The sequence below is a fragment of the Lepisma saccharinum genome, chromosome 25 (genome assembly GCF_977018435.1).
Source record: "Lepisma saccharinum chromosome 25, izLepSacc3.1, whole genome shotgun sequence".
Lineage (NCBI taxonomy): Eukaryota > Metazoa > Arthropoda > Insecta > Zygentoma > Lepismatidae > Lepisma > Lepisma saccharinum.
The window spans coordinates 46008799-46063683 of record NC_139253.1 but is presented as its reverse complement, the minus strand read 5'-3'; the positions used below and the strand labels follow the sequence as shown (position 1 = coordinate 46063683).

The window sequence follows — 54885 nt, the reverse complement described above, 5'->3', positions numbered from 1 at the left end:
GCTTTAGACCTGAGCATGATTTGTGATTCAGGTTGCAAGAACCTCAGTAACCTAAATTTGACGTTTTTGGACGTTTTTGGCTGGTATTATTATTTTTTTTAAAAAAAAAAAAGGAACATCGTTACATACCAGCGCGCTACGACGTCAGAGGCCGCGAGTTCGAATCCAAGCCTGGACATGGATGTTCTTTGTGAGTTTCCCTTCATCTATTTCATCATACCATCACTCATCCTCATCGGCGCGATAGCCAAAAAGTATCAGAAAAGCGACGATAAATAACAACGTAACTAAAATGCTCTGCGCTCCCCCGCAACGTTTAGTTGTACGCCCTACTCATTTAATAAAAGAGCTTTCCTTTCTAAAATATTCATTCACGCCTACATTTATATTATTTACATATAATTTGAATCAATGTAAAAACTGGTACGAAAATTAAGACACCTGATAAACTGTAAAGTATTATATACAGTAAAACCTCGTTAATCCGGACTAATGGGGGGATAAGTTGACCGGTTTAACGAAAGTCCGGATTAACTGAAATAACCTAAAAGAACAGTAGAAAGTGCATTAAAACTCCGTTCATAGCAACAAGACACGTTTATTATGGTGTATGTAAAGGACATAGGCCAAAATACACTATAGAGTACAGTACAAAGTCTGCGGGAAACAGAATTTCATCAGTGGTTGACTCCCTTTTCTTTGGGAAGTTCTCTTGTTGACTTCTAGCCACATTTAAAACCTTGCATTCTGCTTTATTCTTTTTTCTTTGCCTTTTGCCTGTCCGGATTAAGCGAAGTCCGGATTAACGATGTTTTACTGTATTATAATTATATATGAGAATATGTCGAATGCTTCACCTTGCCAATGATCCAAGACTTTTTGACTTCTAATCAAGGGGTGGAGACACATTGTTGTTCGGTTCCCACTTAAGCTCTAGTCCCAAATAGCCTATCTCTGCATAAAGTGAACTTAAACTTCAATTTTGAACATTGTTTGAACAACTTGATGACTTTTCCAGGCACAATATGTCATACATGGATTCAAGTGAATTCTGCACATTTCGTGTTCTTATAAATAAAGGAACATTAGATGCCTGAAAAATGTTATAAATATAGCACATGTCACTCCTATAATTCCTTGACAGGCAACTGCGAATCTTGGATACTTTCGTCTCTTAATATTTAATAAAATTGACAGTTACTGCATAGTTCATATATATTTACCTACGGTTTTACTTCCAATATAACATTCAAAAGAGAAAGGGAGATATTAGAAACGTTGCTGAGGTATACCCCTTATATTTTTTTTCAATTAAAAAAGTATATAGTCTTAAGTCTCTTACTAATGAAAAAGCAACTGCATTTCTTTGATTTTTTAACTTAAACTTTTCTAATCGTTAATTTCCCCTTTACATCATGCATCATTAAAGTGTTGTTTATGTCACTGCTGAATGGTAAAATAATTCTCTGTGCGTTACGCTGTCTCATGATTAAGGTACATTGGTAAGTGGAATAAAGGGTGTTCAAGAAGGGCTGAGCTTTAAAACACAATCCCCGCAGTTGAAGGGGCATAATAACAAAATATGTTTGGTTGAAAATGTATTTTAATGCCGAAAGTAAAAATTTTTAACTTATCAATATTTCTGCGCCCCCCCTCCCTGCCCGCGCACCGCGGGGGTTGCGGGTTTTTTATTTACGCCACTGCAAATCAGATATACACGTAAAGAATCCATGCTTTTAGCCCAATTCTTGCATTTATAATCTGTATTTCGATAGATAAATCGCGACTATGAAGAGTACTAAAACAGATGAAGGGAAACCACAATAAAACACCTCCATGACTTTCCCAGTGTTCAAACCTAGACCCCCTTGTTTCGTAGCTTGCTGTGCTAATCATTTCATCGCGGTTGCTGACATGCATCATTTTGCTTGAGTATATCAGTATGTACCAGTGGAAAGAAAGTTTTGTACAAAAAACTACTGTTGTACGAGTAAACAAATCCTGTTCATTATGCCTAGTTGTGTTTGCTGAGTCATCCACTTGGGTTCTGCAATTAGTGGAATCTGTGTTCTTCGCACACCACGCTGTTTTCCGAGAGACAATATATGAATTCGTTCTTCTTGGAATTGCAGCCAAGAAACTTCTTGCATTGAAATGGGGCCAGATAGTGTTCATCATTTGATGAATCGCCCAGCTAAAACAACTCGTGAGAGCAAGCCCTCTCAATTTCCCCAATTTCGAAGGACTTTTTGTTCGTCCGATTTCAAACAAGAGAGCTGACTCTTTCCTAAAGTCCCCTTCTATTAAAGCTGGTTTCTCCCTGCGAGAAATGTGATCTAGGTGAAGGAATTGCAAAAAGGCATTTCGTGCAAATATTTGGCACAAGAAACACTTGATAGCTCACGTTAATTGATAGGCAAAATCACACACTAAGTTCAAATTGATATGGAACTGTGCAATGAGTTCGAAATTATAACTTGTGCAGCTGCTTTGCTTTACAGAAAAATATAATTTTCCCCCTACCTCTCCGAGCAATATTTGCCAAGAGTGAAGCATGAGATATAAACTAATGAATCCTTCCCCTAGGCTAATAGAGAAGTTTCATCAAAAATGAATCATGAAATGAATCCACTCACACTAAATTGAACTACGTTAATTCCCTAACATGTTTTTCATTCCCTACATTTTTCTACCCTGGGCATTTGCTTTTTACCTGTGATTCCCAGAATTTTGCTGGCGTGCAAAAAAAAAATAGAGCGCAATATTCTTCTGCATAACAGATTCAGTTGTAATTATTTTATTTGCTAGTTTTCATTATCGCGGAGGATGTAAGTTCACAAATGTTCTCCTTCATGCTTGCCTACAATTATTTATGTTTATTAGTATATTTCTAGATAGACATTCAAGCACACTTGTGGGATGATGTTTGAAACATGGGTTTTATTGTGGTTGTTTTTTGGTCTACATCTTAAACTCATCTTAATAGTTGAAAATAACCTATAGAGGTATAAACTGACATGAAAAATAACAAAAAAATACTTGAAAATGAAATAATTAGTAAAAATTTCTAACTTATGAGAATAACTTTATTAATGACTTGAATTTAAAATGTCATGCATTTAGAAATTATCTACTTACTGTGAGAGCAACTGTGAATTAAAATATGATATGTGTAATTATAATTAAAGACAGCAATTATTAACACAACTGTGCAAACATGCGATGTATGTTTTACACATCTATTCAAAGGTATGGCAACGTAAAAAAATATAGACATATATTTTTCCCGACATCATTTTATTATATGATATCATTTAATTCTATGGTATTGAAAATTTAACAAGGTTTAAATTACAGTGTATTTTTAAAATACTAGAAAATTATGTTTCTGTTTTCTGCCACTTTTGGCTATACGCCAAGATGAAGATGAGTGAGGAAATGATTAAATTGCTGAAGGGACACTCGCGATGATCTCTCAGGCCGGGATTCGAACCCGGGAACCCTGGCGACGTAGCGCGCGGTGCTAACCACTCCGCCACAGAGGTTGGCTGTTGGTTAATGCAAGCAAAATAGAAGAATGCAAAGGAGCTGACAGATTCGAGTGTTTTTTGTCCTCTACCTCTCACAGGGTATTCTCCTGAATCACAACACCAATTCTCAAGAAAAATGGAGGGGGAGGGAGGGGCTCTCGCTTTTGGCTAGGACAAATCAAGAACAGCTGAGACACGCAAGAAAACTTGCTACATGATATTGATTGGCTCGCTCCTACACGGTGTTCCCGGCGCTTCTCTTGTTGCTCGGTGAATGCGAAAACTGTTCTTGCATGGCCGCCAAGTTCAATGCGATTTTTATCCAGTCACCCTTATCCAACGTTGCCACTAAATATCTTCATCTTGCAAACCTAACTTGCGGAAATGATACCAGTATGTTTGACAATCAAAGATTACAATTTATTTATCTAAACAAGAATTATATTCTTCAATAAGCACATAATATTTATTTATGTGTATGTATGTTTTACGTATATTTTTCACTCTTCTTACAGTATTTCGTGTGTTTTTCCTTTTCTTTTATATATATATATTCGTTTTTATATATTTCGCAAGCAATTAGCTACTGTAATCAATTTGTAAAATATGTAGTAGAGATGATTAAGTGGAAGAAAAGGCTCGTGCCCTAACTTCGCCATCCAAAATAATAAACAAATAATTACGACAAACAGCCATCGTGCCAGTAAACAACTCAATTTAATTTTGCTTCGAAATTTCAACCTTACAACATACATAGTGCATACAAACGTCTATCGTAATATATTAATAAGTACTAAACGAACTAAAGCGGCCCTGGAGCCCACCCAGCGTCGAATGACATGGGTACCTGGGGGAGACCCTTGGGGGTAAAGGCGGTCAGCGGCGTGATGCTGATCACATCACCCCCACTCACGACCGGATCAAGAAAGTGTGGGCGTTACCCCCACACCCCCTATACGCCTTCTAGGCGTGGTGCTAAGCACAAGGGAGCACTTTACCTTTTTTTTTACTAAACAAATTCACTAAATAAGCGGCTTGGGAGTAGAACTTGAGAATCTACACTCCGTTCAAAATTGAATTAACATTGAATTCAGTTGCTGCACAGTCTAAAGTTGCTGTACGATTGTGAATGCAGTTCCGTTAGTAGGCGCTGATAACCAGAATCACGGGAATATCTGGGTAATCCATACGCCACAATGCAATGCACGAACTTTCACTTGAGTTTTTCTCGGATTCAACTTGTGCAGGTTATCAAGTTTAACTCCCGAGCCGCTCAATTGATCCGGGTGAAAATTCCGGGACCGAATACAAATACTTGAATGGTAAAAAAAAAATTGTTTCCGCCCGGGATCGAACCGGGAACCTTGCGCGTGTGAGGCGCACGTGACAACCACTACACTACGGAAACAGTTAACATTAAAGACTCGCTTGTTCAACTATTCCGTGATTTACAGTAATTTTCTTTAGAGGGCTCACGCAGAGATTTGGCAAAACACAAGGTGGATACACACAGGTTGGTTTATTCTTTACTGTAGTGTTTGTGTGTTTGGCAACGCCGGCGGGGAGGTTAGAGGGTGAACGTCTCCCTGCGGCATCCCCAACAAACAAGTAAAAATAGATAAATAAATGCTCTTTTAATCCTAATATTCAGTTCTGCATGGTATTTGAATCTCCTTTTCCGCTTGATTGTATTGGAGCAATCAATGGTGTTCGGTAACTTTGTTCTATTGCAACCTACATCACTTTTATAGGGCTATGTCTTAAAATACATTACGTACAACAAGTGAAACTAGAAAATATAAGATTGCAATTAAGTACTGTACATTCATACTTGCTGAAGTAAATATGTTGCAGGGAAATATGTTGACAGTCCCTGTACAATCGCAAGCAAAGGTTCCTGGTATATAACAGCAGAAAGTTGATTTTCCCCATCTGTTGTGTGTTGATCTTATCAAGCAGGCAAGCTTAACAGTTTTAACAAATATTCTGACGTTTACCAAATCTCAATAATAGTTTCATTTTGACACAGAACATTTTTTCACTTTCAATGCACAGCAATTAATTAATCACAAATGTCAACATCCACAAGTTTGAAAGTGTGTTTTACAAATTCGCCTTAATCTTCTGTCCCTATTAGGTACAGATCGAAACAAGACGGTGAAGTTATTGGCATCTGCAATTGCCCATGATTGCCTCTTTTCACCATGTACCTAGCTGGTGCCCTAAACAGAGAATGTTTCTGGAACAAATAGAAGAGAAGCAGAGGGACAAAAAAGGTACTGCACCCTACACATTTCTTCTTTTTTTGCCATCAATAGCAAGAGGAGGCCACTGTTTTAAATGATTGATAACTTTAATTTTTACTTGTGATTGTTAAGCTAGTGTAGGAGATTTCATTCACGTTAAATCTGCACACAATAATACTAATCACCTTTCACAGAATTCTCATCGTGCAGTTATGCACTACCTGTTGCTAAAAGACTTGTGTCGAAGGATGCTCTTGAGGACATGTTGAACATACAAACGTTTGAACTTCTATAATACGTCACAAAAAACTGGTCCACTGAGTTACTGAATGTCTTGAAGATGACTCCGTTGAGGTGCCTCCACAAAGGAGACCATTGATAGTTTCTTCTCATATATTCATGATGCATTAACGGTTATATTAATGAAATGTTACGTAGTAATCAGGAAATTTCGTATATCCCAATAATGTGTCCCTGTATTTAGCTACCAGGAGGAACAAATGGACTCCACGAACTAAAAATCATGAGAAGTATTCTCTCTCTCTCTCTCTCTCTCTCTCTCTCTCTCTCTCTCTCTCTCTCTCTCTCTCTCTCTCTCTTTCCTTCTTTCATTCTTTCTTCTTTTCTTTACCTTTTTCCTTCCCTCCCTCTTTCCTTTCTCCATTCATCTTTCTTCCCTTCTATGTTGCTTTCCTACTTTCATTCTTTCTTTCCTACTTTCTTTCTTTCTTTTGTTCTTTCTTTCCTTCTTTCTTTCTTTATTCCTTCTTTCTTTCTTTCTTCTTTCTTTCTTTTGTTCCTTTTTCTTTCCTTCTTTATTCTTATTTTCTTTCTCTCATTCCTTCTTTCTAGCTCTTTCTTTCCTTGTCTCACAATTTCCTTCCTTCTTTCTTGTGTTCTTTCTTCTTTATTTTGTTCATTCTTTCTCTCCTTCTTTCGTTCCTTCTCTCTTTCTTCGTTTCCTTCCTTCTATCATTCTTTCTTTAATCTTTCTTAGTTTCCATCTATCTCTTTCTTCCCATATTTCCTTCTTTCTTTTTATTTCCATCTTTCTTTTTGTTTCCTTCTTTCCATCCTTCCTTTGTTCTTTGTATCTTTCCTTTTTCTTTCCTTCTTTCTTTCTTTCTTTCTTTCTTTAATCTCTCTTTTTTCCTTCTTTACTTCTTTCCTTCTTTCTTTCATTCCTTCCTTCTTTTTCTCTTTCCCCCTTTCTTTCCTTGCCCTCTTTCTTTTTTCTTCCTTCCTGCTTCTTTCTTTCTTTCATTCCTTCTTTCCTACTTTATTTCCTTTCCTCTTTCTTCTCTTCTCTCCTATATTTCCTTATTCTTTTCTTCTTATCTTCTTTCATTCTTTATTTCCTTCTTTCTTTCTTTCATTATTTCTCTCTTTCGTTCTTTCTTTCTTCCTCCTTCCTTCTTTTTCTTTCTTTCTTTCTCTCTTTCCTACTTTTTGCTTCATACTTTCTTTCTTTCCTACTTTCTTTCTTTTCTTGTTTCATTCTTTCTTTCTTACTTTCCTTCTTTCTTCTTTCCCTCCTTCTTTCTTTCATTCTTTCTTCTTTCCTTCTTTTCTACTTTCTTTCTTTCTTCTTTCTTCTTTTGTTCCTTCCTTTTTCCTTCTTTCTTTCTCTCATTGTCGCGATTAACTCAAGATGTAGAAAAGTGCTTTAAAATAACCAAGATAAGACTCCACAAGAACAAGACTGCAACCAGGTTGGATTGCTAAGCACAATTGTTGACTTATCTCCCACCCACCTACTGGATATTACTTCTGTGCTATCTCAATCCCGGCGTTCCCCAAATGATCGGTGTCCGGCTCTACCATTTCTGCTTTCACTGCAGAAAACCTTCACACTTCTTCATGCCATGAAAATTCCAAAATATTTTGATCCAGGAACTCAATGCTTCCAGCTACATCGTTCCTACATATGTGTTGTCAATCTTTCACTCCATCTTAATGCTCCTTCTGTGAAACAAGAAATTCTATTTTTAGATCTCGAGCTTTACAATGTGGAGTATATTATCTTTATCAATTGCCATCATCGTGACTATTTTACAGAACACTGACGTCACGCAAAATGTCTTGGTAAGTAGATCCAGAAACGTGAAACAATTGAAAGCCGTTTATTTTTAACATTCTGTTGGAATTTCAGTGTCGTGAACTGCACTAGAGAGATTAAAGAAAGGAAGCTGTAGCTACTGCAGATGTCCAAGTCTCTTAGTTCGTTCATTGATGTCATTAAACTGGTGACTGTTTCGTTCAGAGTTCGTTGACTTACATCTAACTTATATCAGAAACGGGGGAACGAACTTTTTCCCGTTCCCAATGCCCCAATTTCCCGCTGGTTGTGATTCGCTACTCAGCACTGATCAATTTCCGTTACGGGTGAAGTAAACGAACCCTTTACACGGAGGTCAATGTACTGTCAAGAGTCGGTAGGGTGTAAACGAAATGGCGGCATGAAACCTGGAACAAAGCTAAACATTTAAGAAACTAAGCAAGGAAATCAGGCTTAGGTAAAGACCCTTGGGACAGAATTCACTTGGGGTCCTTGCATATAATTTTTCCAAGATTCCGTGATACGTTCTTTGCCAAGTGTTCCCGCAACTTCACTTCAACTGTTGGCAAAGGCTCTTGTGCGTGAGGAAGTCATGATCACGAGCGTTGGATCGAAGCCGTACTAGGCACAATTTCTCGTGCTGACGGCGGAGTACTCTTTCGTGCACTGCATGGAAACGAAATGGTCACATCAACATTCAGAATATATACAAGAAACCGCTATACATGCAAATGCACGCAAACCTGTATTTCAGTACAAACGTCCAAATTGATATTATCAAACAATATGCCGTTACTGGGAATAACATGTAAGTGCTTTAGAAATGCCATATCGTTCTTGATATTACCAATCATTGTAATTGCAGATAGACCATCAAGTGTCGAGTAATTCCAGCAGTCGTTTTTGACACCGTAGGTAAGAGTGGGTTGTCTGTAATGATGGACGAAAGATCCAGCTGTGACAAGCTAATGAACTCGGTCTTCATCTTTTGCTTGAATTTGTAATTCGTAATTCTGATAATATTCTGGGAGATCCTTTGGAATTCTTTATCGGAAACATTATCATGAACAAATAATGTCCAAAAGCTACTTCCAGAAAGTATACTCGTCATTCCTCATACTGTGTTAGGCATAGAAAATCGCATACATTTGATGAAGTAAAAAAGTAAAGTGCTCCCCTGTGGTTTGCACCATTCCATGAAGGCATATAGGGGGTGTGGAGTTAGGGCCCCACATTTTCCTGATCACAGCCGAAGGTGGGGGTGATGTGATCAGCACCACTCCCCTGGCTGCCTTTACCACCCAGAGTTTCCAGGTACCTACTTTGTACGACTCTGGGTGGGCCGGGGATCGAACCCAGGTCTCTCGCATGGTAGTCAGACTGAACCAGGCTATGGAAACGAAGACATTTGAGGAAGATTGTTTACAACTTGAATAAGAAGAATAAAAACGAAAGTTATAATCGCCAAATATTCTTGAGTTAATAATAGTTCTGTCTTGAAATAGTTCGATTCTGTTTACACTTATCTCACGTACAGTTAACACTCACGTATGCTTCACAGCTTGCAGTAACAACTTATCTATCTTGAATTAACATTGCACATTTCAAGCAAAATATTCATGTTTAATCGTCTAAGAGAACTAACTCCCAATAAAAAACAATGGGAAAACTCGCGGAAAGACCCCGCATACTGTCAGGGTCATGCGCTTTTGCCCTGGTACCTACAAACTTTAAATCAGGACGTATGTTTATCGAATAATGGTTCCCCCATTTTTGTTGCCTTCTATTGTTCCATTTTGGGCTATACATTTGCTATTAGCATACCTTTCCTCTTCCGGTTTCCAGGACAGGGAAGGATTACAGTTTATTCGTAAATCTTCTAACATCTTTATTAGAGCTGAGCCCATACCACCATTGCCGATACCGATACCGATACCATGACCGATACCCACCGATAACGATGCCGATACTTGCATAATTCCAGTACAAAATAACAAAGGCTAGTTATCGAGTCATACTAACTCGTCACATCACTAGGCACGCATTTAGAAATATATAATTTGAGGAGCCAGTCCGAGACAAGTGTCTCAGAAATATATTAATAAAATTGTATCTATTTAATACGTTAATATAATTATTTGTAATAATTTAGAAAATTAATTCATTAGTATTTAATTTTTCTGATGCGTATGGAGTATTGTTGTATGTAACCACAGACTAAGAAACTAAGGAAAAAACAATGTTAATACTACTTTGTTCTTTCTATCTTGACTAAAAAATATTGTTATTACATAAATAGTAAAAGGACGCTACAAAATCAGAGATAAAACAGCAAATATTCATCTTCTAGCTTACGTGTAGTTAAGACCGCTAAAATTTGTGTGAAAACAACAGTCATGGCAAGGAAATTAATGTCAAAGAAGTAAAAAATTGAATATTTATTGAATAACAAAAAGAATGATTTGATGAAAAGCAAATTTGCTGATAAATATTTTATGTACATTATTGTAAGTTTTATACATAAATCTTTAGAGGGGCCTCTCCGATGGTGTCGCCGTCGCCTTGTAATCAATATATCGCGGGTCCGATACTCAGTGGAGGCACTTTTGTTTTGTTAACGGTCTTTTGCCAAATTTTAAAAAATCTGAAAATTGCAAATTGTGTTTAAAACATTGTCTGAACCATACTAAAATTCCATCACGATCAGACGACCCGTTTTTTATTTATAGAATTTCAAAATCGTTTGCAAAACCCGAAAAAGCAGCACTTTTTGTGTTCTCACGACGATAAAAATAGAAGGTATTCTAAAAAAAATAGTTAGCTTAGATTAACGTAGAATTGAATACGCTAAGTTTTGATGTAACACGTATTTTCTTAGGTCTACTGGTTAATTTTTAATTGGAGTTCAAACTCGAGTATTCATAATTTTTAATCCTATAGTAGTCACAAGAAATTACAGCCTACGGTCCACAAGAGATTAATGTAGCCCACTCACAAAAGTATCAACTTACACGATACGTACACATAAAAAAAACTGTTTACGAAGCAAAATCCTCAACACGAAATTCAACACAACCGTTTCTTCTCCTTCTTCTATTACCACTCCAATTTTTTGCAAGGTCCTATTTGAAATACAGGTCCTTCTGTATTACAGAGAAAAATATCTTTAAGTGCAGAAAGTTATGCACTATACCGAGCATTACAATATGGCATTCACAATGAGTACAATAAAATCCTTTTCGTGGCACTCGTTTTAAGTAAAAATTCAATATGCTGACAAAGGCGGAAATTTATTTTATTTTAAAACATAAACTAAACGTTGCGTTTGAACCTTCTAGCAAGGTTTTCTTCAGACTCTGTACCAAATACAAATGAAATAAGGCTAAACAGATAGGAAGGGAGAAGAGAGTACTAGTGAGAAAATGGAAGGAGGCCAAGGAAATAGAGAAGAAAGGTAAAGAAGACACAATGAACTGGAATGGGGGACTGAAGATAAACAAAGAATGGAAGAAGGTGTTAGAAAGAGTGGAAAGGATAAGAGCGAAGGAGGACAAAAGAAGGAAGAGGAATGAAAAAATAAAGGAAAAGGAAAGAGAGCGTGAGATAAGTAGTCCAACCCCCAACCACGGTCCAGATGAAAGGAAATGTTTATATAAATCGCCTGTCAGGTGAAACAACGGTTGTGTCCTAATTGCGAACAATGCCTAAATCGACACATAAAAGTGATAAATAATTTCATGTCCTAATTGCGAACACATGAAACTGAAAAACCTGTTTTCGAAACCAGATAAGGCAGTGACGCTGAGAGACAGCTGGTTTGCCTAACAGCAATAGCCAACCTGATTAACTTACCATGGTCTTCTGCTTTGTAAATCCCTCCAAGGTCTGACTTTTATTTGTGTGTAATTGGCTCGAAAACCCCTTAGTGCCTTACGTGATGTGGAACTTCTTTAACAGGAAGCACCGGAAAAATAATGTAGTGGAGAGATTGAACCGCAAAATCTACAATGAGCTAGCTAGTCCACATCCAAGAATGAAAGACCTTATAAAGCTTAAGGACTGAGGCAGAAAAGCCTAATGGCATGATTCTTAGGATGTAAATGAGCTGGAAGATGTAAAACGGAAGATAGAAATGTGTTTTATTTTTTGGTGAGGAGCACTAACAAGTATAAGGAGATTGGTGGTATTCCGAAATTTTTAAGAACGGTGTCAAATGTTTTGAAATTTGAATTTGAAATTTAGATAAAGTTAATAATATTATTATTAAATGTCGCAGCTCTTTTCAGGTAAGAAGTGTGCAGGGTCGTATAACAAATAGGCTACACTATTATTATTAAATTATATATACTTTGGCGACGACTTTCACCATGTGAGTTTTCTATGATCAAACTAAACACTGACTAGTCTCAAGTCTGGAACTGAGTCCGTTCAAGAAATTTGTTAAATAGACTCGGGAAGTGTGAGAGAAAGTTGTTGGTCCCAAGGCAGAAAAATGTGTTCGCAATTAGGACACAGTCCTTCGAGGATATACCTGTTCAGGCAACAAGTATTCGCAATTAGGACTGTTCGCAACTAGGACTGTTCGCAATTAGAACGACACCGAAACAACAGTTGACAGGAGAAGGCCACCTGCTGGAACATCTGGGAAGGAATGTTCCACATAAACATCTTTCTAATAATCTTGTGTCTGGAGGAGAGTGGGAGATGGTGGGTTGCCACCGGCCCTATATATACATACATACATACATACATATATATATATATATATATATATATATATATATATATATATATATATATATATATATATATATATATATACATACGTATATATTCCCTGTTTTGTGTCTTATTTCATTTGTATTTGGTACAGAGTCTGAAGAAGACCTTGCCAGAAGGTTGAAACGTAACGTTTAGTTTAGTTTATGTTCTAAAATAAAATAAAAATATGCCTTGGTCAGCATATTGCGTTTTTGGTTATCATGGAAACAAGGCTTAATGGTGTTATCGTTTTAAGTGTATTACAGGCACTAACTAATCATATCCACAGTTACGTCAGCAGTCTATGTTTAATATGCTCATAATCCAACAGGTATAAATTGCATGTAAAAGAAATATTGAAGTTCAATTCAGTTAACACGGAGAACAAACGTGTGGGCATATATGCCAAGCTCGCTCAGAAAATAGAATCAGTAACAATGACAAGGCTTCCATGCACACTACTATTCCCTCGCGTAAAAACAAAAATGCTACTTCAGTGATGTCAACAGCATACGGAACAGGTGAACAGGGTGAACATATATATGTCTAGCAGAACACACAAGGGTCAGAAACATGGTAGGCCTACTTTTATTATAATTATCTACGAGCTGTCTTACTTATTATTTTACATCTACGCACTGGTCATGTTTTCTCACAAATGCGCATTTAGCTCGACAACATTTCACCACAAAAGAAGCATACGTGTTGAGAAGAACATCAAGATTCAAATCATCGATTCCTCCAATGCCTTGAACATGCCACTCGACATGCCAGACGACTGTATGCATTGGTTCACGTCGTCATAACATTCCAATTTCCATTTCCCTTTCATCTGGTCACTTCGTGGATTTGCTAGACAATGTAATATAGTAGATTCCCTTGTTCAAAATGCAACATGCTAATGAAAATCAGCACTTAACAAATTAATCTAATTATTTTGGCTTGAGGAAGATACAGGACTCCAATAGATCCATTGGTGGTCACAACTATGTTAGTTAAATAGTTATATCTGATTTCATATTTTATGATCCAACTAATACTCTTTAAGAACATTTAATTTCAAGTGTACATGTTAATTAATACATAAGTTAAAAAAAATAGGAAGATGTTTGTGGGGTGTTCGGGAAAAAGCACATAAGTCACAAACTGCAATAATTTGTTGCTTTCATTTAACTCTCACTGAATAAATTAAAAATAACATTGCAAGTATAATTTTTTGTTGGGCATGAGTAATGGCTCTAACCAGTGATCATCCAACATGTCTGTAACGTTTGTTATTAAAACAATAAACATAAATGGCTTCTCTGCTCCAAAAATTTCTTTTGTTGGCTTGCTTCTTCCCGAACAGCATAGATTCACGAGTAAATATGTTGAAATCGGGGTATCGAAGCCTGCGCCAGATGACAATAATGACTTATGGTAAGTAAACACAAGTAATGATCAATATTGACACCATGGTATTTGTGACCAAAATGGACTACTGTTTCACCGACAGGGCAAGAAAACAGAAAGTAAAAAAAAAGGTAAACGTACCCCTGTGCGTGAGCAGACATGCTATGAAGGCATATGGTGTGATGTGAGGTATAGAGCTCCACTTATTCTTGATGTCGGCCATAGTTGGGATGATGTGATCAGCATCAAACCCGGCTGCCTTCCCCCCCCCCCAGGTACCCATTTATGAGGCTGGGTGGGCGTCAGAGCCGCGCAGAAACAGGGAAATGACTGTATAAGTTCCTGGTCCAGATCACCTGCCCAGGCGATTCGAACCCGGGTCTTCCGCATGGTACGCAGATGCTCCACCAACTTTTTTTTTTTCAAAAGAAGTACCCCGAAACGGTAGTTCTTTTCAATTTGTCTCAATTTTCACATGTACCAATTTTCTCTATTTTGTCTGTATTTTGATAGGGACAAACACAAACATCCATGTTCGAACCCGGAACCCCTTTGCATTGTAGCGCACTGTGCTAACCACTCCGCCACTGAGGTCTACACCAACCGCGGCTCTTTTTTCTTAAGAAGAAATAAGATATGTTTGTCTTAAAACAAAATATTTCCTGTTTTCTTCTCTTCGAGAGGACACACACCTCGTTCAGCTTTGCACAGATGCATACTCGGAAGTTATCTCACCCCAGTTGTAGCAGTGCAGTGCAGTCCAGTATTTTCCATTTTCCATGCATGGTCATGCGCCGTGAGTTACAGCGTGTTGCATTACGTTTTATACCGCGTACTTAACACCACACAAATCTTGCAAATGAGTACACAGCGGACGACGTACGATCCACGATATCGTGTCACCAGCCAGCACCGCGGGTGGGAAATTGTTCTGCGTATCCATTAATGTGATTGCTCGAATTCTGGAATATCGCTATTCTCGTTCTGCGGGTCATAATTGCGGTGTTTTGCATCATGCACGCACCTGCATGCATATACAAGTAGTTTGTTACGGTTGATGCATGAGAAATCGAAACTCACGAGCATCAGCCTTTTTTATTTATTTATTTATTTATTTATTTATTTATTTACTGAGGAAGTAATGGATGATATAAGGCGGGCTGTGGTCAACACGCTGTATTTCTGGAAAAACGATCTCGTATGGATGTGTTGACTGCTGAGGTAGCAGCGGTACTGTGGTACTCTGAAGGAGAGAGTGAGCTAAGCAGGAGGCTTCGTCGGTCGCGTTCATGCACTGGGAAACTGCCGGGTTCAAATATCTTGTCCTAAATGTGACATATTTTCATTTCCACTTTTGATACGAAATGCAAAAAATCATATCCTTAAAACTGTTCCTAAGAATTCCAGAATATCCTCTAACATCCTCAATGTCCAAATTAACGCAGAGAGGTAGGAAACGGAATACAAAAACAAAAATTCCTTACACATTTATGTCAAATATTACATTTATTCGGACTATACTTGTGTTTCATGTGACGTCAGCATGCGCACTGCCGCCATGTAGTGTTGCCCACGGGACGAGACGGGACAGGCTTTTAAAAATTCGAGACGAGACGAGATTGACCATGTGTCATAAGGCAAACGAATATTTTCGAGACGAGACAGCATTTCCACGAGACTCCACGAGACGAGACAGGCCAAAATCTCGTCTCGTGGGCAACACTACCGCCATGTTTGCGGCTAATTCTGTTTGTCATGTAAGGAAATATCGCGAAACAACGTAAGCTTCTGTTTGAAACACCGAATGCTGCACAATGTATACTACCATCGGAAAGAAGGTTCAAATCTCCCGCCCGCCCGCTTGCCATCATGGCTGCTCGAAGCCACAATTCAGCAGTTTGTGATGTAGGTGAAACACACCTATATTTCCCTTCTGTTCTCAGGAATTTGACTACCATGATTATTTATAACTAAAAGCATATTACGTACCCCTCACCTTAATATTTCTTACAGATGATTGTCCATAGAATTTTACACTTTACGTGTACTATGTTCACGTTATTCCCGAGTCCGTTCAAACAAAATAATTATGTCTATATTTTTGGTCGATTTACTTTACATTGCATGCAATTTGTTTCCTCTCATTTCTGTATTTTTGTTTTTACACTGGAGGGGCATTCCACGAAAAGTGGTCTTACTGCATGTAAGTAACAAAATGAATTACTTTGAAAATAATTATTGTATTTAAATTGCATTAAGGTTCAAATCTTTGTGAATGCATATAATTTACATATTTCGCCAACAACAATGAATATCATATGTAGCCTATATGATTCACAGACAAATGAAGTGAAATTTTGCTGAATTTTAAAGTGTCTCACACGTTACATTTTTTCGTTAATGCTTTTCATGCATTCAGGATATTTCATCATACTCAAGTTTTTTTTTCATTTGTTAGCAGACACCATAAAGTACTTCATAATTCTATGAAATCAGTTCATTATGAATATTTTAATCCAATCTCATGTCTGGACTGTTAGATTGTGCATGTGAAATGCCACACACGTAACGCTGGAATGCCCCTAAGAAGTTACAAACATGAATCTAGATATGATTATCAGGTGCTACTTAATTCCTGCTTCCGATCCCGCTTAGCTTCTGTACATAAAAGAAGACCCTGTACACAGAGCAAACAAAAGTTCCAAAAAAGCGCAATGGATGTCGATTCAATTACTCAAAATCTCGAAAAATTCACGTTTCTAAGAACAACTTCAATGTCACAATAATGTTAAAAAAAAGAGAAAAGACGTATCATTAATTACATTTTTTTAAAATAGTGTGTTTTTTGTGAAATTTGCCAGAACTCTCTAATTGTGTCCCGAAGGAAATCTATTACCTTGAAGAAGTGCTCATTATACGAGCTATTAATCACACAGTGAGCATTAGTCAATTCTTGAGGGCGATAGTGAGAGATGTAAAAACCTTAAATCTCTTAATTTTGAAGGTGAAAGTTTCTAATGAACTTCACATATGCGGCACCCAACGAGGCATTAGCAGCGTGGTGCAGTGGTGTGGGTGCACCTCCCAATTCCCGCGCGGGTACTGACGCTAGCGGTAACAAAAGAATGCCAAACTTATTGATAGGTGGGTTTATTTGGCCGAAGCTCCAACGACTAACCTTTAGAGTGCCATTAACCCGAAATGTTAATTGGTGTCCTTAATTAGACCGCAAATCAGATAACAGTAAATCGCATTCAATGTATAAACTAGCAGATCCCACAGGGATTAGCCAATCGATTTCTAAATGTTGGCAACGATCGCGAAAATTCACGAGATTTTCATACACGTAAGACTCCATTTTTGCAACGCTTGTGTGTTTTTATAATGTGCTATGCTTTCCAGCATTCTTTGCGTATTGGATAATCATATGGCTTCCGCATCGTGTAGAGCAAAACCATAAAATGTATTGGAAAAAGTGAGTTCTTAATTAATGAGCTTTTTAGTTTAAGACCTTTAAAATATATCAAATTGCAAGGATTCAATTTATTGTTTAAGTTCTATTTTTAGCATTTCTATTTGGTATTGAACTTCATTGTGTAGATAATTCATAAAAGCCATAACAAAACACCCGTGACGCGGGATTTTTTTGTTTATTGTAATATCGAATTTAAGAATATTTTCAAAAATAAAAACGTTGAGGATTTACTTTGTTCTTTATGCATAACGCAATTTATATTTTAATAAATAAGATTCATTCAGGGACCACAGTTTTTTATTTGAAGGTCTTCACCTGCAAAGACAGTTCACAGATTCGGTAACACTCGTATCACCCTTCGAACCGAAGGAATGATATTCCCCCTGTTACGAAAATGTATGTGAAGCAAACCTCCCCCAGCCATTTGCGTATGCATTCCCCACATTCTTTGTTATCTTCATGTTGAACCATGCAAGCATTCTCCACCTATCCCCAAACTGGAGTAAGCCTGCTCCCACCTATCCCCAAACTGGAACAATCTTGTCTCCATTTATTCACAACTGGAACAAGTATGTCCCACCTATCTCCAAACTGGAATACGCCTGCTCCCACCTATTCCCAAACTGGAACAATCTTGTCCCCATTTATTCTCAACTGGAACAGTCCCACCTATCTCCAAACTGTAATAAGCCTGCTCCCACCTATCCCCAAACTGGAACAATCCTGCTCCCATTTACACTCAACTGGAACAAGTATGTCCCACCTATCTCCAAACTGGAATAAGCCAGCTCCCACCTTTCCCCAAACTGGAACAATCTTGTTCCCATTTATTCTCAACTGGAACAGTCCCACCTATCTCCAAACTGGAATAAGCCTGCTCCCACCTATCCCCAAACTGGAACAATCCTGCCCCCATTTACACTCAACTGGAACAAGTATGTCCCACCTATCTCCAAACTGGAATACGCCTGCTCCCACCTATTCCCAAACTGGAACAATCTTGTCCCCATTTATTCTCAACTGGAACAGTCCCACCTATCTCCAAACTGTAATAAGCCTGCTCAAACCTATCCCCAAACTGGAACCATCCTGCTCCATTTACACTCAACTGGAACAAGTATGTCCCACCTATCTCCAAACTGGAATAAGCGTGCTCCCACCTATTCCCAAACTGGAACAATCTTGTCCCCATTTATTCTCAACTGGAACAGTCCCACCTATCTCCAAACTGTAATAAGCCTGCTCCCACCTATCCCCAAACTGGAACAATCCTGCTCCCATTTACACTCAACTGGAACAAGTATGTCCCACCTATCTCCAAACTGGAATAAGCCTGCTCCCACCTATCCCCAAACTGGAACAATCCTGCTCCATTTACACTCAACTGGAACAAGTATGTCCCACCTATCTCCAAACTGGAATAAGCCTCCTCCCACCTATTCCCAAACTGGAACAAGTATGTCCCACCTATCTCCAAACTGGAATAAGCCTCCTCCCACCTATTCCCAAACTGGAACAATCTTGTCCCCATTTATTCTCAACAAGAAAAATCCCACCTATCTCCAAACTGTAATAAGCCTGCTCCCACCTATCCCCAAACTGGAACAATCCTGCTCCCATTTACACTCAACTGGAACAAGTATGTCCCACCTATCTCCAAACTGGAATACGCCTGCTCCCACCTATCCCCAAACTGGAACAATCCTGCTCCATTTACACTCAACTGGAACAAGTATGTTCCACCTATCTCCAAACTGGAATAAGCCTCCTCCCACCTATTCCCAAACTGGAACAAGTATGTCCCACCTATCTCCAAACTGGAATAAGCCTGCTCCCACCTATTCCCAAACTGAAACAATCTTGTCCCCATTTATTCTCAACTGGAACAGTCCCACCTATCTCCAAACTGGAATAAGCCTGCTCCCACCTATTCCCAAACTGGAACAATCTTGTCCCCATTTATTCTCAACTGGAACAGTCCCACCTATCTCCAAATTATAACTAGCCTGCTCCCACCTATCCCCAAACTAGAACAATCCTATCCCCATTTATCCTCAACTGGAACAAGTATGTCCCACCTATCTCCAAACTGGAATAAGCCTGCTCCCACCTATTCCCAAACTGGAACAATCTTGTTCCCATTTATTCTCAACTGGAACAGTCCCACCTATCTCCAAACTGGAATAAGCCTGCTCCCACCTATTCCCAAACTGGAACAATCTTGTCCCCATTTATTCTCAACTGGAACAGTCCCACCTATCTCCAAACTGGAATAAGCCTGCTCCCACCTATTCCCAAACTGGAACAATCTTGTTCCCATTTATTCTCAACTGGAACAGTCCCACCTATCTCCAAACTGGAATAAGCCTGCTCCCACCTATCCCCAAACTAGAACAATCCTATCCCCATTTATCCTCAACTGGAACAAGTATGTCCCACCTATCTCCAAACTGGAATAAGCCTGCTCCCACCTATTCCCAAACTGGAACAATCTTGTCCCCATTTATTCTCAACTGGAACAGTCCCACCTATCTCCAAACTGGCATAAGCCTGCTCCCACCTATTCCCAAACTGGAACAATTTTGTCCCCATTTATTCTCAACTGGAACAGTCCCACCTATCCCGAAACTGGAACAATACTGTCCCCATTTATCCTCAACTGGAACAAGTATGTCCCACCTCTCTCCAAACTGGAATAAGCCTGTCCCCACCTTTCCCCAAACTGGAACTCAGTCTGCCCAGCTATCCCCAAACTGAAACGAGCATGAGTTCCGCATAGGGAATTCAACTTCGAGCACTTCTTAACTTATGGAGCTGGGTACAATGTTCTGTTGGCTCTCTAATCGCGAAATCAAGAATTATATACATGAAGCTAATTGTAGAAGAGCCATAACCAGTACCTGCAGCAAGAACCTAGAGCTATATGCATTAGACATTACCTGCACACATTTTAATGTGCTTTAGCTGTTATTTTGTTGGTCTCATTTATGCCACACTGATGCAATGATGAGATTACCTTATGCTATAAAGTTAATTATTTATGTTTATTTCGCATCTCTTGTTTCGTTTTATCCTGATTATATCTGTAGTCTCGTTTTTATCACCTTTTCCACGTTTCTTATGTCCATATTGAATTGCCACTGAGATAAGTTAGTTTGAAAGGTCATCACGCTGCCTTAGGGTATGTTGGTCGAACGAATCGAACTTGATTTATAATTCGAGTTCACCTAATTGCAGTTGTTGGTAATGTATTACATCTGCTTGATATAAAAACCGTGTTTCCGCCCGGGATCGAACCGGGGACCTTGCGCGTGTGAGGCGCACGTGATAACCACTACACTTCGGAAACAGGTGACTTCTGTGACTCGCTCCTCAACTGTTCCGTAACGGACAATGATTTTCTTTAGAGGGCTCATGCAGAGATTTGGCTAAAAACAAGGTGACCATACGCAGGTTGGTTCATTATATGCTTTGTATGGCATCAGAGAGGTGTAGGAGGCAAACGTCGCCTTTGAGCATCCGCAGCAAAAAGCAAGCAAAAGTAGATAATTAAATGCTTTAGCCAAAATATACGTTTTTTTGTATAAAAATCTGCCTCTCCAGTATCCAATAATTTTTATTGGCACAATCACTGGTTTCCGCTAGCTAAATTCTATTGCGGTGTAGCCTACATCATTTTCAGCAATTAAGGAAACATTTATGTGGAAATCGTATTTCATAACACAGTGTAACGCTAGGTGTAATCAATTATTTCGTAGAATAATATTAGTGTACAGTCACGGACACTGCTGGGTTGTAACGATTCCATTGAAATTCAATCCATTCATTACAACCAAGAACTGTCCGTGACTGTACATACATTTTGACTGGGACGGATTCAGGGGGCTTCTTATAAAATTCTTGAGTATTTAATAAAACAAAAAAAACGAGATTTTTGGTCTTGTTCGAAACTTATGATAGGTCTATTGAAAACCAAATCTATTTTACTTCTTCAGACAAACCGAACGTATATTTGAAATGTATAAGATAAACCGTGTATTTTGTTTCTGGTAATTACAAAGCTAATCCATTAGAGTAATTCTAAGCCGATTATTGTATATAGGATGGTCCATAAGTATTGACACCCGTTTAACCCTACCTAACCGTGCCATACGAGGAACTTACTTACTTCGGGGGGCTCACAGACCCACACTTTCTTTTATCATTAAAATTCAAGAAACAATTTTTTATAGAATCCTTGTTTCCTTTGTTGATTATAAATGTGCAGTTATTAATTAATTATAATAATTACAAAAATGACCATCATTAATAAAAAATATAATAACGAATTATTACATGAGTGTCACACACATATTTTACCATTCGTCAAACCTCACAGAAACCAGAATATTTTTATTAATGTTTCTCTTGTTTATAGAGGGGCTGTTATTTATTATTTATAATAATTACAATGATTACCATCATTAACCAATCAATTGTACAGTGTCAATGGCATGAGTGTCTCGAATAACATACCTTCAAAGATGGCACCTGATAGGCCAACCTATTTACAATAAATTTATGTTATTATGAACGAAAGTAATGTGAAAATATTGGGAACACCTTAGGGAACAATGTAATTTATTTTCATTTTTTTTTTAAATCACTGTTGAAGAATCGAAAAAATATAGGTGGTCGGCCTGACAACAACCCCGCCCTCTCTGGTAAGCTAGGGTTAAAACAAATGTGGATGGTGAAACACGAAGAAAATATGCGATACGTGATACAGGGACGGGGGAACTGGTTGGGTATGTGACCAACATGACGGCCATCCTGAAGTCTGCCATCTTGGAATCAACGTCAGTCTTTTTTTTAAAATCACAAGGTGGACATGTAACATATGAATGTAGGCTAAAATTTCAAGAGAAACACGATGATATCCTTTATTTTTTGCGGAACTTTAATGCTAAAGTTGTTTAAAACCGATCTTTGTTGGAAGTCTCTCAAGTGCAATGTTCGGTTTTGGCATTAGGGTTTCAGCTTCATGAATCGGTAATGTTTTCTTCATGTTTCACCATCTGTACTTATTTTAAATTGATGTTTCGATACCTGTGTGTGTGGGGGGTGCGCGTGTGTGTGTGTGTGTTTGAAGGCTCTTCGGGGCGAAAGGAAATGTCAAACAGAAAAAAAATATAGTGAAGAGCAGTGGCGGAGCGTGAGCTTTCCAACAGTGTAAGCCTAGCATGATGAAGGCTATTTCCCGTTGTGCTTATTTTGGGGCTGGCATATTGACCCCCCCCCCCCTTTCCATTTTTTCAGTTCCCTAGAATTGTTCAGAAAAGCCTAATTTTTGCACTAAATTTAACCTTACACCCCTTAAAAACAAAGTGACACTACACCAGATTAAAAGTTCTGGAAACAATCCATGAGCGTGGTGTTTTCATTGCTAGGCTGTGTTCTTCTACATTGAGAGGAATGGTTGGTTGATTTGGTGTTTTAAGTCAACTTTATGCACATTGAGGCTAATCGGGATTGGATCTACAGTTTAAAGTGGGATCCGAACCACTATGTGCCTCCACCATGTATCGAATACATTGAGAGGAGAACTAATAATTACGTCAGTCTTATTCCTATCACTATGAGTAACTTAACAATAAAAAAAACGCAAAGTTAGATAAAATATAGAACGAAAATAGTTCGATTCAGAACCTCTTATCTAAAAAAATGAAATAAAAATAAACATACCTCTTACATGCTACTGTTCCATTACAACTTGTAGTTCAAATCCAGGCGGCGATTTTTTTCGGCAAAGATGTCAATCACAGCATCATGGAAGGTAGGGCTCTTCTTTAAATCCTTCAAGAGAGTTCTCTCTATTGCCATCAGCGATAGCTTAGTAAGTCTCTCCTGGGTCTGTGTGCTTCGCATGTGGGTGTGTATCCTCTTCAAGGCAGAGAATGTTCTTTCAACAGATGCACTAGTTGCAGGTATGGTTAAAATTAAGGCAGAAAGCTTTGTTGTTTCCGGAAGAGCATTGCACAGGTTTGTTGAAATTAAATATTTATGGAGGTCTAACACTGAAGGTTTCAAAAACTCCTGCGACGAATAAATAGCAGTAAGTTCGGTTTTCAAAATTAGAGGATCAAAATATCGTCCATATGATTTCAATAATGATTCGTAAGCATTTATTGGAAATTTCAGAGAATAATTTTGAAAATTATCAAAATCTAGCAAGGAGAGCAATTCTAGTTTCTGGATATCGGAGAATCTGTTGGCTAATTGGACTTTCATTGTGTCAATAATTTCATAGTAAAGTCTTCGATAAGAAGCTTTCCTCTCATTACTGATGAGAACAATTCTCTGTCTTTTGCTTGGCACCTTTAAGTGTTCTTCTCCCAATCTGGCACTGTCGCTTTCGGACCACACTTTTTCAAAGTCTTCCCTCTTAGTACTCAAGAAACTTTGATATTCTTGTACTTTTCGAGTACAGTAGCCGATGTCATTCACTCTGGTTTGCAAAATTTCGAAAAGTATTTTAGCTGGTGGAAGAATGGCCGAAAATACAATTAACATAAAATTGAAATCAAAATCATGGAGAGTAGCAAAATATCCACGAGAAGAGAGACGCGTTTCTCCATCCCACTGCTCTTGGTTCTGTATCACCGATTCAAAGAAATTAATTAGATCTGTTTTCAACTGGGAAACAACTTCAACCAATCTCTCTGCATAGAGCCATCGAGTAGGAGCAACTGATGGCAGACGTCTGCTTACCATTTTGTCCAGCGCTGCTTTCCTCTTTGAAGATTTAGAAAAGAATGCTGCAAAAGCCGACAAAGTTTCAAAAAATACTTTACATTCTTTGATGCCCTCCACAGATTGTTTGAGAACTAAGTTTAACTTGTGAGCATAGCAATGGACAAACAGCGCTGTCTTATACCTGTCTCTTATCAACTTTTGCAAACCATTGTGTTCTCCAGCCATGACAGCTGCTGCATCATAGGTTTGAGCGACTAATTTCTCGCCACACTGGAAGTCATTTATTACACCAAAAACATGGTTTGCCAGGGCAGCAGCCGTGCGATCCCCACTGACATCCTTGAAACCTATGAACCGCTCCTCTACGTTACCATTTGAAGTTACATAACGTAGCACCGATGAAAGTTGAGATTTCTGAAAGGCGTCTACTGTTTCATCTTCGATGACGGACACAAATAATGCTTCTTTCACTTCACTTTTTATTTTGTTCATCATCAAAGTTGCAATTGCATCAATCAACTCATTTTGGATATCGTGAGAAGTGCCAGCAAAAACTGTAGATGATTCCAAATGGTGACGTAGTTTTTCATCATAGCTTGCCCTATAATGAAGCATTTCTACGTAATTACCTCTATTGTTTGAATCTGAACCCTCCAAATGACCTCTGAAAGGGAGCTCTTGTTCCGCCAAAAAACAAGCAGTGTCGATTAAACAACCAACGATGTATCTGTTTGCTTTGACTTTTTCGTTGTGTTTCTCTCGGTTTAATTTGAAGGCAAGGTTTAAACAATCTTCAATTCGCGTAGTTCCAAATTTCAACAACGCAATCTTTGAAGTTACGTGTGCTACGGAGATCTCATGTCTTTTCTTTAATAAATGATAATTATTAGCGTCGCCGACACCTTTTGTTGTCCAAGCAGTTTTTTCTGTTGAAAAGAGAAGGCAGGGCCAACAGAAAAGTGCTGAATACTTTTTACAACCACATAACCAAGTATCAGCTTCGTACCATGAGTCACAAAACCGGCGCACTTTATTTTTTGTTTCCGTTACCATGCCTGCTAGAGAAGGAGTGGACCTACCTACATCCACAAGTTTCTTCTTTGCAGCAAAATCCTTGCTGGAAAACGGCGTCTTCAACAAGTTCTCCACCACACAATCACACTTGTCTTCTTCCATAATGCACTTCGTATCACACCACAGTACAGGGACAACTGCACCACACCGCCCACTTTTCAATAGATGGAATTCGCAAAAAAAACAAAAAAAAAACAACAAAAAAAAACAAAAAAAAAACGAGAAGTTAACGATGCACACAACAAGAAAGGGGAAACAAACCAAACCCAAAAGCAGCCACTGCCCAAAGCAGTGATATTCCGGAGTCAGAGTGAAATATCCCTTTTGGAAATAAATAAATTTCCTCTCTGGCCTTAAAATTCCCTATAATTCGTAAAGAGAGAAAGAAAAATAAATTCAAAAATAAAATATAAAATAAATGCTCACTAATTGTAGAAGTTTATCCAGAAATTTCTATCAAAGGAGATGTAAGTGATTTCTAAGGGGAGTGTAAAAGAGAGACAGACCATAACTAAGCTTTCCGTGCATTTTCGGAGAGTGTTTAAATTACGGACTATGTAATTAATGAATGATATTTCGTTCACATTTGATATGATAATTTGTAAAACTGGTTCAATCTTAAGTTTTCATCAAATATTTAAGTTAAAAAAAAAATTGCACTATTTAGCTCAATTACTACAAGCAGAGTTCAAATTAAAAACAGAGATCTTAATATTTCCTATGTATATACTAATCCTACAAGCAAAAACAAGCGTTAAGCACATTAATGTATATATTATTATATTTTATCATTTTCTCGTTTTTTGCTCATTTTAGGTGTTTCTCTTTTTCCCATTCCTGTTAATTTCTTTGCTTCAAAATTCCCTTTTCGTGTAAAAAAAACCCTCCTTGAAACACCACCGTCTCAAATTTCCTTTGCAACCACCTCTTCATACATAGTTGCCAGATGCTGCAGATGCTGCAGTTACGATAGAGACTTAGAAAGTCGTCTGCTACACTTTGACTGAGTGCACTGCATACAGTTCTTGAAGTGAGGAGAGGAGGTGGTGCGGTGGTTGCTAGCTTTCTGATCTTTCCTTCAGGGGGATGTGCTTATTGGTCTTTGTCAAGTGTGGTCTTGAACAATGTGAGTTGCTAAAACGCCAGCAATATCAAGATCGCCTTACTACAGAATGCACATCTGGCCAGTTTCCACTGTTTCCTGGCTAAAACCCGACAACGCTGTGGCTCCCTCCTCTTGCGGGGCAATCGGTGTCTCGCTGGACCGTATTCACGGTTAGCCAGTGATGCCACCCAAGCATAATGGTGCTAAATCTCGCACAAGTTTAAGAAGTCGTTGGGCAGTCGGAGATATAATAAAACAAGAGGGCCGCTGTTCGTGGGGGTTGAATTTTCTCAATCTTTTCACGTTAACGTCGAACCCATCCCGTTGGTTGAACCATTCTAATTTATATTATACGGAAGAAATTCCATATTTTACTTAACTATAGTATGTAGCTAATTAATAATGCAATTTTAAAACTCTAAAATAAATGCATAAATTGAACTTGAAACTAGTCTTAGGAAAATAATAAATTATTGTTTTCTTTATAAATTAATATTAATAATATATAGAGCCTAGAACAATATAGTAGCATGTAGCATAATTTCAGAGTATAAACGACACCATCGATGTTCGGTAAGGGTAAGGAGGGGAGGCCCTTCCTGGAAAATGAATGTCAACCATAAAATTATATATTTCACACATATAATTTCATTTCAGTCACAGCAAATTATGTTAATTATTGTAAGGGCATTGCAGAAAAATGTTAAACTTCAAATTGAATTAGTATCTTTTTAGGAGGCAGCTCTATTAAGGGGGAAAATGCCTAGTTTACCCCCACCCCCTGGAAAAAATACGGGTGGAAAGAAATACTGCGGACGTCCCTAAACAACACTTTTTCTAAACATGAGGTTTGCAACGCTGCTGTAAGCCTCTGACCGAAGGTTTACAGACCTAGGGTTCTGGCCCGCTCTTCTCCAAGCAGATAGGGTAGGCAGAGAGAAGGAGGGTAGGCACTGCTCGCTCGCGGTCAGCAACTTGTAAGGCAAAATTCAGAAGGCTTACAGCTTCCCACAGGCAAAAGGCGGGAGTTCCCATGTGCTGTGCCGCCTGGTGCTGAAGTGTTGCAATCTAACAAACAGGATCTTGAACACTGGTGTCGACTCAAGTTGAACTTTTAACTTGTTTACGAATTTTGCCACATAATTACATACATTTTACTGGATTTATTAAACTGTAAGCCCGGCTTACATGGCTTACATGGACGCTCCGCGCCTGGTGAAGAGTGTCAATTTCGCACCAGTAAGCATTTATTTCAACATCATCGGAATGTGTACTGCTACTGATAAACCCAAAGAGTATGAGGGACTATGAATTTTTCCCCATGTTGCAAATGGAAGCGGTATTTAAGATTATTATTATTAAGCTAGATACGATCTACAAAATTATTTGATGAATAATTGCATTTTTAGACTCACGTGTATTCCTTGTGTACAAAGAACTTCAACTTGAAGTTACGGCTCGTCAAATGGAAGTTTGGACTTTTCCTAACACAAGCCTAATCTTCAACCTGTCCTGTTCCCGCTGATATATTTTTCTACACCATCGGAAGTTTGATTCCCAAGAGAAGAAGTAAAATAATACACCCATAAGCGTAATGCTAAGATTTCTTCTCACTCTACAATCATCCAGCGCACAGGCCTCTCTTTCTCCAACTTGCGCCGGGGCAAAACATGTGAGGGACGAGCAATGTCGGGTCCTCGCGTCTGGCTGGAAGTAGAAACTGTTCCTCGTGCCCTAAAGAACAGTTGTTCCTCTTAATGACCTCTAAGGGAAAGGACCCGATTATCGTTCCCTCTCCCAATACCGTCCCCCATGGTTTTGGCGTTGTAACGTGCTGCCAACTACGAAAAACAGGCAGAACTATTTGAACGTGGCCTGTTTAGTATGCAGTGAGAGAACAAAAGTTGCTGTGTGCACGCTAGCGATTGGGTTGTGGAAAATAAGTGTTTTGCTGTTTCCAAAAGTTTAGGAGTGCTGTATTCATTACCACCGCACCACTTTACCTTAATCTAGTACATCAAACTAGAGGTTGTAAAGTATAGTTAAATGTATTTGATTGGTCGTTTCTCGTACCACGTCATGCTCAATCACGACGCCATAGTGCTTAGAGGATAGATCCGAATATCGTCCCCCTATGTGTGCTAAATACCGTCCCCGGGACGATATTAGGCTCCCAGTTACATTGCGTTTTCATCGTTTCAGATGCCTCCTGGTCCTACAAAACGAAAAAAACAGTGGGATAAAGAAGCTATGGATCGAGCCGTGGAAGCAGTTCGCAAGAATGAAATGGGCCTGAAGAAAAAACAGAAACAAGAACATCAAATATCCAAGTTCGTGATCGAAAGATGAGGAAGAACCTGATCTTGTAAGCACAGATGATGACGACAGCGATGACGATTATCCAGGCGGAGACGAGGATTGTGAAGACAGTGAAGAAGATGCCATGTGCTTGTATTGTGATGGTTTATTTTCTGCCGACAGGAATGGTGAAAAATGGGTGCAATGTTCAACTTGTAAAAAGTGGTGCCACGAGGACTGTGCTGGAGGACAGAAGCCACCTATTCAATTAACCTGTTCAGTTTGCTTAAGTGCCTAGATAAACGTTTGCGTTTTTTTTTCAGTCCAAAGTCCATCAGCTTAAGCTTTTCTCATTATGGTTGCAGGGGACGATATTAGGCAACCCATTCCTTACTTTCGTGCATTTGAGCACTTTAAAAAAACTTTTTTTCGCTGGTATTTTGTATATTACTTATACACAGCCCACATATATAAGAAATATATATAATATTCCACTGAATCGTGTTGTTTTCCATTTTTGCACTTAGCTTTTTCAACTGAAATGTTTGTGTTTTAAAAAAAGGGACGATATTCTGGTCCTTTCCCGTATACGCCGTGAAGGTTTGTGTTGTGACGCTGTGTACATGTTGCCTATATTGCACTTTTTTTTCTTTCGAGACCTGGGACGAGATCGAGACTTGTCCTTTGAAACAGAGAGGAGCACGAGACGAGACCGAGACGCTGCCAAGTCTCGTCTGGTCTCGACACGATTCCTGTTCTAATGGAAGGAGAATTTAAAATTCAGTATCTTGTTTACATAGTTTTCATGTTAATTTTCTAAATGGGATAAATTTACATTGAATTCAAGGCTATACCAGCCAACATAGAAATAATATTTTTTTCAACCCCTCTCCGATTTTCTTCATATTTGGCATACTTACTAATTGAAGCCTGCTAATGACGAATCTGAAGTTAAAATTTGTCGGAAACGTCTCGAAATTGCAAAATAATTGTGAACCATTGACGCTAGCCCCACGAACCATTGACGTGTGGTTATACTAGGCAAACATAGTTAAAATTTGGTGTCGTGGTAGTATCAGGAATATATATATTTCCTTGTGAAACAAGAAATTTCGCGAAAATCGACGGTTTCCATTTCGAAAACTAACGCTTTATTTTCGCTTATTTTGCAATCTCTAGACGTTTCCGACAACTTTTAACTTGAGATTCGTGATTAGGAGGCCAAATATGAAGAAAATCGGAGAGGGGTCCGGTCATCTTAAGTCGTTCCATTTGCGAAGATGGGGATAAGTGATGACATGATGAAATTGAAGAATGCACACTCACAAACATCCTTGCCCAGGCCGGGCCTCGAAATCAGGACCCCTGGCGTCGCAACACACTTCCAAGTAAACATCACAATTTTGACATTGTATCGTACTAGTATGAAGTAACATTGTTTAAAATATAGAAAGTTATCTTTAGAGTTCTAGCGTGCTTGTGTTATTAACTTAATTACTTTTAGTTGATCTTTGACCACCTTTTGTGGAGAAAACTCACTCACTCTCCGTCATAGAAAAGACCAAGGAGTGAACATTTATAACCATCCGTTTCCGTAGTGTAGTGGTTATCACGTGCGCCTCACACGCGCAAGGTCCCCGGTTCGATCCCGGGCGGAAACAAGTTACTTTTTTTTTTAATCGTGAGGAAAGTCAAGGAAAAATTGTGAATGATATCCTGATCTGAGAATCAGAGGAACGTAACTCTAATTTATCAAATTTACAGAATAATGTATTCTTAGGAACATGGCTGACTTAAAAAAAGTCAAGTTAAAGATACGTGACTCCACCTTACTGCTGAGGATTAGAAGTGGAGATATCTCGATCTGATTCCAAATAAGGCTCTGCAGATGAGTTTATATAAAGCAAAACTGAATACCACAATTTTGGAGTTAATTGAGGGTGCAAGGCAGTTCTGTCCCCTCCAAATTTATAATGACGTCGGTGCTATCTCAGGTGGAAACTTTCTGCAAACGCCGCTACATACTCATCGATGTGGAGATACGAGGCACGGCCAGAAAGTATTACTCGTTTTATTATAAAAAAACGAACGATGTTAGTTGAACAAAACTTTTAAAGTACATACCTTAAGCTATTTTTTTCTACATAAGCACCTACGACAAGTTTTGTCAGGGGTACCCACGGCGGGGGCGGGGAAACATCACGGTCCTGCGTCATGGAAATTCTTTAGGGGGACAACATTTTATAATTGAGCTACCAATTCAATATACGCATCTTCACACAAAAATGGGGGGATCGTTTCGTTTGATTGACTTGTTATTGATTTTTTGTCATGGTTATTAGATGTTCAGCATCTACTTTTTTTTACTTATTCCGATCCTCTTCTACCGATTGGTGTTGAGGTTTTGCAGAGAGCTCGCCATCTGTCACGGTCTTCTGCCAACTTCCTTCGCTCCACGAGATGTTCCTCCTGCTCAGGATATCTTTCATTCCCTCATTCCATGTCCTACATGGTCTTCCTTTCGGTCTCTTTGCATCCAATCTTCCCATTTCTGCTTCCCATACCTGTTTAGGTATTCGATGTTCAGGCATTCTGCTGAGGTGTCCGATCCATCTGAGTTGTGCTTCCTCGACATCCTTATATATTGGTTTTGTGTTTAATGTTATTCTGATTGTTTGATTTCTGATTTTGTCCCTTCTGGTCTTTCCCACTGTTCTCCTCAAATATTTCATTTCTACTGTTTGTAAGTTTTGTTTTTGTTTTTCATTAATTATCCAAGATTCACATCCATATATCAATGTTGGTACATAAGTTGATTTGTACACAATCATTTTTGTTCTTTATTTCCTTTTTCCTTAAAAATCCTTTGTTTATGGCATAATGTAATTTGTTTGTATTCTTTATTCGAGTGTTTAATTCTTCATCTATTTTCCCATTACTATTGATTGTAACACCTAGATACTTAAAGCTTTGTACTTGTTTTAGCTCTGAATCTTCAAGGCTTATTATGCAGGGTTTTTCTATTCTCCCTATCCTTAACACAGTTGTTTTATCTTTGTTTATTTTCATATATTTCTTTGACATATTACCATTTATTATTTCTAAATTTCTTTGTAGGTTTGCTTGTGAATTTGCAAACAATACAATATCATCTGCATGTAGAAGTTCAGATACAGTTACAGTTTTCAGTTTCCAATTTCCTACTTTGAATTTTCTCATCTTTGGTTTTATTTCTTTCAGAATATCATCCATCAAAGTGATAAACAAGTATGGGGATAAAATATCACCTTGTCTTACTCCTGTTGTTGTTATGAATTCCTCTGATCTGTTATTGCCAGTTCTGACATAGCATCTACTTCTCTTGTAGAAACTTTGTATTGCTTCTACTAATTTTTTTGTCTACATTGTTTTTCTCTAGGGTTTTCTATAGCTCTTGTCATGGCACCATATCGAAAGCCTTTTCCAAGTCTATAAAGCATTCCAATTCTCTATTGTATTCTATAACTTTCTCTATTACTTAGCTTATTGTAAATATGTGATCTTGGACATCTCTACGTGGTCTGAATGCACTTTGTGTCTCCTCTAATTTATCCTCTATTTCTTGTCTTAGTCTAGTTTATAAAATACTTGAATAGACTTTGCCAGGCACACTGAATAGTGAAATACCTCTGTGATTTCCGCATTTCCTGTTATCTCCTTTCCTATATATTGGTATTAGTATTGATATTTCCCAATCCTTCACTATCTTCTTTTCCTTCCATGCCACATTTATTATTCCGAGCAACAGATCTTCTCCTTCCTTTCCCATATACTTGATCATTTCTGGTGCAATGCCATCATGACCAGCTGCCTTTCCTAGTTTCATTCTACTAATAGCTTTCTTTAACTCTCCCCGTGTAATTACTTCTTCTTCTACATCTAGTATATCTGTTTTTCAGGCATTCTCTCCTCTTCCTCTTCATTTGGTACGTTTCTTCTTTCATTTTCACTTAATAATTTTTGGAAGTAGTTTTTCCATCTTTTCTTTATTTCTTCAGAAGTTGTTAATATTTCCTTATTTTCATCATATATACATTTTAAAGGGCAATCTTTTTGTTTCCTCATGTTCTCCTTCAAGGTCTCCTTCTCTGCTACAGATGTCGTTGAGGTCTTCACCTTAATCCTGGCAAGGGGCCCTTACAAGGTGCTACCATCCGGAACCAGATGGACCAAGGTTTTTTATAGAGGTATTACTCCTCTAGGTTCCTCCGCCGCCTCAGCCGTTGAGATGACCATCTATCTTCTTCTGGCTTTGGAGCCGTTGACCGTTAGGTTGCTTCTTAGTCTGGCTCTTTACCCACTAGCCTGCCCGGCATGGGAGGCACTGCCACTAGCTATGCTACCGCCGGTATAGTCTAGGGGATCTCAGAGCACGCAAGCCCCACCACCAACTACAAGATCCTGCAACCACTAGCTGGGTCAACAAAATAAGTCAGAAATAAGTTAAAGAATGAATGATTGATTTGCTTTATTTTGCTTCGCTTTTTGTGCAACTTTTGGCTAATTTGCGAAGATGGGGATGAGTGATGACATGATGAAATTGAAGAATGGACACTCACAAACATCCTTGCCCAGGCCGGGCCTCGAACCCAGGACCCCTGGCTTCGCAGCGCAATGAGTTGAAGACGTTCACTTCCATGTAAACATCACGATTTTAACATTGTATCGTATTAGTATGAAGTAACATTGTTTAAAATATAGAAAGTTATCTTTAGAGTTCTAGCGTGCTTGTGTTATTAACTTAATTACTTTTAGTTGATCTTTGACCACCTTTTGTGGAGAAAACTCACTCACTCTCCGTCATAGAAAAGACCAAGGAGTGAACATTTATAACCATCCGTTTCCGTAGTGTAGTGGTTATCACGTGCGCCTCACACGCGCAAGGTCCCCGGTTCGATCCCGGGCGGAAACAAGTTACTTTTTTTTTTTAATCGTGAGGAAAGTCAAGGAAAAATTGTGAATGATATCCTGATCTGAGAATCAGAGGAACGTAACTCTAATTTATCAAATTTACAGAATAATGTATTCTTAGGAACATGGCTGACTTAAAAAGAGTCAAGTTAAAGATACGTGACTCCACCTTACTGCTGAGGATTAGAAGTGGAGATATCTCGATCTGATTCCAAATAAGGCTCTGCAGATGAGTTTATATAAAGCAAAACTGAATACCACAATTTTGGAGTTAATTGAGGGTGCAAGGCAGTTCTGTCCCCTCCAAATTTATAATGACGTCGGTGCTATCTCAGGTGGAAACTTTCTGCAAACGCCGCTACATACTCATCGATGTGGAGATACGAGGCACGGCCAGAAAGTATTACTCGTTTTATTATAAAAAAACGAACGATGTTAGTTGAACAAAACTTTTAAAGTACATACCTTAAGCTATTTTTTTCTACATAAGCACCTACGACAAGTTTTGTCAGGGGTACCCACGGCGGGGGCGGGGAAACATCACGGTCCTGCGTCATGGAAATTCTTTAGGGGGACAACATTTTATAATTGAGCTACCAATTCAATATACGCATCTTCACACAAAAATGGGGGGATCGTTTCGTTTGATTGACTTGTTATTGATTTTTTGTCATGGTTATTAGATGTTCAGCATCTACTTTTTTTTACTTATTCCGATCCTCTTCTACCGATTGGTGTTGAGGTTTTGCAGAGAGCTCGCCATCTGTCACGGTCTTCTGCCAACTTCCTTCGCTCCACGAGATGTTCCTCCTGCTCAGGATATCTTTCATTCCCTCATTCCATGTCCTACATGGTCTTCCTTTCGGTCTCTTTGCATCCAATCTTCCCATTTCTGCTTCCCATACCTGTTTAGGTATTCGATGTTCAGGCATTCTGCTGAGGTGTCCGATCCATCTGAGTTGTGCTTCCTCGACATCCTTATATATTGGTTTTGTGTTTAATGTTATTCTGATTGTTTGATTTCTGATTTTGTCCCTTCTGGTCTTTCCCACTGTTCTCCTCAAATATTTCATTTCTACTGTTTGTAAGTTTTGTTTTTGTTTTTCATTAATTATCCAAGATTCACATCCATATATCAATGTTGGTACATAAGTTGATTTGTACACAATCATTTTTGTTCTTTATTTCCTTTTTCCTTAAAAATCCTTTGTTTATGGCATAATGTAATTTGTTTGTATTCTTTATTCGAGTGTTTAATTCTTCATCTATTTTCCCATTACTATTGATTGTAACACCTAGATACTTAAAGCTTTGTACTTGTTTTAGCTCTGAATCTTCAAGGCTTATTATGCAGGGTTTTTCTATTCTCCCTATCCTTAACACAGTTGTTTTATCTTTGTTTATTTTCATATATTTCTTTGACATATTACCATTTATTATTTCTAAATTTCTTTGTAGGTTTGCTTGTGAATTTGCAAACAATACAATATCATCTGCATGTAGAAGTTCAGATACAGTTACAGTTTTCAGTTTCCAATTTCCTACTTTGAATTTTCTCATCTTTGGTTTTATTTCTTTCAGAATATCATCCATCAAAGTGATAAACAAGTATGGGGATAAAATATCACCTTGTCTTACTCCTGTTGTTGTTATGAATTCCTCTGATCTGTTATTGCCAGTTCTGACATAGCATCTACTTCTCTTGTAGAAACTTTGTATTGCTTCTACTAATTTTTTTGTTTACATTGTTTTTCTCTAGGGTTTTCTATAGCTCTTGTCATGGCACCATATCGAAAGCCTTTTCCAAGTCTATAAAGCATTCCAATTCTCTATTGTATTCTATAACTTTCTCTATTACTTAGCTTATTGTAAATATGTGATCTTGGACATCTCTACGTGGTCTGAATGCACTTTGTGTCTCCTCTAATTTATCCTCTATTTCTTGTCTTAGTCTAGTTTATAAAATACTTGAATAGACTTTGCCAGGCACACTGAATAGTGAAATACCTCTGTGATTTCCGCATTTCCTGTTAACTGCTTTCCTATATATTGGTATTAGTATTGATATTTCCCAATCCTTCACTATCTTCTTTTCCTTCCATGCCACATTTATTATTCCGAGCAACAGATCTTCTCCTTCCTTTCCCATATACTTGATCATTTCTGGTGCAATGCCATCATGACCAGCTGCCTTTCCTAGTTTCATTCTACTAATAGCTTTCTTTAACTCTCCCCGTGTAATTACTTCTTCTTCTACATCTAGTATATCTGTTTTTCAGGCATTCTCTCCTCTTCCTCTTCATTTGGTACGTTTCTTCTTTCATTTTCACTTAATAATTTTTGGAAGTAGTTTTTCCATCTTTTCTTTATTTCTTCAGAAGTTGTTAATATTTCCTTATTTTCATCATATATACATTTTAAAGGGCAATCTTTTTGTTTCCTCATGTTCTCCTTCAAGGTCTCCTTCTCTGCTACAGATGTCGTTGAGGTCTTCACCTTAATCCTGGCAAGGGGCCCTTACAAGGTGCTACCATCCGGAACCAGATGGACCAAGGTTTTTTATAGAGGTATTACTCCTCTAGGTTCCTCCGCCGCCTCAGCCGTTGAGATGACCATCTATCTTCTTCTGGCTTTGGAGCCGTTGACCGTTAGGTTGCTTCTTAGTCTGGCTCTTTACCCACTAGCCTGCCCGGCATGGGAGGCACTGCCACTAGCTATGCTACCGCCGGTATAGTCTAGGGGATCTCAGAGCACGCAAGCCCCACCACCAACTACAAGATCCTGCAACCACTAGCTGGGTCAACAAAATAAGTCAGAAATAAGTTAAAGAATGAATGATTGATTTGCTTTATTTTGCTTCGCTTTTTGTGCAACTTTTGGCTAATTTGCGAAGATGGGGATGAGTGATGACATGATGAAATTGAAGAATGGACACTCACAAACATCCTTGCCCAGGCCGGGCCTCGAACCCAGGACCCCTGGCTTCGCAGCGCAATGAGTTGAAGACGTTCACTTCCATGTAAACATCACGATTTTAACATTGTATCGTATTAGTATGAAGTAACATTGTTTAAAATATAGAAAGTTATCTTTACAGTTCTAGCGTGCTTGTGTTATTAACTTAATTACTTTTAGTTGATCTTTGACCACCTTTTGTGGAGAAAACTCACTCACTCTCCGTCATAGAAAAGACCAAGGAGTGAACATTTATAACCATCCGTTTCCGTAGTGTAGTGGTTATCACGTGCGCCTCACACGCGCAAGGTCCCCGGTTCGATCCCGGGCGGAAACAAGTTACTTTTTTTTTTAATCGTGAGGAAAGTCAAGGAAAAATTGTGAATGATATCCTGATCTGAGAATCAGAGGAACGTAACTCTAATTTATCAAATTTACAGAATAATGTATTCTTAGGAACATGGCTGACTTAAAAAGAGTCAAGTTAAAGATACGTGACTCCACCTTACTGCTGAGGATTAGAAGTGGAGATATCTCGATCTGATTCCAAATAAGGCTCTGCAGATGAGTTTATATAAAGCAAAACTGAATACCACAATTTTGGAGTTAATTGAGGGTGCAAGGCAGTTCTGTCCCCTCCAAATTTATAATGACGTCGGTGCTATCTCAGGTGGAAACTTTCTGCAAACGCCGCTACATACTCATCGATGTGGAGATACGAGGCACGGCCAGAAAGTATTACTCGTTTTATTATAAAAAAACGAACGATGTTAGTTGAACAAAACTTTTAAAGTACATACCTTAAGCTATTTTTTTCTACATAAGCACCTACGACAAGTTTTGTCAGGGGTACCCACGGCGGGGGCGGGGAAACATCACGGTCCTGCGTCATGGAAATTCTTTAGGGGGACAACATTTTATAATTGAGCTACCAATTCAATATACGCATCTTCACACAAAAATGGGGGGATCGTTTCGTTTGATTGACTTGTTATTGATTTTTTGTCATGGTTATTAGATGTTCAGCATCTACTTTTTTTTACTTATTCCGATCCTCTTCTACCGATTGGTGTTGAGGTTTTGCAGAGAGCTCGCCATCTGTCACGGTCTTCTGCCAACTTCCTTCGCTCCACGAGATGTTCCTCCTGCTCAGGATATCTTTCATTCCCTCATTCCATGTCCTACATGGTCTTCCTTTCGGTCTCTTTGCATCCAATCTTCCCATTTCTGCTTCCCATACCTGTTTAGGTATTCGATGTTCAGGCATTCTGCTGAGGTGTCCGATCCATCTGAGTTGTGCTTCCTCGACATCCTTATATATTGGTTTTGTGTTTAATGTTATTCTGATTGTTTGATTTCTGATTTTGTCCCTTCTGGTCTTTCCCACTGTTCTCCTCAAATATTTCATTTCTACTGTTTGTAAGTTTTGTTTTTGTTTTTCATTAATTATCCAAGATTCACATCCATATATCAATGTTGGTACATAAGTTGATTTGTACACAATCATTTTTGTTCTTTATTTCCTTTTTCCTTAAAAATCCTTTGTTTATGGCATAATGTAATCTGTTTGTATTCTTTATTCGAGTGTTTAATTCTTCATCTATTTTCCCATTACTATTGATTGTAACACCTAGATACTTAAAGCTTTGTACTTGTTTTAGCTCTGAATCTTCAAGGCTTATTATGCAGGGTTTTTCTATTCTCCCTATCCTTAACACAGTTGTTTTATCTTTGTTTATTTTCATATATTTCTTTGACATATTACCATTTATTATTTCTAAATTTCTTTGTAGGTTTGCTTGTGAATTTGCAAACAATACAATATCATCTGCATGTAGAAGTTCAGATACAGTTACAGTTTTCAGTTTCCAATTTCCTACTTTGAATTTTCTCATCTTTGGTTTTATTTCTTTCAGAATATCATCCATCAAAGTGATAAACAAGTATGGGGATAAAATATCACCTTGTCTTACTCCTGTTGTTGTTATGAATTCCTCTGATCTGTTATTGCCAGTTCTGACATAGCATCTACTTCTCTTGTAGAAACTTTGTATTGCTTCTACTAATTTTTTTGTTTACATTGTTTTTCTCTAGGGTTTTCTATAGCTCTTGTCATGGCACCATATCGAAAGCCTTTTCCAAGTCTATAAAGCATTCCAATTCTCTATTGTATTCTATAACTTTCTCTATTACTTAGCTTATTGTAAATATGTGATCTTGGACATCTCTACGTGGTCTGAATGCACTTTGTGTCTCCTCTAATTTATCCTCTATTTCTTGTCTTAGTCTAGTTTATAAAATACTTGAATAGACTTTGCCAGGCACACTGAATAGTGAAATACCTCTGTGATTTCCGCATTTCCTGTTATCTCCTTTCCTATATATTGGTATTAGTATTGATATTTCCCAATCCTTCACTATCTTCTTTTCCTTCCATGCCACATTTATTATTCCGAGCAACAGATCTTCTCCTTCCTTTCCCATATACTTGATCATTTCTGGTGCAATGCCATCATGACCAGCTGCCTTTCCTAGTTTCATTCTACTAATAGCTTTCTTTAACTCTCCCCGTGTAATTACTTCTTCTTCTACATCTAGTATATCTGTTTTTCAGGCATTCTCTCCTCTTCCTCTTCATTTGGTACGTTTCTTCTTTCATTTTCACTTAATAATTTTTGGAAGTAGTTTTTCCATCTTTTCTTTATTTCTTCAGAAGTTGTTAATATTTCCTTATTTTCATCATATATACATTTTAAAGGGCAATCTTTTTGTTTCCTCATGTTCTCCTTCAAGGTCTCCTTCTCTGCTACAGATGTCGTTGAGGTCTTCACCTTAATCCTGGCAAGGGGCCCTTACAAGGTGCTACCATCCGGAACCAGATGGACCAAGGTTTTTTATAGAGGTATTACTCCTCTAGGTTCCTCCGCCGCCTCAGCCGTTGAGATGACCATCTATCTTCTTCTGGCTTTGGAGCCGTTGACCGTTAGGTTGCTTCTTAGTCTGGCTCTTTACCCACTAGCCTGCCCGGCATGGGAGGCACTGCCACTAGCTATGCTACCGCCGGTATAGTCTAGGGGATCTCAGAGCACGCAAGCCCCACCACCAACTACAAGATCCTGCAACCACTAGCTGGGTCAACAAAATAAGTCAGAAATAAGTTAAAGAATGAATGATTGATTTGCTTTATTTTGCTTCGCTTTTTGTGCAACTTTTGGCTAATTTGCGAAGATGGGGATGAGTGATGACATGATGAAATTGAAGAATGGACACTCACAAACATCCTTGCCCAGGCCGGGCCTCGAACCCAGGACCCCTGGCTTCGCAGCGCAATGAGTTGAAGACGTTCACTTCCATGTAAACATCACGATTTTAACATTGTATCGTATTAGTATGAAGTAACATTGTTTAAAATATAGAAAGTTATCTTTAGAGTTCTAGCGTGCTTGTGTTATTAACTTAATTACTTTTAGTTGATCTTTGACCACCTTTTGTGGAGAAAACTCACTCACTCTCCGTCATAGAAAAGACCAAGGAGTGAACATTTATAACCATCCGTTTCCGTAGTGTAGTGGTTATCACGTGCGCCTCACACGCGCAAGGTCCCCGGTTCGATCCCGGGCGGAAACAAGTTACTTTTTTTTTTAATCGTGAGGAAAGTCAAGGAAAAATTGTGAATGATATCCTGATCTGAGAATCAGAGGAACGTAACTCTAATTTATCAAATTTACAGAATAATGTATTCTTAGGAACATGGCTGACTTAAAAAGAGTCAAGTTAAAGATACGTGACTCCACCTTACTGCTGAGGATTAGAAGTGGAGATATCTCGATCTGATTCCAAATAAGGCTCTGCAGATGAGTTTATATAAAGCAAAACTGAATACCACAATTTTGGAGTTAATTGAGGGTGCAAGGCAGTTCTGTCCCCTCCAAATTTATAATGACGTCGGTGCTATCTCAGGTGGAAACTTTCTGCAAACGCCGCTACATACTCATCGATGTGGAGATACGAGGCACGGCCAGAAAGTATTACTCGTTTTATTATAAAAAAACGAACGATGTTAGTTGAACAAAACTTTTAAAGTACATACCTTAAGCTATTTTTTTCTACATAAGCACCTACGACAAGTTTTGTCAGGGGTACCCACGGCGGGGGCGGGGAAACATCACGGTCCTGCGTCATGGAAATTCTTTAGGGGGACAACATTTTATAATTGAGCTACCAATTCAATATACGCATCTTCACACAAAAATGGGGGGATCGTTTCGTTTGATTGACTTGTTATTGATTTTTTGTCATGGTTATTAGATGTTCAGCATCTACTTTTTTTTACTTATTCCGATCCTCTTCTACCGATTGGTGTTGAGGTTTTGCAGAGAGCTCGCCATCTGTCACGGTCTTCTGCCAACTTCCTTCGCTCCACGAGATGTTCCTCCTGCTCAGGATATCTTTCATTCCCTCATTCCATGTCCTACATGGTCTTCCTTTCGGTCTCTTTGCATCCAATCTTCCCATTTCTGCTTCCCATACCTGTTTAGGTATTCGATGTTCAGGCATTCTGCTGAGGTGTCCGATCCATCTGAGTTGTGCTTCCTCGACATCCTTATATATTGGTTTTGTGTTTAATGTTATTCTGATTGTTTGATTTCTGATTTTGTCCCTTCTGGTCTTTCCCACTGTTCTCCTCAAATATTTCATTTCTACTGTTTGTAAGTTTTGTTTTTGTTTTTCATTAATTATCCAAGATTCACATCCATATATCAATGTTGGTACATAAGTTGATTTGTACACAATCATTTTTGTTCTTTATTTCCTTTTTCCTTAAAAATCCTTTGTTTATGGCATAATGTAATCTGTTTGTATTCTTTATTCGAGTGTTTAATTCTTCATCTATTTTCCCATTACTATTGATTGTAACACCTAGATACTTAAAGCTTTGTACTTGTTTTAGCTCTGAATCTTCAAGGCTTATTATGCAGGGTTTTTCTATTCTCCCTATCCTTAACACAGTTGTTTTATCTTTGTTTATTTTCATATATTTCTTTGACATATTACCATTTATTATTTCTAAATTTCTTTGTAGGTTTGCTTGTGAATTTGCAAACAATACAATATCATCTGCATGTAGAAGTTCAGATACAGTTACAGTTTTCAGTTTCCAATTTCCTACTTTGAATTTTCTCATCTTTGGTTTTATTTCTTTCAGAATATCATCCATCAAAGTGATAAACAAGTATGGGGATAAAATATCACCTTGTCTTACTCCTGTTGTTGTTATGAATTCCTCTGATCTGTTATTGCCAGTTCTGACATAGCATCTACTTCTCTTGTAGAAACTTTGTATTGCTTCTACTAATTTTTTTGTCTACATTGTTTTTCTCTAGGGTTTTCTATAGCTCTTGTCATGGCACCATATCGAAAGCCTTTTCCAAGTCTATAAAGCATTCCAATTCTCTATTGTATTCTATAACTTTCTCTATTACTTAGCTTATTGTAAATATGTGATCTTGGACATCTCTACGTGGTCTGAATGCACTTTGTGTCTCCTCTAATTTATCCTCTATTTCTTGTCTTAGTCTAGTTTATAAAATACTTGAATAGACTTTGCCAGGCACACTGAATAGTGAAATACCTCTGTGATTTCCGCATTTCCTGTTATCTCCTTTCCTATATATTGGTATTAGTATTGATATTTCCCAATCCTTCACTATCTTCTTTTCCTTCCATGCCACATTTATTATTCCGAGCAACAGATCTTCTCCTTCCTTTCCCATATACTTGATCATTTCTGGTGCAATGCCATCATGACCAGCTGCCTTTCCTAGTTTCATTCTACTAATAGCTTTCTTTAACTCTCCCCGTGTAATTACTTCTTCTTCTACATCTAGTATATCTGTTTTTCAGGCATTCTCTCCTCTTCCTCTTCATTTGGTACGTTTCTTCTTTCATTTTCACTTAATAATTTTTGGAAGTAGTTTTTCCATCTTTTCTTTATTTCTTCAGAAGTTGTTAATATTTCCTTATTTTCATCATATATACATTTTAAAGGGCAATCTTTTTGTTTCCTCATGTTCTCCTTCAAGGTCTCCTTCTCTGCTACAGATGTCGTTGAGGTCTTCACCTTAATCCTGGCAAGGGGCCCTTACAAGGTGCTACCATCCGGAACCAGATGGACCAAGGTTTTTTATAGAGGTATTACTCCTCTAGGTTCCTCCGCCGCCTCAGCCGTTGAGATGACCATCTATCTTCTTCTGGCTTTGGAGCCGTTGACCGTTAGGTTGCTTCTTAGTCTGGCTCTTTACCCACTAGCCTGCCCGGCATGGGAGGCACTGCCACTAGCTATGCTACCGCCGGTATAGTCTAGGGGATCTCAGAGCACGCAAGCCCCACCACCAACTACAAGATCCTGCAACCACTAGCTGGGTCAACAAAATAAGTCAGAAATAAGTTAAAGAATGAATGATTGATTTGCTTTATTTTGCTTCGCTTTTTGTGCAACTTTTGGCTAATTTGCGAAGATGGGGATGAGTGATGACATGATGAAATTGAAGAATGGACACTCACAAACATCCTTGCCCAGGCCGGGCCTCGAACCCAGGACCCCTGGCTTCGCAGCGCAATGAGTTGAAGACGTTCACTTCCATGTAAACATCACGATTTTAACATTGTATCGTATTAGTATGAAGTAACATTGTTTAAAATATAGAAAGTTATCTTTAGAGTTCTAGCGTGCTTGTGTTATTAACTTAATTACTTTTAGTTGATCTTTGACCACCTTTTGTGGAGAAAACTCACTCACTCTCCGTCATAGAAAAGACCAAGGAGTGAACATTTATAACCATCCGTTTCCGTAGTGTAGTGGTTATCACGTGCGCCTCACACGCGCAAGGTCCCCGGTTCGATCCCGGGCGGAAACAAGTTACTTTTTTTTTTAATCGTGAGGAAAGTCAAGGAAAAATTGTGAATGATATCCTGATCTGAGAATCAGAGGAACGTAACTCTAATTTATCAAATTTACAGAATAATGTATTCTTAGGAACATGGCTGACTTAAAAAGAGTCAAGTTAAAGATACGTGACTCCACCTTACTGCTGAGGATTAGAAGTGGAGATATCTCGATCTGATTCCAAATAAGGCTCTGCAGATGAGTTTATATAAAGCAAAACTGAATACCACAATTTTGGAGTTAATTGAGGGTGCAAGGCAGTTCTGTCCCCTCCAAATTTATAATGACGTCGGTGCTATCTCAGGTGGAAACTTTCTGCAAACGCCGCTACATACTCATCGATGTGGAGATACGAGGCACGGCCAGAAAGTATTACTCGTTTTATTATAAAAAAACGAACGATGTTAGTTGAACAAAACTTTTAAAGTACATACCTTAAGCTATTTTTTTCTACATAAGCACCTACGACAAGTTTTGTCAGGGGTACCCACGGCGGGGGCGGGGAAACATCACGGTCCTGCGTCATGGAAATTCTTTAGGGGGACAACATTTTATAATTGAGCTACCAATTCAATATACGCATCTTCACACAAAAATGGGGGGATCGTTTCGTTTGATTGACTTGTTATTGATTTTTTGTCATGGTTATTAGATGTTCAGCATCTACTTTTTTTTACTTATTCCGATCCTCTTCTACCGATTGGTGTTGAGGTTTTGCAGAGAGCTCGCCATCTGTCACGGTCTTCTGCCAACTTCCTTCGCTCCACGAGATGTTCCTCCTGCTCAGGATATCTTTCATTCCCTCATTCCATGTCCTACATGGTCTTCCTTTCGGTCTCTTTGCATCCAATCTTCCCATTTCTGCTTCCCATACCTGTTTAGGTATTCGATGTTCAGGCATTCTGCTGAGGTGTCCGATCCATCTGAGTTGTGCTTCCTCGACATCCTTATATATTGGTTTTGTGTTTAATGTTATTCTGATTGTTTGATTTCTGATTTTGTCCCTTCTGGTCTTTCCCACTGTTCTCCTCAAATATTTCATTTCTACTGTTTGTAAGTTTTGTTTTTGTTTTTCATTAATTATCCAAGATTCACATCCATATATCAATGTTGGTACATAAGTTGATTTGTACACAATCATTTTTGTTCTTTATTTCCTTTTTCCTTAAAAATCCTTTGTTTATGGCATAATGTAATTTGTTTGTATTCTTTATTCGAGTGTTTAATTCTTCATCTATTTTCCCATTACTATTGATTGTAACACCTAGATACTTAAAGCTTTGTACTTGTTTTAGCTCTGAATCTTCAAGGCTTATTATGCAGGGTTTTTCTATTCTCCCTATCCTTAACACAGTTGTTTTATCTTTGTTTATTTTCATATATTTCTTTGACATATTACCATTTATTATTTCTAAATTTCTTTGTAGGTTTGCTTGTGAATTTGCAAACAATACAATATCATCTGCATGTAGAAGTTCAGATACAGTTACAGTTTTCAGTTTCCAATTTCCTACTTTGAATTTTCTCATCTTTGGTTTTATTTCTTTCAGAATATCATCCATCAAAGTGATAAACAAGTATGGGGATAAAATATCACCTTGTCTTACTCCTGTTGTTGTTATGAATTCCTCTGATCTGTTATTGCCAGTTCTGACATAGCATCTACTTCTCTTGTAGAAACTTTGTATTGCTTCTACTAATTTTTTTGTTTACATTGTTTTTCTCTAGGGTTTTCTATAGCTCTTGTCATGGCACCATATCGAAAGCCTTTTCCAAGTCTATAAAGCATTCCAATTCTCTATTGTATTCTATAACTTTCTCTATTACTTAGCTTATTGTAAATATGTGATCTTGGACATCTCTACGTGGTCTGAATGCACTTTGTGTCTCCTCTAATTTATCCTCTATTTCTTGTCTTAGTCTAGTTTATAAAATACTTGAATAGACTTTGCCAGGCACACTGAATAGTGAAATACCTCTGTGATTTCCGCATTTCCTGTTATCTCCTTTCCTATATATTGGTATTAGTATTGATATTTCCCAATCCTTCACTATCTTCTTTTCCTTCCATGCCACATTTATTATTCCGAGCAACAGATCTTCTCCTTCCTTTCCCATATACTTGATCATTTCTGGTGCAATGCCATCATGACCAGCTGCCTTTCCTAGTTTCATTCTACTAATAGCTTTCTTTAACTCTCCCCGTGTAATTACTTCTTCTTCTACATCTAGTATATCTGTTTTTCAGGCATTCTCTCCTCTTCCTCTTCATTTGGTACGTTTCTTCTTTCATTTTCACTTAATAATTTTTGGAAGTAGTTTTTCCATCTTTTCTTTATTTCTTCAGAAGTTGTTAATATTTCCTTATTTTCATCATATATACATTTTAAAGGGCAATCTTTTTGTTTCCTCATGTTCTCCTTCAAGGTCTCCTTCTCTGCTACAGATGTCGTTGAGGTCTTCACCTTAATCCTGGCAAGGGGCCCTTACAAGGTGCTACCATCCGGAACCAGATGGACCAAGGTTTTTTATAGAGGTATTACTCCTCTAGGTTCCTCCGCCGCCTCAGCCGTTGAGATGACCATCTATCTTCTTCTGGCTTTGGAGCCGTTGACCGTTAGGTTGCTTCTTAGTCTGGCTCTTTACCCACTAGCCTGCCCGGCATGGGAGGCACTGCCACTAGCTATGCTACCGCCGGTATAGTCTAGGGGATCTCAGAGCACGCAAGCCCCACCACCAACTACAAGATCCTGCAACCACTAGCTGGGTCAACAAAATAAGTCAGAAATAAGTTAAAGAATGAATGATTGATTTGCTTTATTTTGCTTCGCTTTTTGTGCAACTTTTGGCTAATTTGCGAAGATGGGGATGAGTGATGACATGATGAAATTGAAGAATGGACACTCACAAACATCCTTGCCCAGGCCGGGCCTCGAACCCAGGACCCCTGGCTTCGCAGCGCAATGAGTTGAAGACGTTCACTTCCATGTAAACATCACGATTTTAACATTGTATCGTATTAGTATGAAGTAACATTGTTTAAAATATAGAAAGTTATCTTTAGAGTTCTAGCGTGCTTGTGTTATTAACTTAATTACTTTTAGTTGATCTTTGACCACCTTTTGTGGAGAAAACTCACTCACTCTCCGTCATAGAAAAGACCAAGGAGTGAACATTTATAACCATCCGTTTCCGTAGTGTAGTGGTTATCACGTGCGCCTCACACGCGCAAGGTCCCCGGTTCGATCCCGGGCGGAAACAAGTTACTTTTTTTTTTAATCGTGAGGAAAGTCAAGGAAAAATTGTGAATGATATCCTGATCTGAGAATCAGAGGAACGTAACTCTAATTTATCAAATTTACAGAATAATGTATTCTTAGGAACATGGCTGACTTAAAAAGAGTCAAGTTAAAGATACGTGACTCCACCTTACTGCTGAGGATTAGAAGTGGAGATATCTCGATCTGATTCCAAATAAGGCTCTGCAGATGAGTTTATATAAAGCAAAACTGAATACCACAATTTTGGAGTTAATTGAGGGTGCAAGGCAGTTCTGTCCCCTCCAAATTTATAATGACGTCGGTGCTATCTCAGGTGGAAACTTTCTGCAAACGCCGCTACATACTCATCGATGTGGAGATACGAGGCACGGCCAGAAAGTATTACTCGTTTTATTATAAAAAAACGAACGATGTTAGTTGAACAAAACTTTTAAAGTACATACCTTAAGCTATTTTTTTCTACATAAGCACCTACGACAAGTTTTGTCAGGGGTACCCACGGCGGGGGCGGGGAAACATCACGGTCCTGCGTCATGGAAATTCTTTAGGGGGACAACATTTTATAATTGAGCTACCAATTCAATATACGCATCTTCACACAAAAATGGGGGGATCGTTTCGTTTGATTGACTTGTTATTGATTTTTTGTCATGGTTATTAGATGTTCAGCATCTACTTTTTTTTACTTATTCCGATCCTCTTCTACCGATTGGTGTTGAGGTTTTGCAGAGAGCTCGCCATCTGTCACGGTCTTCTGCCAACTTCCTTCGCTCCACGAGATGTTCCTCCTGCTCAGGATATCTTTCATTCCCTCATTCCATGTCCTACATGGTCTTCCTTTCGGTCTCTTTGCATCCAATCTTCCCATTTCTGCTTCCCATACCTGTTTAGGTATTCGATGTTCAGGCATTCTGCTGAGGTGTCCGATCCATCTGAGTTGTGCTTCCTCGACATCCTTATATATTGGTTTTGTGTTTAATGTTATTCTGATTGTTTGATTTCTGATTTTGTCCCTTCTGGTCTTTCCCACTGTTCTCCTCAAATATTTCATTTCTACTGTTTGTAAGTTTTGTTTTTGTTTTTCATTAATTATCCAAGATTCACATCCATATATCAATGTTGGTACATAAGTTGATTTGTACACAATCATTTTTGTTCTTTATTTCCTTTTTCCTTAAAAATCCTTTGTTTATGGCATAATGTAATCTGTTTGTATTCTTTATTCGAGTGTTTAATTCTTCATCTATTTTCCCATTACTATTGATTGTAACACCTAGATACTTAAAGCTTTGTACTTGTTTTAGCTCTGAATCTTCAAGGCTTATTATGCAGGGTTTTTCTATTCTCCCTATCCTTAACACAGTTGTTTTATCTTTGTTTATTTTCATATATTTCTTTGACATATTACCATTTATTATTTCTAAATTTCTTTGTAGGTTTGCTTGTGAATTTGCAAACAATACAATATCATCTGCATGTAGAAGTTCAGATACAGTTACAGTTTTCAGTTTCCAATTTCCTACTTTGAATTTTCTCATCTTTGGTTTTATTTCTTTCAGAATATCATCCATCAAAGTGATAAACAAGTATGGGGATAAAATATCACCTTGTCTTACTCCTGTTGTTGTTATGAATTCCTCTGATCTGTTATTGCCAGTTCTGACATAGCATCTACTTCTCTTGTAGAAACTTTGTATTGCTTCTACTAATTTTTTTGTTTACATTGTTTTTCTCTAGGGTTTTCTATAGCTCTTGTCATGGCACCATATCGAAAGCCTTTTCCAAGTCTATAAAGCATTCCAATTCTCTATTGTATTCTATAACTTTCTCTATTACTTAGCTTATTGTAAATATGTGATCTTGGACATCTCTACGTGGTCTGAATGCACTTTGTGTCTCCTCTAATTTATCCTCTATTTCTTGTCTTAGTCTAGTTTATAAAATACTTGAATAGACTTTGCCAGGCACACTGAATAGTGAAATACCTCTGTGATTTCCGCATTTCCTGTTATCTCCTTTCCTATATATTGGTATTAGTATTGATATTTCCCAATCCTTCACTATCTTCTTTTCCTTCCATGCCACATTTATTATTCCGAGCAACAGATCTTCTCCTTCCTTTCCCATATACTTGATCATTTCTGGTGCAATGCCATCATGACCAGCTGCCTTTCCTAGTTTCATTCTACTAATAGCTTTCTTTAACTCTCCCCGTGTAATTACTTCTTCTTCTACATCTAGTATATCTGTTTTTCAGGCATTCTCTCCTCTTCCTCTTCATTTGGTACGTTTCTTCTTTCATTTTCACTTAATAATTTTTGGAAGTAGTTTTTCCATCTTTTCTTTATTTCTTCAGAAGTTGTTAATATTTCCTTATTTTCATCATATATACATTTTAAAGGGCAATTTTTTTGTTTCCTCATGTTCTCCTTCAAGGTCTCCTTCTCTGCTACAGATGTCGTTGAGGTCTTCACCTTAATCCTGGCAAGGGGCCCTTACAAGGTGCTACCATCCGGAACCAGATGGACCAAGGTTTTTTATAGAGGTATTACTCCTCTAGGTTCCTCCGCCGCCTCAGCCGTTGAGATGACCATCTATCTTCTTCTGGCTTTGGAGCCGTTGACCGTTAGGTTGCTTCTTAGTCTGGCTCTTTACCCACTAGCCTGCCCGGCATGGGAGGCACTGCCACTAGCTATGCTACCGCCGGTATAGTCTAGGGGATCTCAGAGCACGCAAGCCCCACCACCAACTACAAGATCCTGCAACCACTAGCTGGGTCAACAAAATAAGTCAGAAATAAGTTAAAGAATGAATGATTGATTTGCTTTATTTTGCTTCGCTTTTTGTGCAACTTTTGGCTAATTTGCGAAGATGGGGATGAGTGATGACATGATGAAATTGAAGAATGGACACTCACAAACATCCTTGCCCAGGCCGGGCCTCGAACCCAGGACCCCTGGCTTCGCAGCGCAATGAGTTGAAGACGTTCACTTCCATGTAAACATCACGATTTTAACATTGTATCGTATTAGTATGAAGTAACATTGTTTAAAATATAGAAAGTTATCTTTAGAGTTCTAGCGTGCTTGTGTTATTAACTTAATTACTTTTAGTTGATCTTTGACCACCTTTTGTGGAGAAAACTCACTCACTCTCCGTCATAGAAAAGACCAAGGAGTGAACATTTATAACCATCCGTTTCCGTAGTGTAGTGGTTATCACGTGCGCCTCACACGCGCAAGGTCCCCGGTTCGATCCCGGGCGGAAACAAGTTACTTTTTTTTTTAATCGTGAGGAAAGTCAAGGAAAAATTGTGAATGATATCCTGATCTGAGAATCAGAGGAACGTAACTCTAATTTATCAAATTTACAGAATAATGTATTCTTAGGAACATGGCTGACTTAAAAAGAGTCAAGTTAAAGATACGTGACTCCACCTTACTGCTGAGGATTAGAAGTGGAGATATCTCGATCTGATTCCAAATAAGGCTCTGCAGATGAGTTTATATAAAGCAAAACTGAATACCACAATTTTGGAGTTAATTGAGGGTGCAAGGCAGTTCTGTCCCCTCCAAATTTATAATGACGTCGGTGCTATCTCAGGTGGAAACTTTCTGCAAACGCCGCTACATACTCATCGATGTGGAGATACGAGGCACGGCCAGAAAGTATTACTCGTTTTATTATAAAAAAACGAACGATGTTAGTTGAACAAAACTTATAAAGTACATACCTTAAGCTATTTTTTTCTACATAAGCACCTACGACAAGTTTTGTCAGGGGTACCCACGGCGGGGGCGGGGAAACATCACGGTCCTGCGTCATGGAAATTCTTTAGGGGGACAACATTTTATAATTGAGCTACCAATTCAATATACGCATCTTCACACAAAAATGGGGGGATCGTTTCGTTTGATTGACTTGTTATTGATTTTTTGTCATGGTTATTAGATGTTCAGCATCTACTTTTTTTTACTTATTCCGATCCTCTTCTACCGATTGGTGTTGAGGTTTTGCAGAGAGCTCGCCATCTGTCACGGTCTTCTGCCAACTTCCTTCGCTCCACGAGATGTTCCTCCTGCTCAGGATATCTTTCATTCCCTCATTCCATGTCCTACATGGTCTTCCTTTCGGTCTCTTTGCATCCAATCTTCCCATTTCTGCTTCCCATACCTGTTTAGGTATTCGATGTTCAGGCATTCTGCTGAGGTGTCCGATCCATCTGAGTTGTGCTTCCTCGACATCCTTATATATTGGTTTTGTGTTTAATGTTATTCTGATTGTTTGATTTCTGATTTTGTCCCTTCTGGTCTTTCCCACTGTTCTCCTCAAATATTTCATTTCTACTGTTTGTAAGTTTTGTTTTTGTTTTTCATTAATTATCCAAGATTCACATCCATATATCAATGTTGGTACATAAGTTGATTTGTACACAATCATTTTTGTTCTTTATTTCCTTTTTCCTTAAAAATCCTTTGTTTATGGCATAATGTAATCTGTTTGTATTCTTTATTCGAGTGTTTAATTCTTCATCTATTTTCCCATTACTATTGATTGTAACACCTAGATACTTAAAGCTTTGTACTTGTTTTAGCTCTGAATCTTCAAGGCTTATTATGCAGGGTTTTTCTATTCTCCCTATCCTTAACACAGTTGTTTTATCTTTGTTTATTTTCATATATTTCTTTGACATATTACCATTTATTATTTCTAAATTTCTTTGTAGGTTTGCTTGTGAATTTGCAAACAATACAATAAGTAGTGGTAGTTGTGCTATTATAAACTCAAGAAAGGAAGAGCTCTCCTCCAGCAGAATTGTCTACACTTAAAACTAGCTCAACATGCCTATATGAGCTTTTTGCTCTAGTGTGGAACCCCCTCTAATCCAAGATTTTTGTAAAAAAGCCCTCATGGATTCCATGAGAAAGGAAGAGCCCCTCAGATTGATGTGCCTATACTTACAAAAAGGCACTTCTGTGAGATTGTTGTCCATAAACTTGTCAAAAATATGCCCCTCTTGATATTTTTTTGCCCACACCTAAAACTAGGCCACGACATACACACACACACACACACACACATATTTACTTCCAATTTAAGTTTAATTGGACCCCAGCCTCAATCCAATATTAAAACAATGCAATATGCAGAGCTCCTCTAGAATTGCTCCGTGACTCTCTCATTTCTTACATCATAAACATATGATTTTTCCCCTATGAGAATAACACTACATATGGTGTCATCAGGTAAAGCCTCATGAAATTCACAGATAATTTTAATGTTTGTTCTGTCACTCACCACAACTTGTTTTCTTTTTGAAGTGTTAATTACAAACATAGGTCTCTGTGCTTTGAATTCATCAGGTGTGTAGTACATGTCAGTATTGCCTGTAGTGACTCTCTTGAAAGCCGAAAAAGCCTCATATAATTTGAGGAAATCATTCTTGGACATGTCTAAATTATAATTTTCTCTAGGAAAGACCTCATTTCTGCCATTTTTAAGATATATGTTCTTGATGTTGCAGCTATCAAATTTGCTTGAATTTTTTTCCTGATTATTGTGTCTCCCAGTCTGAAACAATACCACCACAAAATCAGGCATGTCATATTGTATGCTCGAGAATGAATTTGTAGCATCAAACTCATAATATGTACCAGATGCGGGCTTCTGTACGCATTGATATGTATAAAATTGCAGAGGAATCTGTGGATTTTTTATTATATCAGCTTTGTATTTAAGAGAATAACTGGCCTCATATTCAACAACAGGGATTCTTAGCTCCATAGTCTGAATAATGCATTTGCCTGCATCTGGTAGGGTATTAGGCAGAGCTTCCCCTGTAGGGTTTATTGCACTGTACCTCATCAAAGCATTGTTATCATTTGCAGCTCTTCTAAATGTAATTCTTAACCCACCCTTCCACATAATTCCTTTGTAATCTGAGAAGAATCCTGGCAATAGGCGCATAGGGAACAGTACAGTGTGGTTTTTAGATAATATCTTATCACCGGCCTCGAATCCTCCTATTTTGTAGTAAGAAGCCTCGGTTTTGGATAATTTTAATGTGGCCAAAGCTGTGGAGGTAATGCCAGGATAATCCACTCTGTTTATAACAACACCATGCTTTCTGATCTCAATTTCAGAGAATAGATGAGGCACAAAATTGTCTACAAGTCTTATATTAGAATTTGCCGGATAATCTGTACCATCGAGCTTTACAACATCAAATTTGATGTATAGATCTGCTCTGTGAGGGTGTATAAATCCATCCCCTACATCAAGATCAACCTCAATCTCTGTGTTGGGTTGATTTAAATTTGCAAATGTCCTCCTGTTTGGAGGGAATGATTGAAGCTCATAACTCTCAATATTTTCCATTGTATGTATTTTTATTTAAATGTTAATCTCTATGATTGCAGTTGTTGTGGCTCCAGCAAAATCAACTAATTCTTCTTTTTCATTAGTGACCATCAATTCAATGTAATCTATTCTATTATGACACACAGGAAAATATAATGTTGGTGATGGATTGTAGATGATGGGCTCCATGAATTCAGAATTAGGTTTGAATGTTGCAATGATGCCTGTTTGTTTGTGAGTGCCTATGCCATTTGATTTGGTGACCATACCCTCAGCCACATTACAGTGAATATTCAGAGTTTCTATGGCTAAGAATTTAGGTATATTCATAGCAGTGTGTTTGATGCCTGGTTCAAGTTTTGTGCTGTTCTCAAATCCCAACAGCTCCCCAATAGTACCCAGATCCACTGTTTCTGTAGCAGATACAATTTCTACTCTGTGAGTGACAGAATTTTGACTTAACACTACACCTCTGGGTAATTGAGCATTTAGAGTGGATAGATTATACTGCCCTGGAGTGATGACAATTTTTTCATCACCAACTGCAATTGTGTTGTTGTGGTGTGTAATATTAGGGATCAAGTACATGCCATAAAATGCTCTGAGAGCTATTGTTTTGGGATATACAATGTCATCATGTAATTTGAGTTTCAATATTGAATTTTGGCTGGTGAGATGGAATACCCCCATGATGTTTCAGATACCACAAGGCTTTTTGAAAATCTTCAATTGATGGTTTATTTATTTGAGACATGTATCTAAGAACAGATAAACACAAATGTCCGCAATTAACATCTTTGAAGTTTTGAACACGGGCATTATTGTAATAAAGATTAGCTGATTTTAGATATTTTACTAAATTTTCAGGTGGAACACCTCCAAATGAATCAAACACAAATGCCTCATCTTTTAAATATTTAAGATAGCAAATCCAGTGAGTGCCCTGATTTTTGTACTCATCCAAATTAACAATGCCACACTCTTTGTTGAGTGGTTGTTCTGGTAGAGAATCAGACATGTACACACCTCTAAAATGTTTGATGCCCAATGGCTTGATTAAAGCTTCAATATCTTGGTTTGTAAGTGGCTCTTGTTTTTTTTAAACTTATTCATGGCTCTCTTAACACCTTTGCCTTTTTTCTCCATTGCCAGGTTATGGCGCTTCTGCTCATCTAATTCTGCCCTATTTTTCTTGGCATCTATTACTGTTTTTGCTATGGCGGCTGATCCCCCAGCCAAGCTCCCCACAGCCCCGAGAGCAGCTAAGATGGCAGGGATGGTAAATATGAATCCCCCCACATGTGATTTTTTTCTTGATTGCTGTAATTTTTTTAATTGGGGGGTGCTAAGCAACAATTTCATACCATGCCCTTTTGCAATACAAGAATTTTTTTTCTTGCGCTGTTTTTTGGTCAAAAGACTGTCAATAGTTTTAAGAGATTTGAGACCTGCATAAGGTACTTGATACATAACACCCTTGGCCTTCATTGTAGGTTTATTATATACATATTCACAGCCCCCACCCCAGTTTTTGTTTGGTGCTCATAGCTATGGTGGTTCCCAATGCTGCTATTTTTTCACTCAAAGAAGCATCTTTGCTTACAAATCTACCAAATGCAGCCTCTTCTAATTTCTTGTCTGCAACATGTCTCTTGTCAAGATCAGAATATGTGTTGTATGCAATATCATGGTCTCTACAAGCAGCATCTAAGGGATTA

The 54885-nt window shown here is 38.2% G+C and overlaps 1 protein-coding gene and 9 non-coding genes across 10 annotated transcripts; 7 read left to right on the top strand and 3 right to left on the bottom strand.

Moving 5' to 3' along the window:
* Positions 1-4865: 4865 nt before the first annotated feature.
* Positions 4866-4938, bottom strand: TRNAV-CAC (transfer RNA valine (anticodon CAC)). Its single transcript has one exon. It is a non-coding gene; the product is annotated as a tRNA-Val (tRNA).
* A 15801-nt stretch (positions 4939-20739) lies between these two features.
* TRNAV-CAC (transfer RNA valine (anticodon CAC)) lies at positions 20740-20812 on the bottom strand. The gene has a single exon. It is a non-coding gene; the product is annotated as a tRNA-Val (tRNA).
* Positions 20813-23208: 2396 nt separating this feature from the next.
* LOC145978765 (zinc finger MYM-type protein 1-like) lies at positions 23209-24690 on the bottom strand. Its single transcript, XM_083111579.1, has one exon. The coding sequence runs from the start codon at positions 24688-24690 to the stop codon at positions 23209-23211; it is 1482 nt and encodes a 493-aa protein (XP_082967705.1).
* Positions 24691-30263: 5573 nt separating this feature from the next.
* Positions 30264-30336, top strand: TRNAV-CAC (transfer RNA valine (anticodon CAC)). The gene has a single exon. It is a non-coding gene; the product is annotated as a tRNA-Val (tRNA).
* A 3217-nt stretch (positions 30337-33553) lies between these two features.
* On the top strand, positions 33554-33626 carry TRNAV-CAC (transfer RNA valine (anticodon CAC)). The gene has a single exon. It is a non-coding gene; the product is annotated as a tRNA-Val (tRNA).
* A 3218-nt stretch (positions 33627-36844) lies between these two features.
* On the top strand, positions 36845-36917 carry TRNAV-CAC (transfer RNA valine (anticodon CAC)). Its single transcript has one exon. It is a non-coding gene; the product is annotated as a tRNA-Val (tRNA).
* Positions 36918-40134: 3217 nt separating this feature from the next.
* On the top strand, positions 40135-40207 carry TRNAV-CAC (transfer RNA valine (anticodon CAC)). The gene has a single exon. It is a non-coding gene; the product is annotated as a tRNA-Val (tRNA).
* Positions 40208-43424: 3217 nt separating this feature from the next.
* On the top strand, positions 43425-43497 carry TRNAV-CAC (transfer RNA valine (anticodon CAC)). Its single transcript has one exon. It is a non-coding gene; the product is annotated as a tRNA-Val (tRNA).
* Positions 43498-46714: 3217 nt separating this feature from the next.
* Positions 46715-46787, top strand: TRNAV-CAC (transfer RNA valine (anticodon CAC)). The gene has a single exon. It is a non-coding gene; the product is annotated as a tRNA-Val (tRNA).
* A 3217-nt stretch (positions 46788-50004) lies between these two features.
* TRNAV-CAC (transfer RNA valine (anticodon CAC)) lies at positions 50005-50077 on the top strand. Its single transcript has one exon. It is a non-coding gene; the product is annotated as a tRNA-Val (tRNA).
* Positions 50078-54885: the final 4808 nt, after the last annotated feature.

Coding starts and splice junctions, on each gene's coding strand:
- LOC145978765 (XM_083111579.1), bottom strand. CDS start 24,690: ATGAACAAAATAAAAAGTGAAGTGAAAGAAGCATTATTTGTGTCCGTC.